Source organism: Grus americana, chromosome 5, assembly GCF_028858705.1.
Source record: "Grus americana isolate bGruAme1 chromosome 5, bGruAme1.mat, whole genome shotgun sequence".
NCBI lineage: Eukaryota > Metazoa > Chordata > Aves > Gruiformes > Gruidae > Grus > Grus americana.
Genome location: NC_072856.1, coordinates 60,911,158 through 60,972,105, shown reverse-complemented (window position 1 = coordinate 60,972,105; position 60,948 = coordinate 60,911,158). Strand labels below are relative to the sequence as shown.

General features: G+C 39.6%; 1 protein-coding gene across 1 annotated transcript; it reads right to left on the bottom strand.

Annotated features, from left to right (window-relative positions):
- Window positions 1-865: 865 nt before the first annotated feature.
- ADSS1 (adenylosuccinate synthase 1) lies at window positions 866-31,012 on the bottom strand. Its single transcript, XM_054827511.1, has 13 exons — window positions 30,560-31,012; window positions 16,576-16,678; window positions 15,079-15,141; window positions 14,369-14,419; window positions 13,959-14,025; window positions 12,539-12,646; window positions 12,098-12,179; window positions 11,011-11,137; window positions 9,641-9,795; window positions 8,336-8,460; window positions 6,252-6,349; window positions 4,944-5,093; window positions 866-4,216 (listed from the first exon to the last, which is right to left on the bottom strand). Exons 1-13 carry the CDS (start codon window positions 30,740-30,742, stop codon window positions 4,164-4,166), a joined length of 1,365 nt encoding a protein of 454 aa, XP_054683486.1. The 5' UTR covers window positions 30,743-31,012; the 3' UTR covers window positions 866-4,163.
- Between the last annotated feature and the right edge of the window lie 29,936 nt (window positions 31,013-60,948).

Sequence of the window (60,948 nt, the reverse complement as noted above, 5' to 3'; positions counted from 1 at the left end):
CTCAGGTCTCCAGGTGACAGACAACAGACCGACCAGTAACAAACCAGAGTGTTTTCCTGGTGGGTAATTCCAGCAAAGACAGACTCCCTTGGTTGTTTTTTGTTTTGTTTTGTTTTTTTCCTTGGCATTGCCATTGTCACATGGAGTTAGATGAAACTGCTTCAGATGCTTCGGCTACCAAAGACCATTCTAGATGAATTTATATATATAACTGATGTGAAGGAAATGAAGAAACATTAGTTAATTAGTAGAGCAGTTCTCATACAGCTCTCGGACATTGCCCTGAATTCTGTATTAACCATCCTTTACTGGACAGGTCACTCACCACTGTTCTGGGCTCCTTCTGGAACAGGTAAGAAAAAGAGTGATTTCCATAAAGGCTTCTGAAAGCCCAACAGTACTTATCTGAAGCCAACTCATGTTTTAGAAGTGGTAATTATTTATCTGAGCCAATATTCACCTTTCTTTCCTAGCACAGTGCCGTTGATGAAGAGCTGTATGGAGTTCACATCAGCTCTTCTGAGCCAGCTGCTATGGCAAGAACATTTTTACATCAATTACAAAATGGCTTTTTTTCTTCATAAAACCATTGTTGATTCCGGTGAGCTAAGTGAAATGACTAACCATGAATCCCCGGTGGTAAAGATTGATTACTGCTCAGTTTGTAAATGGGAAAGTGAGACAAAGTTTATAGAATATGTGAAGAAAAAAAAAAAAAGCCAAACACTGAGAATATGTAGATTGAAAGAAAATAGCCATTCATTCAGTAATGCTGCTAGTTATTTTTTTAAAGTGCATTAAGTATTGAACCATGTTTTTGTATGAAGTGTATTGTGTTAAAAAAGGAGAAATAGAGACCAAGCAATGTTACTTTAAACTGGTTTTAATATGTCTTTCAGGACAAAATAAACAGGTGTGGATCCAAAATTCATCTGAAAAAATCTGCATAAGATGTAAGTATAGTTTGCACATTACTATGGAAATGCTTAATTTTCTTTCATTTTATAAAGTGCATTATGCCAGAACTGTAAGACCATATATAACCAAATTAAAAATTACAAAAGCTTCAAAATCCTATACTGCGAGTGTTAGGAAGCATACACCTGACTGTGAAGGCCCATACTGTAAGGGTATGTGTGAGAAAAATATGTCAAATACATGAATGTGCAGGAGTGAATCAGTAATTGCTACTTTTAAAAAAACCTATAATCTTTACCACAAATTATGCCATTTTGGTAGACATTTACCCTTATTCTTCCATCCAGATATCTAACAGGATGATGCATCAACCAGTTTTAGTCATTATTGCATTTGGCTGGAGAGAAAGAAGACATTAAATTCATCACAGGGATTGTTATTAAAATGAAATTCCAAACAATACAAAATAATACTCAAGGGAAACAGCCAAAATGAAAAGCAAATTTACATAAAAATGTTCATATTAAGCATTGTGTCACTCTGTAGATTAAACAGCTTCTCGATAAAAGCCTGAACTTATTCACGTTTAACTCAATGACAACACATATGAAATTCAATAGAACTTTCATTTAAAAAATCCATGCTATGAAATGAAATGCACAGTATTATTTTTAGTGTAATAGACTAAGTCATGGGATAATTGCCTATTACATCATGTCCATTGACAACATCACTGGGTTTTTAAATCCTTGAATGCAAAGACGGGCAATGTGGATCCAATGGAGACTTAATGGAAAAATTACTTAATGGAAAATAAAAAGATTAGGTGAACAAGAGAAAGTAATCCTGTGAAAATTAATCTATAAAACCTAATTTTTTCAATATGCCAAATACTTCATTTAGAGTTGATCATTTAATCCCTTTATTCAGCACACCGAGTGGCTTGTTAGTCATTGTGGACTTTGCCTATAAATCAAATACAGCGTAAATATAGAGGCAACCTCCTAACACAATGCACTGATGAAGATGAGGCCAGGAAGAGGAACAGCTCTACATCATCCAATAGGCAAATGTCACAAGGTCAAGCCATGTGAAAACAAAACTTAATTACTGTATCTCCAAGCATCTTTATGTTTAAATGACCTCATATAAATGAGGCACACAGTGCTTGTAATAATCAACACTTACCAAGCACCTTTCAGGAGTGCTTTGCAAACATTAAATAAGGTCAGAAATCTCATCGCTCTTTCGTTAGAACACCCATAAATACGACAGGGAGAGCTTCCTCACCAATGTCAGAGCAAGGACGGCAGGGCTCGACCCACCAACCTCCAAATAACAGTTTTAAAGAGGTGAGGCAGAATTCCTCACTGCCGTTTTACAGATTGCAAAACAGTAGCAAGGAGATTAAACTACTTGTCAAAGATCAACAAAGGAGTTGTAGCTGAATTAAGGATTCACGTCTTTGGGCTCTTCTTTGGGGTTTTTTGGGTTTTTTTTGAGAGATAGAAAGTATTTGATTGTGGCATAAAGCCACAGTCTGTGATGAACTGGGGTACGAAGAGACTGCACTGCAGATGGAGGGTGTAAGAATTCTGCCCTACAAGCAGCAATACATCTGTAAACAGTTAAATTTAGTGCTTGTACCGGTACTTTTATAATTCCTTCTTGACATAAATGGGTTTGAACATTAACCAGTATGTAATATTGAGCAAGAAAAGACAAAGGGGATGAGCATCACACAAAATACTCCAGACAGGTTTTTCTTTCCCCCCCATCTCTGACGCAAAGAATGTAATCATTTTGTATCCTTGGAGTTACCATCTCAGAAAAGGGATATTTTCGCACACTACATAATGGCATTACTGGGGTTGTGACGCCATTTCCACAGCCCCTGGGAATGATACAAAAATATTGTTATAGCTCTCTGAGACATATATAGAAAAGGAACATTTACTCAGAAAATTCTGCAGTTAGGGAATAACTCCATTTCTGGTGTATTCTTTTTCCTCCACAAGAGGCAGGCCTTTCTTTGAGAGCTCTTGAAGTATAGCCATTATAAATCAGAAGATCCACAAAGAAATCCAAGTGTATTCTTGAAGATTCTGGGACCTCTCTGCAGCTTTTACATGTCCCAACCCTGGCTGCCACATGTCACCCCCTTATATAAATAGGCATTACATTTTGCTGAGGAAGGTCAAAACGTGTGAGGGGTGTAAATACTGCAGCAGTCATCGTTAAGTCATGCATTGATTTATTCTTGGAAACCTAGGAGCTGTGGAAGCAAAGTGTGCCTTACAGAGCTGCAATTTCCTCAAGAGGTAACTACAGTAAAACTTTGGAAGTTACAATCACTGCCTTAGGAGGTTCACTGAGAAAGCACAGGTTTCTCAGGTTCACTGAGAAAACACAGCGTGCTGTCTCCGCTCCACTCTCCCCATGTGTTTTGTACCCCGAGGACTCTCTTCCTTCCACCTTCATTCGCTGCTTCCCTACCGCATAACTGAAGACTGCACATCTGACAGTCTCCACAGGGATGGTCTGTTAGTACCCAGGGTATTTGAAAGAATTATTAGACAGGTCAACTTTCTCCAGTTTGGCCCCTCTACAGATGTTATCTCAGTTACTAGAATAGGCTCTGTGATAAAAATACATTAGCTGCTCTCCATGCATTTTAGTGGGCTATTAAAAATCATTATATAAAAATTACAGATAATTGTGTTTGCTTTGTGCAGTCAAAAATACCTACCTAACTTCACTGTAGTTTAGAAACTGAAAATCTGTATAATACAACCAATTTAAGTACACGGCATCTGTCTTATTACTGCCAACCCAGATACATAGACATTTTAACATCTGAAGTTGAAGAACAAATCCAAGCTTCACAATTCTAACGTTACTCAGTAACTACTGGAAAAGGCTTAATACTGGTTTTAGCAAGAAGAAAGAACTCTATATGGATGTCAAATGCTTTCAAATAGTAACATGGCTCAAATTTAAAAAAATATTTTTTCCTCATTTTGTTAAGAATACTTTTTTGATGATGGCCACCAAGGAGATTTTACACTGAATTTACTGAGAAATTAAAGATAAATAAAATGTTACAATACAGAATATATGTTTTGTTTCTATTCAATTCCTAGAAGAACATGTTGGTTTTTAACAGCATCTCCATTTAAAGAGGAAGCAGTAAGGAACAGATGAACGCTAAATTGTGCTTCTCATCACTGAAGTTCTTCATTTGGTTAGAATAGCTGGATCATCGACTCTCTTGATTTTCCAACTCCGACCCATTTAACTAGGGAGGGAAACACACGTATTAGAACAATTACTGAGAGTAAATATTACAATAAACGAGTAATTTTCACCTTTCATCACACTTTCCTACAAACTGGCCAACTTTGTGCTGAAACACAATGCTCGGAAGTTTTACTGTCAAAAATCACTTTGCTCCTGCTGCATTACCAGACTAGAAGTGCAACATACTGGAGTCTGAAAGCATGAAATAATTATATCATAAACACAAAGCATTGCAGATGGAAGGCCTAACAGAAGGTCAAGCATATTTGTGGCAGGCTTAACTCATTGTCTTGAGTGATGGGATGTCTAGCTAAACCCCTGCAGAGACAAAGCAAGAGCTCTGCCAGACTGAAGTTTTCTTGATGTAGACCAGGAGATAGTGATGCACACATGCTATAATATTGTTAAATGTAAGGCTGCAATTAAAAACATCCAGTGTGAGCAGCCACCCCAAATACCATACTACAGTTGTTCCACTACAGTTTTTATTGCCCATGGATACTACAGACGTGACTGTAGGTAGGTCTCCTTTAGCCATCAAACCCACCATGGCACCCTGCCTCCACACTGAGAGCCTAACTCTGCACGACAGGCTAAACAATCTTGTATCCATTATGCAACACGTCTCCAAATCAAGCCACTCCCTGACTAACGAATTGAGCACTTTTACAGAGCTGTTCCCAACTGCTGCGGCATTCCCTATGTACATCTACACAAAGATTTACCTGGCACTCCAACATGGTTCTCCACACAGCGGATGTAATTCTGGGCCTTGGGTGGGAGGTCCTCCCATTTTCGTGCACCAGTTGTGTCAGTCTTCCACCCAGGCATTGTTTCATACTCCACTTCCACCTTCTGTAGTATCTCCTGATTAGCTGTGGGAGAACAATTTTTATCACAGTTGATTTTCAGCTGCTTCACCTTAAAAGAACATACCTATGGTTCATGACCAACAAAGTCTTTTGACAACACTTAAAATCTGACATATGAGAAACAGTATTTCTGCTGGTTGGTTCATTCATTCATTCGTTCTTAATGTAGATTAATTTCTGTTACTTAGGAAGATAACTATGATTCAAGAGGATCCAGTAATCCAGTTTTCTCTTGTCAAAAACCTTAGGATGCACTCTAGGTTGTCAGAAGACTACAGTAGTATTTTTAAGGAAACAAATTATTTGAAGTTTACAGTAGTTCCAATTTTTAGTTCAGATTTGCACGTAATAAAACAGAAGTCCGCCTGTAGACAAGGCACGACTTTCTAAAAAATTTGGAACAGAGTTAAATCAGGCTTGCTAAAAACTCAGATGTGTGCAAGCCTTTCCCTACTGGAATTCGCACTGCGCTACTGTCCCCAGCCAGGAGCTACCATCAGTGGTGGGAAAGCTGGCTGCTGCCAGCCCTCCCTGCACCTCCAGAATCCCCCCTCTCAACAGAACAAACCCCTCATCTTAACATAGACTATTACAGGTATCTGGAAAATGCCATTAATGTATGAAAATTACATATTATTACATCTTAAAAGTTTTAACATTAAGTATATTCATGAGGCAATGTACATTTTTATTAACCACAATGTTGTTGCTGTTAATTATATGATGGTAGCCCATAAACAGCTTTATTCTGCTTGTATTCATCTCATTTTTGCACAGCTTAAGCACCAATTTTATTTTTACTTCATTAAGGGCTATTGCCAATGATACACAGTCACTGACATGAATCTTGCTGACTTTCACACCCCTTTGTGTTGTCAATAAAAAAAATAAAATCTAATGGGACAAGACATAGAGGCCCTAACACAAGATTTTATTTGCTCTCAACTTGTTGTTATCATATGTATAGACACAAGGTGACTAGAAAATGCTAACAGACTGATACAGTAGTCTTTATACTGATATCGCAGTTCTGCAAATTTCTACAGAACGTCTAGTGAAAAAGAAATCCAGCCTGATTTTAAAAAGCAAACAGTCTTTCCCAACAGGTATGACTTAACAGGCAGGAAAGAGAAAAATGAACATAGATATTTAACAACATACCTGGAAAATACGGAATTCGTTTTCCACCCAATTTGTAAGCAACACCAATTTTAATCTCATCAAGGACATCAAGAATATCCAGTTTTGTTAATGCCAAACTGTACAGAAAAACATCAGAGTTACACACATGACAAATCTCCTCTTTAATACTTTCCACCTGTTTTGGTTTTTTTCCTCCTTTCTTTCTTTCTAGTTTTGTATTCACAAATCCAGCTCAGGCAACCCAGCAAGCAGAAATACACAAATATATTAAACTATGAACATTGTTAATTGAACTCATGCCTCTGGGATGAATACATGACTGAGTTACTAAGACACATTTCCAAATGCTTGACTGCTCATACTGTTCAGTTCAGCACATGAAAACACAAGCTGACTATGTAAAGTGGCACTTACTGGACTTGGATTGGGTGTGCATGATGGGACGTCACTTTATGTCACTACTAGTGATTATTTCTGTTATTCCTACTGACCAACAACTATAAGACAGACTTCTTTACTAAATTACACTTTTTAAAACAGACTTCACAAGCATAACCTGGCTACTAAAATCACATATACAGTTCAGTAGGAAAGAACCCAGCCTGGCTTTCAGTAGCTGGGCTGTGCTATCAGGGTTGTCAGTTTAATGAACCTTTTTCATGTTTTGAATGAACACACTGGAACACAAAGGCGGAACCTCAAGATGACACCGTGGTATTCACTGATCAGAATAAAACTGCATTTTAAAACTAGTCAAATTCTCTAGAAATAATATGCCAGACCTTGCCTGGTAAAATTATGAGTAGCTGAGGATTTAGACAGGTATGTGCATAATAGTCCATGCTATATGTGCTCAGTAAATATACGATGAATGCAATGACTGAATGAAAGGACCTTCTGGGAAAGAAGCAGCATAGAGACAGTTCTTCAACTTTTTTGAAGTTTTTATCTCCCCATGTTTTTTAATTGTCACAGTTAGCAGAGATGACATAGTTTTGTTGACAGAAGTGCAATAATTGTATAGAACTGAAATGGAAGGAAACATAGCACCTTCCTAATATTATTTCCACACAAACTAGAGCTGTGTAAGTTAAAGCAAAATATAAATCCAAATAAAAATATTTCAAAAACCCTTCTGATAAATTAATAAATAAAGATCATTGTTCCTTTGTAACATTAGCAGCATAAACAATATTAAGTCTCAGTTTCTAAGATATTAAAATGCCCAGGGTTGTGTGTGTGCATATATCAACAAGTTTGCCTGAATGCACAAGCCTACACTTTTTATGAACAAAACTGTAGTGAAACTTTTGCAACTTTTTCTGAAAATACAGATTGGTAATTAGTTGTAAACTAATGGCTTATGATAATTACTAGCATTTTAGCATTAGACATAAGCTAGCTTGATGGCATTATGGTCTTGAATAGTTCCTTTAAGCAGCCACTTTTCCTTTAAAATGTCAATTTAATACATATTTTGAATTATAAAATAATTTATCAATCAAGTCAGTCAGTCCTAAAGAAAATAAAGCTCATTCCATTAAATGTAGAATTTATAATACAACATTAGACTACATCTTTGTAAATAAATGAACCTGTCAGGACTGGAATGAAAGCTGTGCCAGTTGCTGTACGCTTTGTGTCATCCCACGTGTTTCACTTAAAGAGGTAGCAGTTCCGAATGCCACAGATTTGGTCCTACAAGTATGATCCACTAGAGTCAACCAGAGCTCAAAACCAGCAGGTTTTAGATCACAACATAAGTCAGTATGAAAGCACTAACAGAGCAAACTGTTAGAAAACTGATATATTGAGCCAATCTACACTGGCTACCTGATGTAATCTGATGTAAGCAAAGTGAAAACATATGAAAAAAAACACTGCTGTGATGCTGTAAAATCACTTAATTTGAAAAGCAAAAAAAAAGTCAAAGTAATTAGATTACTATTAGCATTAAAACAATTCTCAGTTGCCTGTTGTGAGTTATTTTATTGCTTAAAATGTAACACTTTACTGGACTTATATTAATGTTACCTACATATTTATTCTGCGAAGCACAAAATTATCACTTCCAAATGTAGCGCAAAATCTGTGATGCTTACGCAGTGAATCCGTTGATCATATGAGCATATTTCAAAATGACAAGATCTAACCAGCCACAACGTCTCTTTCTGCCAGTAGTTACTCCCCATTCGTGGCCACGGGACTGTAAAAGATCTCCAATTTCCTAAAAGGAGACAGAAAGAATGCTGATGGTATTTCACTGGAAAATAGCAGAAAAACAAATATAGATGAATGGTTGTGCAATTCCAAAGCTTTTTTTGTAGGAAAAAAAAAGAAAAAAATAATTAAGTTTTATTAGGAGGGGACTAAGGCAGAGAATAAATCCCCTCATGCACAGGAGGTCTGTATTTCAATCACTAGCATTTCCAAAGTATTTATTTAATATGACTATTTCATGTTCCAAGGAGATACTTTTCTTCCTTCTTTATCTAATAGGAAGATTTCCTTGACAATTCAGGCCTGATTTTAATTTTGTTTGCATTTCCTTTCTTCATCTGGTCTTTTGGCATCTGTTGTTTCTGGGGCAAGACTGCAAATGCTTGGGCCAAGATTAATGCTTTACAATGTCTAGGTCAACAGACCCCTTGACCATGCCCACGGCTCCTGGGTTCTACCACAGTATGAGACTGCCAACTGTTCTCATCAGGCCAGCAGTGTTTATAATGCGTTAAAAATGAGGAAGAAAGAAACTTTATGCTCATGATTCATAAATCTGAAGGATATCACCGATTCATTTGAGCCATTAGAGAAAGGATTTTAGTGACTAAATCATTAAATTAGATTTGGATCACTGACCTAGAGATTGCCGTGCACATAGCTCATAATCAATACCCTGAGCTTTCTAGTTTCTTGATAATGAAAATACAATAGACAGTTTAAAAGAATCAAAATCTCTCCCCTTCTTTTTATTGATCAATTTGTGCATGACTGGCTGATGCACACACTACATTTACTCTATAAATGACACAGAACACAGGCTGTTAAGCACAGAAGTTGTATCTTGTAATTTAAGCTTCCTGTGATGCACTGACAGTTCCAGTCTACAACAAACTGTTGCCACTGACATGCACCTCATGACATTACATAAATGATGAAATCTGTTTTCATATCACTCATTACAATAGAAGTGTGGTCACTGTAATATAACATCATCACACTCATGTTTCTCTCCTCTGAAGAAAAATACATGTAGTTTATAATGTAATTCTCCTCTCTTCGTGAGTGCTTGGTATTATTATTACGGTGCTTATTTATCATTGGTATACCCTTGACCTTATTTTATTATTCCTTTGACCTCATTTTTTGGAAACTGTATATATTGCATTTTGTAACATTAAACCTACATTAATCTGCTCAGTGGGGAAGGCTCCAATTCCCACCCGAGTAGTATAGGCCTTCACCACACCATATACATCACCGACGTGCTGGGGAGGAACGCCAAGCCCAGTGCACACACCACCTACGGTGCAGTTTGATGAAGTCACGAAAGGATACGTGCCTGTCAGAAAAAACAACAGTGCAACCCTGTTTCAGCAATGAAAAGAAACAAAGACTGATTCTCCTTTATGGTAAGGAACGATTTGAAAGGAGATTTTCACTTGTATGTTTGGCTTTAAAGCTAAACTAAAACAGCAGCCAAACAGCAGGGCAAATTCTTCGTACTACATGTGCCCATTTTGCTTTTAAGAGAACAAATCAAGCTGTTCTTCCCCAAATTGCCTTCTCCTGTAGTGAATAATATGTATTTAGATTTCTAAAGCTCCACAGAAATCCCCCCCAAAATGAAGGATTTTTTCCACTCAAATAGCTGACTTCTCCAGGCAATTTTTATATTATTAGTGAGCAAGACAAATAAGAAAATATACTACTTTCTTATACTTAAAGAGGTATCAAGTATGCGCAATCTGTTCCAATGTGTAAGCTTTTCTGCATTCATCCTTTGCAACTTCCACTGAGGATTGCCCACAAGGGAGAAATTTAAAAGCATCTCAATACTACTTCCATTAGGCACTGGATCTATTACAGGATGCTGCTGCTGTGTAAAGCTTTTTTCACTGTCCTATGTATCACAGAAAGTATTTCTGCAACACCCACGGACAGCCTGGTGTAAAGGTCACGATCTGACATGCCCAGTGCTCTACGCAAGTAGCTCTGAGTATCTGCAGCAAATTTTCTAAGCCTTCAGAGCTTATTCATGATCTCTACACAGTGACTCTGGATTAGAGCATCTCTCCAGTTTTTCATTTCATCTTTATAGAGTTTTAAGTAGTTTAATCAGAGTTTTGGTATGAGAGCAGAGCAGAGATCAAGTGAAGAAGCTATACCTATGGGTTATCTGCACCAATTTAATCTTCCTTCCACCGCAGAGGAATTATTTCAGCAGCACTGCAGTGGGTGCCTGGAATGTACGGCAATGTGCACACACATTTAGAAGTAATAAAGACAAGAGTATCTGGAGTGAAATTTCAACTCCACTGGAATAAACTTCAGTAAAAATCAATACCTAAACCCTAAGCACTTAATCCTGTTAATGATACAATCTCTGGCTTACTGTGCTTTACTTTTGGGAGATCTGTTCCTATTAAAGGGAAAACCATTTTCGTTCTCTATTTTCCTGCTGTTTGTAAAGCTGATATAAACACAAATCAAAATAAAATTAATCAAAATAGAACTAATCTCTTAGGAGTTAAACTGAGTTTAGAATTTAACTTACCAAAGTCAATATCAAGTAATGCTGCATTGGCTCCTTCAACAAGAATCTTCTTTGGGGAGCCATGAAGCGCTTCATACATAAAATACACGCCATCTCGAACCATGGGTCTTATTTTTTCAGCATATCCCTGCAAATTTGAGTCGAAATGTCAGCTTCCCCAGACAATGGCTGGAAGCAGGGAACACCGTTCACTTTTCAAACACGAAACATACAGATAACCCTAACATACCGGCTGTGTTTTACCTGAAAAAATACAACTATTAGCTTATATTCTACTGAAAACAAATCAATGTACTGAACCATTCACATAAGAAAACATAACTTGTTATGGCATCAGAATGCCATAATTTCTGTACCGTTTCTATTCGCCTGTCGCCTACATACCTCATTGTGCTGATAAAGTCTCTACATAGTGCGTCTGTAGTCTAGACACACTGAGAGTGGGACTTAGAAATACTGCAAGCTCCAAAAGAAAAAAAAAATCACTACTCACCAATATTAAAAAGTATCTTTAAAGGTAAGCTGTCAACTCTGAACAAGTACCAGACAAAACTTGGAAAAGGTAAGAGATTTTTTTATCATCCTCTTTTCTTACATATTCAAGAAGGATGTTTTACCAGTGGCTCTTAAAAAGACATTTTTCTTGTAATACCAGAATCTTGAAACACAGCTTCCACAAACAATTCTTCAGTATCATGGAAGTCTCTCAGACAGCCTATATTAATCATGGCTGGAGACTGCTAACTACAAATGTCGTCCTGCGTTCTCTTGGCTACTTTAATACAACAGTTATGTCAAAAAAGTAAAATATTATAGGACCAATTAAATCATCCACAAAATTTATTTTAATGCCCACAATCAGAGAACATTCTATTACAAAGCATAGCTACTACTTATTAAAAAGTTTTATAATACTGAAGATATGTATTTTTCATTTAAATTAATTATTTTAATAAGTAGTAGTTCTGGTAAACTTTATTTTTACTTTTTGAATTAAAATAAATATCTTTGAATTAAAATAAATATTACTGTTTTCTTCTATACTTTCTTTGAAACTGAACAAATATTACAAGTGTTAAATTCTTACCTTTAGCTTTTTCAATTGTCCTTCTATATCTATTTCCAGTGTGGGAAACATTGACTTGTATTGTTGTGCCAGGTTTTTAAATCTGTAAAATATTGAAATCGTATCTATGAAGAACACTCTTTGAGTTACTGTTCATAGAACCTTTGGCAAGAACTCGGCTTATATTATACACAGTATATAGTTAGAGCTATAGGTTTAAAATACCCAGAGCTTCAGTACCTCAACCAGTGCATTTCCCAAAGTACAAAATTAAATTTTAAATTATGAGAAACTCTGAAGTACAGGAAATATACACGCACATTCTTTCCAGTTTTCTTCTCTTTCTAGACAATTTATGCACAAAATTCAGACGCATATTTAAAAACATCTCCTTAAAAGCAAATCTGTTAGACAAAAGGTATCACTCTTTAATATAATATTTAGAAATGAAAATAGTTGTACCTTGAAGAAAATTCATCAAAGTCAGAAAGGAGGTCACAAATTCGAAGGCCTGTTCGTGCAGCTTTGGAAGAATATGTTGGTCCAATCCCCTTCTTCGTTGTGCCAATACTAGTTAAGAAGAACCCCCCCCCGAACAAGTATATGCATAACATGCTTTAGCAGAAATTTAGCATGCTTTTTTTTATCATAATAAGCAAAAATATGCTTCATGCCAAGTAATTTTGTTAAAGCTCTTCAATATACCATGTACTGGGCAGGAGTTCTGAGACAAAAAAATGACTAACGTTCTGTAACAACAAATATATAGCAACTTGCATGCTTCAGTGGATTTGCACAAATATTGCTAATATTCATAGTATGCAGTAAAACATTAAGCCTTGGGTCTGGCTGAGACAAGCTTAGTTTAAACTATGTGTGTATATACATATGTTATACAGTAATAATGGTTACTATATTATCCTGTGGTACTACTACATCCCTTACCACAAACAATAGGAAACAAATGTCATTTTCACATTTTCACAGTTGCAGCACTGCCTATAGTTGTGAACAACAACCAGTTCTGTGAGCAATCACACTGGTTTCCAATGGCTCTGCCATTATACCATCTCTGTCCCTATGAACTCTTGCTGCTGCCTATAGAATCAGTGAATCAGTGAACAGTTTGAGTTGGAAGGGACCTTTAAAGGCCATCTAGTCCAACTCCCCTCCAATGAACAGAGGCATCTTCAATTAGATCAGGTTGTTCAGAGCCCCATCCAGCCTGACCATGAATGTTTCCAGGCATGCAGCACCTATCACCTCTCTGGGCTACCTGTTCCAGTGTTTCACCACCCTCATCATAAAAAATTTCTTCCTTCCTTTACCTTGATGAGGATAAAAATAAAACCGTTTCCCCACCTGCATGCCTATTTTCATGTGCATTTTAGAAATACAGTAATTTTCAGAACTCTATTTGTGTGTTAAGTTTTGCTGAAATTGTCCAATGGGATCAAAATCTAATAGACTAACAGAGAAAAATACAGTGTGTTCACATAAACCTTTGTTCTTTCAGAAACCAGAATAATGAAGTATGACTAGTTACATACTGTGCTAAGGTGTAAGATTAAAATTAAAATAGAAACTAATATCTCCATGAAGTATAAGTGAATATACAATAAATAATTACAAGTGTGGAACCTAATTGGTTCTATATGTTGCAGAGAACTGGAAAATGGAAATAGGTAGGAATGCACACCCTGCCTTTTCAGTAATACCTCAGAGTTTGTTCACTAACATAAGCAGGAGCAGAACAGAGTCACTGAATTAATCATGTCAGCAAGGCTCTTTAGAGATACCTTGCATTGCTGTTTTTCAAAATTACACTATTTTTTCAAATTTGCATAATTATTAATGAAAGAAAGGTGCTGAAAATATTTACTTTTTTCCTTCTTGTGCTTGACGTTGCACTTCCTGGAGCCCATCTACTGCCTGATGAAAGTCAAACACTGCAGTGGAAAAATCAAATGGACATAGCGGGAGACCAAAGGAGAAAAACATTCTTTAAATCACAGACATCTATAATTTCAAGACAAAGTGCCTTTGTTATCACTGACAGTGCACAGGCCTCCTCATGTGAAAACAGAGCGAGCATTCCTTAAACACGGTGAAAACATGTAAAACATCACTCTGTAGCGGATACAAATTTCACTATTATGCTGAAGATATGCAACATAGAAAGAGGCCGTATTAGGTCGAATACATGACTGCTCTGTAGAGTAGTAATGTAGTTCAGTACCATGAGCAAAACAATCATTTGTGAAGTTTTTTCCCCCTTCAATCATGGCTTACCTATATGTGCTCTATCTGATATAATCAGTCTTTTCTCCCAATCTTTTAAACCTGTCAGAAGATACAAAGAAAAGGATTTCAGCTGTGTTGATTGATCAAACTTTGAGATTTGCTTTTAGTTTTATACAGCTTCTTGTTATGAAGATCGTAGACAAAATGGATAAAACATAAGTGAATATCAAATTAACAAACTTTTCTCATTCTTTACTTTTTCAGCTTTGTCATTTTGGTACCAACAAAGGTATTCACTTCTTAATGCCAGAATGCTGTGGCTTACACGCAATTCTTATTTTAAGGAAAGATTCTTGTTTAACTTCCTATACAATAAATCACTAACCCCATTTGTGCCTCAGAAAATACAGAATTTATATATACAGAATCATAAAACAACTTAAGATGTAAGGGACCTTAGAAGGTCATCTGGTCCAAAGCCTCGCTCAAAGCAGAACCAACTGAATTTATATTTGGGCACAGAAATGGGGACACAGAAACTCTGGGTTAAGCCATCTCGGTTTGAGGTCAAAGGGAGGATTTTATTTTCTATCTAATATGGTATCAAATGCCATAAAGTTCCCTGAAAACTCATGAAAAGATTGCTTTAGAAAAAACATTTGAAGACTACAACAGTATTCACCATTTTAAATACTGTTTCACTCAGCCTCAACCTGGCTGCCATCGTAAAGAAAGGTTAAAAATTACTCCATACAAACCTTTCTTTTCATTCTTTTCAGCTTCTTCAAACAGGCCTGGTAAATGTATAACCACTCCATTACCTTTGGGAACATAAAGCATTTATTTTAAAGCAAGAAATAAAATACTCATTCTTAGGATGCAAGACATGTAAACACTTGCTGTCTGAAATTTTACTTAAAAACTAAGTTTCTCACATTTGTCACAAAGTGATCTTGAGAACTTTTTGGATAAATCCTCATTTGGGGTAAGCAGCTACAAGCCTGCTAAAATCAGAAAAACCAGAGTTTGCTTGTTTCAGATGTGAATGCCGAGTCTGCTCCGAAGCCAGCTGAGGTAAGCAGATTCTTTTCTTTGTGGTGGACTTTGCAACATGACTTCGGCCTCAACTGTTCACTGGTAAAGGCTCAAAGAAGTCCGTGCCTTAAAACACCAACAAGTCTGCGATAGTATTTAAATTTTCAATATTCACATATTTGTTTTAAACTCAGCTTAGGCTAGTGCTGTAATACATTAGCAATGCCTTCTCCCTGCTTTTGAGCTACAATTTAAAATCCACATGCAATACAGAGCATTGCTGCTGAGACTGACGAGATGTGGAGGATTAGTGATGTAGTGGGCTGGAAATAGCTGCTGCTTCCTTCTTGGGAACATCAGAAATATCTGCAAGAGTCTGTCTCAGCTTAAATTTAGGATAACTTAAGTTAACTTTACTAACTGACAAGAGAGTAAAGTAGAAAGCAAGACAATACACCATATTTAGCAGAGAGAAAAAACGTATTTTACATATTTCAATCATCCATTTGTAAATTATCAAATGGAGCTAAACTGCAACTACAGTTCCGTGACTCACTAAAACCTACACTCATTCCTTGCACGGTCTGTATATGTTTTTTCTGTCAGAAGGAATTATAATTTCAGACAAGTATAAGGCTTAAATTTGCTTATTACTTAAACATGAGTTTAATGTACAGTATGTAATGAAAACTTTTTTATGATGCCATTTGCATCAAATATCTTTACAGCAAAATACAACATCACCTCAAACAGCTGGTAATGTGAACAAAAAGGAGACGGGATGATAACCTTCCAAGCAAAGCCCTGTATCCTAGGGCCTATTTCTGGACAGTCAGTAAAGAGATGCCAGAGATAAATGATATTATTTATTTAGCCTAAGTGCCGGGTTTTGTACCCTCAAAGTGTAGCACTCATATTTCTGAAAGTATAAAAGGAATGTGCAAGTAGAGGGTGGGATCCAAACTTGTACCATAAAGTATAAGAACACCACAATGGAAAGAGGGGGTTTTACTTTCCGTTTTCTAGTCTGTGTGGCAGACATTAAACTGACACTGAACATAGAGTAGCTCTTCATGTTAAAGCAGCAGTGAAGTAAAAGTCAAACAGCTGAAGCTAAAGCAAATCTGAGTCACCTATACGTTTTTCTTTGTTTGCTACTGTAAAATATGGTTACAGCTATCTACCACATATTATTAAATCAAGTTCCAAAATTGTCTTACCAATAAAAGAAATTGCCTTTGGATTAATGATGCCACTAGGAAATAGGTGAAAATCATATTCTTTCCCATCAACAACCACGGTATGGCCTGCGTTATTCCCACCCTGCAACAAAAGAAACATCAAAAGATTAACAGTCATACCACTGCTCTAAACTCTCAGCAGATGATTTGACAAGATCACCTTTTTTTATTTATACATTCATGTCTTAAGTTGCTGCTTTCTCCACGTTACAGTTTGTTGAAATGCTGTAGTATTGTAAAAAGGGCTCAGACAGGACAATTATGGGGCTGAAGGATTTCAGCAGGACTATGTAGAATTAGGAAGCAGAATGATACCACGGGGTCAAGGTAGGACTGGGGCAGAGCAAAAGTAAATGTAGGAGTGGTGGCAGAAGCTAGAAGAGAACTGAAGCTTTGTGGGAACAAAACTGGATTGAACTACCACCCATGGAGTCCTGTCTCTGACATGCCTACACAAGTCCATCCTTTTGGGCACCTTCTGTGCATGGTCATTGCTTTGGGTTAAAGCCTAAACCACCCAATATTTCCTTCTGGATGGAAGCTCTTTCTGCCTGCCCACCCACAAACAGCTACCACTTCTCTAGCTGTTCAAGACGGAAGGTCTGTATAAAGTTGGGAGTATGTGTAGTCTTCGCAGCTTCATGGAATCTCCCTGTCAAGGGACAATCTTCCCAGTTACCACCACCACCACTTTATGGACTCGGCTACAATTCATACCTTACACAATCATCTACCAGACCTAAGAATGGGAGCTGGTATTTTCCTCAAGAAACTGACTTTTTCAGAAACGGCTTTAAAAGAGAATGATGAGACAACACACAAACTTGTGAAGAGGCGAGGCAATCAAGGTTGAGTTGATTTGAACAGAAACAGTAAAGAGTTTTAAAAATTAAAGGTCCAGCTTTCTCAACAGGCTTAATGTTTGTTGCTGTTCTGTCGTGATACAACTTTTTCTCCTACTGATAAGGTTGCGAAATCTGACTACTTGTCTGCTCTGGTGCTACAGGCCTTCTACTTTCCAAAACACTTACAGATCTTTGTGGATTTGATATGAGGTCCGAATGATGCAGAAGGGTCTAGAATGAAGGCATCTACTGGAAGGAGACTAAGATTGTCACTGGTAATTTGCAAATAATGAAAAGCATTGGCTGAATGAGTGGAGTTGTTATATGAAAACTCTGAAAAGGAGTCATTTATAAAAATAAATATAATGCTTTCTTCCAGAGTTTCATTTACTCATTTGCCCATTATTTGCATGAAATATACAGGAAAATGGCAACTTACATTCCTTACAAAATGTGGATGTATGCTGAAACACAACATTAAGAAAATAAAAGCTACAGGTTATAAAAATATATCAAGTTGTTTTAAGCAGTGATGTGGAAGAAAACATTAAGAAATATGCCTTTAAATATGACAAAAGTAATTCTCATCTTTAGAAGAAGTGAGCTCAACGATAAAGTTTAAACAGATAACCTGCTAAGGGAGAGCTGAGTAGGAGTTGTAACAGAAACACTGGTGCAAGCACAAATTTCATTTGATTTACCAAACTGCTGGGTAGCTCATCCTCGAGCCGGGAAGGACTCCCAAGGGCCTTGCTAATGCAGAGTTATAACTTGTCCAGAGAATTCTGAAGAAAACAGAACCGTCCTGGGTATTCAGCTTGCCTCCCAGATATAATAAGCCAATTGTAGGAACCTGGATGTAGTTAAAGGTACTGAACTATCTAGCAGGCTAATCATGCAGGAGACTCCTTTATATGATATTTAAGAGGTCTGAGACTGGATGGATTGCACTGGTTGAAACACTAGTTTATTATAGCAGTATCAGGCTTGAGAAAGAGGCCAGTAACTTCTGAAACAATAACTTTTCCTTTTCTGCTTGCCTATAGACCATGGCTAGATGGAAACTTTAAAAGAATGAACTCCATGTAACACTGATTTAATCTCTACTAGAAACAACAACTTTTATATTTCCTGCAAAAATAAGGAACAAGGCTCCTTCAAAACTATTTGTTGTCAATAATATTATAGTTATATTCTGCTTTTCTTAATCAACATGAGTATCAACAAATGAAATCAGGCTTGAGGACCCACAATCTGAGATAACAGCACTCCTAAATTAGAATCAGAAGTGTCATCTTACATCCTAAAATTTTAGAAGATGGGATATGTCAGTATGAGAATGTTTATCAAAGATAGTTTATGCTTTTCAACATTTCCCTGAACAACTGATACCCTGACATATGCTGTCTCTTTAGCAAATGCTTAAAAAGGGACATTAATCAACCAGCTGTGAATGCTGGCATACATAAAAAAATGCTGAAGCACAGAAACATCAGCAGATATGATACATCCTTTAATTGCCAAAATCTCTGAATCTACTTTCAGTCCCTCTGGACAGATAATATAAATCAAGAATTCAGTGACAGACCTTATAAAACAGCACTTCTCTAATTTAAAGCTAGTGTTGACAGCTCTGGAACTGTTTTTGTGCACTGCTCATATTGGTCTGCATTTCTTAAACAAGTGTCTTCAGAGTATATTTTTACAGCCTAATTAAATTTTTACAAATATAATTAAAGTGGTAGCAGAGGACTGAATTGCCCAATAGACATGATCAAACTTCAAAGCATACCACTGGTCTGATGAGATACTTTATTATCTGGTCATCTCAGTAATTTCTCATGTTCAGTTTCATTGATATTCTAACAGCATATTGGTGGTCTAATAGCTCAGATATTAGAGATATCTACTCCTTTTCAAATTTTACTTGAGTTCTGGGAGTCAATATAGGGTCTATGAGCCATTTCTTTTGCTAATAAAGTATAAGGAGAACCTAAAAGCTTGCATGGGCTTAATCTGAAGATTACATGACTGAAGGTGCAGAGAAATACCCTGCCTGGTAGACTGCAACCATGGAAGCTCCCTTCTCCTCAAATGGTATTTCATTAAAGTGGCATCAACCCTAACACACCTAGTGACAAGTATTCTCTGGATCCTCAGGATGGATCGAGACCTTTGGTGTCTCTGCTCAGCCCTTGCTTCAAATACAGCTCTGCATGATGAGCTGCCATTTAATATCCAGACGTGGCTCACAGAATCTCTGCTGTGCGCTGCTGATCTCTCCTGCATTTTATTTATTTTTCATCATTTGCATTTTCCCAGGTCTCTAGAGATGGCATCTGCCTTCTTTTGTAGTTCTTCAAAAAAATGCTCTAATGAAGGGAATGTTAAGACAACAACTTCTGACAGATTTATCACCAGTGCCACTTTGGCATCATCTGTATTGCAAAACGATGGTATGACCAGAAATAACAATTAGCATTCACATCCAAAATCTGGGAAGTCTGGGCATTCTCATTAAATTACTCTGGTGTAGGAAATTCTGTTCCCAAGAAGGAACCATTAGGTGAGCTGCTGAAGCTCCAAAAGGCTCAGAATGCAACTGGGATGACAGCAGCGTCTTGAACATTAGCATCCACTTCGACCTGAAACCTTCCTTGCTGCTCCTGCAGCAATTCCAATGTGTTCAGTAGCACTTGAGTCCCTTCTGTTAAATCACTTCAATCTCTTGTGACTCTATTAAAACTGTACCAAATGCAGGAAACCTACGTGCAGGTGATTCAGGCTATCAATTACAGCAAACTGCAGCAATGAAGTGGGACTTGAGAATTAGAAAGTACTAAGCATGCCAAAGACAACATGATAGACATCTTAATATAGTAATAAAAAGACCTAAAATAGCATTTAGGAAGCTCAACTCCAGAGTCCACAAAAATCCTCGCTTTGAGGCGCTACCTAGATACAGCAATACTTTTTGACTGTGCAGCCATGGTTGTTGTTCTTTGTATCAGCTATATTAAAGTTTCAGAGCAGAAGAATGCTTGTTTCTAACAGTATTTGGTAGGTGTTAAAGTTCTTCACCTAAGAAAAAATAACCTTCATTGAAGTCATTCATAGCCTGCAGTGGAAAATTAGTATTCAGTCTTTTGAAGGTACCTACATTGCTCAACAAATCAGTTTTTATTAACTTTGAAAATGCCAGAAGTTGAGGCTCTACTAACAGTATTAAATATGTATAATTTCAATATATTTTGCCTAAGGCATGCTCTATTACCTCGTAGCGTTGCAAGCTATACCTCCTTCTAAAATCTAGCAGACCACCAGCAACATGGTTTAAATTCAACAACCTAAAAATGCCTACCTTAAATGAATGGAAACAGTTGCAACATGTTGTTTTCAAAGTTAAACAACAGGAAATGTACTAGGCATTATTTTCAGAGCAGAGTAATCCTGTATGTTGAGGTTGTTGTTTGTTTTTTTTAAATTATTTTTAAAGAACATTTAAGTTGGACTCAAATAAAAATGGGATTTTTTTTCCTGAAAGATTTTAATCTATACCTTCAGACTTCTAATAATCAAAGTGTAAAGTTACATGTTGTCCCAGTACCAGAAGGAGCTAAAGGAACTTAAGTTGCCTCATAAAACATCTGAATTTTTTTCCAAGTACATTATTTAAAAAGAAAATACTTTTCCAAGCTATTTATGTGCTGACCTATTTGTGATATTGGATTCTTGCACTGAAGTGATGCACTTTTTCTATAGTATGTGAATGTAAGCACTGCATCAATACATGAAATTGAGAAGTTATTCCATTTTATCAGTGTTAACAACTGTATGCTTGTATAAATACCATCTTGCAGGGAATTAATCATTATTATGAACAGGCTGACAAAGGAGAATACATAGTCTTTATCTTGTTTGTAGAACTTACAAAAAAGATCAAGAAACAAATCCGCTTTCCAAAGTGCACAGCCACTTCAAGGCTGATGTTTTGTTTTGTTCTGTATTTTTTTTTTTTTTTAAAATCATCTCTTCTATTCTCTGTAGTTGAAACATCCCAAGGTAGAAACAGAATTTCTACTGAGAGCAGCAGTGAGGCTGTTTAGTACCTGCAGCAGGAACACCTTCCTCCCAGCTAGCCTTATGATCCATGCTTGAATAGGAATGAAGCGTCCCCTGATGCTCAGATGTGTTTCTGCCCGCTCCGCCAGCCAGGTAGCATGCAGGAGACTGCATTCCGCATATGTAGGAGAAGTGTATCATCAGAGCACATATAAAATGCCTTAAAACCTGATGATAGTTTCAAACTATAACTAGGGGATGAACACGAAACAGGTATGTTTCTGATGGGTCCCACAGCGATTGGTTCTTATCCTCTTCCAGTTAGCAATGTTAATCAATGCAATGGGGAAAAAATAGAAACTTGTTATTGAAGACCTGCAGCCAACACAACTATCATCTGAGTGGTGTACCAGCAGTACGCGGCAGTCCGAGCTCCTTCGCCAACTGGTATATGCAGTGAAAGCATAAAATGTCATGACCAGGTTTAGAATAAATGAGTTAGAAACAAAAAAGAAACCAAACTTTGGATGGGAGGTATCTATGCTAGGAGGTGTCTGAACAGTTTCAGCACGGTCTGATAGGCCTAAGGCGAACCTCGCATGTATAAATGGGAATACCAAGTAGGAGTAGAGAGATTGTATTACCTCTCCTTTTGGCTGTGGTGCAACTGCTACTAGTATACTGTGTCCTTGGTGCTCTGACAAGATTATAAAACGCTCCCCTCTGGTATTATAATCTATGAATTTATAATCTATGAATTGGAATACCAGCTACAAACCACCAGTTTGAGAAGTCTGCATCTGAAAAAAAAAAAATACTATGATTCCTGTCTATCTCTTTTCATTGTAAGTGTCCCAGCTCTACTAAATCCATTCATCAATGAAGCAAAACATTTTCTTAAATTCAGCTGCATCTAAAGGCCAAATACCCCTTATCGTGCTATAAAGCAGATTATAAAATACTTCCGTTTTCTTATTTGGATTGAGTAATTTTCTCCAATTTACAGCATTTCACATGTGATTCTGAATAAACAAGAGTTGTTACGTAAGTTGTTTCTTCTTTCTCCTTACAATTTAATTGACAATGGCTATTTCTAACTACCTAGTAAGTGTGACCAGCATAAATGGCTTTGACATGAACTTTATAATAATATAAATCCATTGCCTTTCATGGTAGTTATCTTGATTTACACCATTGCAAATGAGTTTAGAACACCACTGTTTTTTAAAAAAAATCCATTACACAGACAAATGCAATGCATTAAGTGCTTTGAACATTCAGACTCAGACACAATGTCACAAAATCACCTACATGTGAAAGCTTTTGTCAGATGACTGAGTGCTGTACATTCTGGTTGGGAGGTAGCTGCCATATGTACTTGTTACAGTTTCCTCTACTGGAAGTTTTTTCTTGCTGATTTTTTTTTTTTTTTTTTACAGTTAAACTATTGCCTGATAGCACCCAACTCACCAAAGCTCAGTTCCAAGAAGTGGATTATAATGTTTTTTTCAGCCAAATCTAGTTTGCCTTGCTCTTCTTCAAAAGAATATGTTTGCAATAACGGGTTCAAGTAAGAACAGCTCTGCACAGAACTGCTGTGTCTGATTCCTGCATTTGTTGAAGTGTGCTCCTGCTGTGTCCCTTCTCACTGTCTGATAGAATGAACAAAATCCACAGGATCCCACCTTCCCAATTAAAATACTGATCTCTTCAAAAACTCCTGAATTCCCATGGAAGGAGACCTTCTAAAGTCTAATGAGATAATTAGCAAGATTATAGACACACTCTTGAGAAGAGCTGAGCAAAACTTTTGACCTTTTAAAGAAATATATAAAATATTTCTAATGCAAGTACCTGAAATCCAATATAATATTTTGCACTAATAATGCAGTATGTTTCCTTTGCTACAAATAAAAAGTAACCCTAACTTATATGGATACCTTGGTCTTCCTAAGTACCTGAAAAATGCAACTGGAAAAGCCAGGTCTAATTCAACTCACGTTTTAAACAGCAGTCAGTGTAGTCAAACTAGACACTCTTAAACTCTAGTTATCTTCTCTCAAACAGAATTTAAAGTTCTGTCGAGCCACCTAAAAACAATCTACTATGACAGACCACTACAACAAAATACATGTTTAATTTCAGCAGAAGATGTAAAGAAAATAACGAATTCAAGGTATATTGATAGAAAATGCTACTGTGGAAAAAGCATTCTGACCAATGTTAACAGAATCCTAAAAATCAAGGAAATCAAACATGAAAAGCCTAGACATGTTTGCTCATCTTTAGTTCTCTCTTCTGAAGAAGTGTAGTCATGTCCCTGTGGGAAGTAATATGATCCGAAGATATAAACACAACTTTTCTTATATCTGTAAACAAATAACAACAGCTAGTAAGTTACAACAGGAATGAAATAGAACAGATGTCATTTCAGCTTAATTTTCAGCTTCTTTCTTTTGATGCTTGTAGAGGACAATAAATATATCAGGCTTTATAAAAGGGATTGAAAATTAAGCTTGCTTTCTTATGGAGATTTGGAAACTTTAAACCTGACCTTCTCATACAGTATTTATAATCCTGGTGGTCCTGAGATGATCTCGCTGATGCCCAAAGGAGAGGCTAGTTTAAAATAGCAATGTCACCATGTTGTTCTAAAGCCTAAAATGATACAGTGTAGCATGTAATATGTATAAGCAAAAGGAAAAGTAAATTTTGGATAAAATATCTTACAAATGATAGATTGCCACAAAAAGTTTCAATTTTGTAAGGGTGGACTTCTTTATTGTAGCTAAGGAAACCAATACTTACACTTAATGAACCCTCTCCTGTGTTGAACAGCAAAATAAAACCTACTTGCTTTTTTGCAGGGAATCTTGCAAAAAAATTACTTAGAAAGCAATACGCCTGTATGGATGTACATGTGTGTGCAAATGGGGATTATCAACCTTCCCAAACATTAGGGACTGTAGTTACCACACACTCATGACTCCAAGGTCATCGATCTCTTCAGTGAAGATCATCAAGCAGTAAATCATTAGGAGATTAATGCTACTTTATCCCATAGGAAGAAATTATACTAAATATCAGGGCTAAATCTCACTGAAAGGAGAGCAACACAAGCCAACATACGCACAGAGAAAAACAGTAGCCAACGAGCCCCTGTAACTCCACGCAATCATCGCATAAAACCGCTCTAACTTAATCTCTGCTGCCAACAGTTCCAACAGCCCACGATCTATAGGGACGGTCACAACATCGCGTGGCTGCCTTGCCCTGCCATGTCAGCAGCACAACACAGGAATAAAGGAAACCGCCCTGTCTCGCATCTAAACCACTGAGGAAAAGCTTCTTGCCTGGCATTTCTGCCACATTTTGGTTTTATTATTTGATCACTTGCCCGCAGTATATTCCTTTGCATTCCTTGAAATACTGTTTCTAATATATATGGTATTTACTTTGCATTAATGAAAACACTAGAACAAGGAAATAAGGAAACTGGCAATAATACACAATAATTACTTGTACTGTAACTGTTGGGCACGTCCTTTCACCCCTTCCTAGATTGTTCTCTAATGTTGCAATGGTATCTCAAACCCAAAACACTTCTGTGTTAGACCCTCTCAACCTTATTTGTTAACATCCACTACATCGAGAAAACTAGCCATTCAACATCCCTGCTGTATGACTTAGCTAAATCTCGTCAGTGCAAATGACTGCGAACTACTAAACCACAAAAGACCTTAACAGCAAGTTTTTCTGGTACCTTTTTCAACCTCCTCAGCTTTTCTTCAGTATTAACATCAAGAATAACTTTTGCCCACCTGTCTCAAAAGATCAGATGATCCCTTTTTAAAATCAAAGCAAAATCAAAGCAAAACTTGAAAACATATTGATTTAGATAGAGGAAATGTTTTAAAAAGTGACTGCATATTTACTGAAAAATAAAAGCACATTAATAGGAGAAGCTTAAGAAATCTAAGAAGAGCTCTTCTTATTACAATCAGATTCTTACAATTTGGTGTTGTTTCTTCAATGCCAGTTGTTAAGGGAATGCTGATAACATCAGGCAGATTATTTCCAGACTTCCAGATGCTGGAAGTGTCATAGGTCTGACACATCCAGCGTTGGCATGGGCAGCACTAGAACAGCAGTCCCAAATGAAGGCTTGGAAAAAAAAAAAAATCTTATAAACTGCCTTAGACTAGTCCCTGCTGCTGAATCATCGTCACTGGTTTCAGTATGAAGTGAAGGAAAGATATGCATTTGTGCCACCACTGTTTTACCAATCTATTCAGTAACTGAGATCAAACTCACTGCAGGTAACGATTACTATCATTACTACAGAGGCTCTACTAATTTAGTAGCAATGTTTTTTGTATGTTTCACATTGAGCTTTTGGAAAAAGTCTTTTTCCTGTCCTTCACATTTTTTATCAAATTGTTTATGGGGCATTTTCCTACAGTGCTTTTGGATGTTTTGTTGAAAAACAATTTATTGCACAAGAAAACTTTATCAGGAAAGGCAGAATTGTTTACTCTCCATCGCAACAGGAATTCCTAGGCGTTCCTGGCACACACCTAAATTATAAAAGAGAAAGTGCCTCATGAGTAATTTACCATAATCGGCAAAAATGCATGGTATTTCTCCTGCCATATATGACAATGCAGGCTATTTCCTTTTCCATTCACGCCCATACAAGACTGTACAGTAAATATGTTCAGTGAAAAGTTATTATGAGCATAGCTTACATAGTCTCAGCTCAAGGAAACAGCTAGAACTGTATAACCACCAGCTGTCCTCAGTTAACTGTGCCCCCACTACAGCAGCTCTATACAGGACTTTCTGGGAACAGATCTGGTTTAAGTGGTGCTTCTGGAGGCACACCACCTCAGCAGTTGTGACAGTTGACTGTTTGATCATGCTGCAAACAAGTTCTGAGAAATTACCTACTTAAAACCAGCCACAAGCTCTAGTTTTGAAGGCAGACACCCAACAACGTATGAGGTGATGTGAGAAACGTACAGCATGTATGAGACCTGCCACTGAAGCCATGTTTTGAACAATGCCAAACCTCTCTTCATTAGTATATGTATCCAAATTACTTAAGCTTACATTAGGACTTCCTGTTCTATGACAACACGCTAAACGACTAGGTAAGAAGTGAACTTCCCTCCTCGTGATTGATATTCTATCAGGTAAAAGCTTTAAACAAATGCACAAAACCTGTTTTTAAAGGAACCAAAATGAAACATTTGCAGCTGAACTCTTTGATTGTACCCTTCCCTAAAAATATACCAGGGATTAAAACTATCACACACCATAACATGTCAGTTCTATGCCCCAGGAGGCCACAATGAGAAAGAAATATTACCCTCTACCATTCTGCTTCTGAATGCCTTTGCTTGCTGAAAGAGCCATTTAGAGGAAAAATTATCTCCATTAATAACCCAAACTTAGACAAACCTACTCAATTCTTTAACAGCCCTAAACCGCCTGTTGATATTCATTTATTTTGAAATACCTTTTCTGCTTGTTTATATGGGTATGTGTGCCCATGTATCTGGTATTTTAATGAAAGTAGCCTGTAAAAAGTTTTGTTCAACATCATCTACAAGAATATACAGACATCTTTTACACTTACTGAAACATCCTCTTTCCCAAAGAATGCTTCAAATATACAGCTGAAATGAAATCAGTTACTTCAAGTGAACTAAGATTTCATATTTAAATTATTATTATTTATATAAATTATTATTTCAGTATGTGATATTCAGTAGTGATATTTCAGTATCACTAAAGTGAAAAATGAAATTAATTATAATGTGTACCACAACTTGTTTGTACTTGGTGCATCATCTAAGTACTGAGAAAGACAGAAACAACAAGATCAACAAATTGGGACTCTCTAATTCATGTGAAATTAAATGTGAAAACTGAGAAAAATTAAAGAGGCCAGAATTTTAATGCAGAATTTTCTCCATTTAATGTATTTTGATGCTTCCCTTGTAGCTGTAAAGGATTGCCTATTCCCATTTGCCTGCTTGCCTTTCTTTCCAGTATCCCAGGAAATACCATTTCATTTCCTCTGCAGCAATCTAGCTGTCACAGATTTTTCTCACGAAATCAACACGCTAAAAATACTTGAGAAATGTTTAATGAAAATTATTTCCTTCCATAGAAATATTAGTGAACTACTATTTTGAGAAAGCTCTTCAAACTCAAATTTGGCCCTGAATCCCTTGGGGGTGGGGTGGAGAGGAACTTTAAAAAATGTTAGATCAAAGAGTATCCTACTGTAATGAAGAATTAATGTTGTTGAAACATTGTTTTAAAAGACATGAACATCCCGCTCTCAGTCATTCATTTGCTAGCTTTCCCTACTTTCATTTCACTGAGGACTAAAACAAGCTGTTGAACACTGTTTCCTTCAATGTCTCAAAAAACAGAGTGGACAGAACATCAGGAAAAATCCTGATGGAATTTTTTCCAACATTCTTTCTAAAGTGTCTAATAATGGAGACCTTCGGTGTTTCTTGTTTAAGTAATCTATTATAATACACAAGTACAATTGCACTAAGAAAGTTTTTCTTAGTTTCTAGGAGGAATGTTAAGCAAACAAGATTCTGGTCCACACACTGAAGTTTTTAATGGCAGTACATGCCATTAATAAAGTCCCTCTCAAACTGATTAGGCCTGTAAGTTAATCACCTACCATTATCACACTGATAGAACTCTAGTTAGATCTGTTCATATGCTTACATTCATGCATATCTGTACTAAACATTCCCATCTGAGTTCCAAGGAAGGCAAAAAGCATACACTATTACCTACATGCATGATTGGCTTTGAAAGTATGAAATATTATGCTATTAAAACAGCATCTTTTTAAAAAGCATCCTCAAATTGCCAGATTTGCAAAAAACCACTTGAGTATTTTTTAACTCACTTTTCACTTAAGTTGTATAATTTTTGCTACTAAAGAGTAAATCATTACTCCTATTTTCTCATTTTATGGAATGTTTTGCCTTCTTCCCTAAACTCTAATCCTGAAGACGCTTCCACTGAACCAGTGCATTACTAATCCTATTGCAGTCTCAAATGCTCAGAGTGTCTGTGTGTATTGCTGAACACTATTTTGAAGTGAGTCCAGAGCTCTAGATTCACCTGCCTTCCATCCATCCCAGTCTCATCATCAGGCTACAGAAAGACAACGTAGATGTGCCCAGCAGCATACTAGACCATCTAAGCCATCTAGTCTGTCGTTAGCACACTAACCCTTGTGGCATGCAGAGTCCTGTATCCTTCAAAGGGTATTCTGCGGCTGCACCTGGGGGCCACGCTTGCAAATTATTTCTATGGATAGACAGTAAATCTGTCTTGAAAGCAGCCTCAGGGCATCCCTCAATAGCAGGTCTAAAAAGAACCAGTATGACTTCTTGCAGTAATGACATTAAACCCATGAGAAAGCTTTGTTTGACTGGGGCCTATGTGAAATGCTCCTCTTCAGCTAAAACTTTTAATTTTTTTTTTCATCAAAGTAATTATGAGATGTGTTTTAATTCCTAGCAACACATTATTGGGGGGGAAGGGAGGGAAGAGGGGGAAGAAAAAGATGGAAAAGTAGCTGTACTCCTGATAATACATACTCATTAGCTAACTTTTGCATGGCAACTTCTCCCCAAGGTTATTCAAGATCTTGGGAGTTTAGAAGTTCCAACTGAAAATACTTCCTCCAGTTTCTAAATATTTAACTTGCCTGACAACATTTATTTACATAATATACTTAATGACACAAACGTCCTTGGATTTATGATCTCAGATTCAAGGATATCTGTAGTTTCACAGCAGCTATCATGCATTTTAAAGCAGAATAAATGTTACAGAACATACCAACTGAGCTGGATTAAGCTGACTATTTATTAGGGCAGCCACATAGTTTACAGGGACAACTGAACAGATCATTAGCTGTATTGGTCTAATATGTTCATAATTAATGTTGGAAAACAGTTCTCTTAAGTTATCATTATTATTTGGGATCACCTTTGTCTCTAATTTGGTTTGTACTAGGCAAAGAGATCATTTTAGCAATCTTTCTATTATATTCAATTCAACAATACATATAAGCAAAGCCATGTAAGATATCTCCTGTTTTCATCAAACCGTTTAAATCTTGTACTTTTACACAACTTTTTTTTTCCCCCATTTTACTCATGCTTCATTTCAAAGTATTTTCAGAATAAACTTCCAGAAGTTTTGCAGGGAACACAACATGCCTATCCACAAAAGCCCCTGCAGTAAAACTTCGCATCATTCATGATGTTTATCAGCAGCCGCCCTTCAAGCCGGCTCATAACCGTTTGGTTTTTTTTTCCCCGGAAGAGCAACAAGGCCGGAGACACCAACCCCCTTACAGGCAGCGTTACAACCTGGCAAACAACTCACCCCACCCCAGGCCCTGGGGCTTTGCTTCCCACCACAACCCAGCGCGGGGAAGCGGCCGGAGCGCGGCCCTCCGGCCCGGCCCGCCCGCTCTCCCCGGGCCCCCGGCGGCGCTGCCCTGCCCGCCCCGCCCCAGGCTAACGGCCCTCGTCCCCCCCGCTCGCCGGCCGGCACCTCGGGATCTTATGTCGCTTATCGTGAAGGGTCAGCTATTTATATTTATAGTTCAGGGCTTTTTCTTTCCGAGTGGCATTTCGAGGCGCAGCCGGGGAGGGTTGGGGGGAGGCGTGGGGGACACATGGCTGCCCGCCGGGGCACATTCGCGTCCCACCGCTCGCTGCGGGAGAGGGGACGGGGAGGAGGAATAAGGAGCAGGGAGGTGAGGAAGAAAACCAACGGTAGCGAGGAGCGGCATAAGATAAAGGCTGGCACGCGGAGGGAAGCAGGGCTGGGGGGGGGGGGGAAGGGGGAGCAGCGGGGGGGAGATAGAGGGGACCCGCGAGAGAAGGAGGGCGCCGGGCCGAGGGAAGGGGGGGGAAAGCGTGGGCCGAGGGGAGCACAAAACGCAGGGCGGGAAAGCGGCGGGCAGGGCAGAGCCGGCCCGGCCCGGCACCCACCTGGCATCGGCACACAACGTCCGACTCGGTGGCCAGCAGGTCGACCACCTTGCCCTTGCCTTCGTCCCCCCATTGCGCCCCCAGCACCACCGTCACTTTGTTACCGCCCGGCTCGCTGCGCGCCCGCTTCAGCCCGCCGCCGGGGTGGCTGCTGCGGTCGTTGGACGCTCGAGTGCCCGACATGGTGGGTGAGAGGGAGGCAGGGTGGCTGGAGCTGGAGCCGCCGCCTCGCTCTGCCGCACTCCCCCACCAGCACCAAGCCCAGCCCCTGCTCGCTGCCCGCGCCGCGCCGCCGCTGCCGACCTTTAACGGCGCCGCCGCCGCCCGCCCCGCGCGGCGCGCTGACGTGCGGGTCCGGCTGCCCCGCCGGCCGCGGCCGCACACACACACACACACACGCACGCACGGACGCAGGCAGGCAGGCAGGCAGGCAGTGTCCTCGCACGCATGCAGTGTCCACACGCACACAGTCTCCTCACACACACGCGCACTTCCGAGGCACAGGGGCTGTGGCACTGTGAGGCAAGCGCAGTTCTGAGGCGTGGGTGTGACAGGGGCAGCTCGGAGGAACGTGGGCCTGTGTGACCCTCAGACATGCTTTTCTGAGGCAGCCAGGCCTGTGGCAGCCAGACAGGCGTTGGGCTGGGTCACGCAGGGCTGTGTCACTATGAGGCACACTCGCGCACTGGTCTGAGGTGTGCGGCTGTGTCACTCTAACGTGGGTCTGAGGTGTGTGGCTGCATGGCAGAGAGACACAACACACGGGTCTGGGGTGTGTGGCTGTCACGGCGGTCTCAGCCCTGTGGGGCTGTGTCATGGGGACATACGGACATGTGACGTCCTGAGGTGTGTGACTGTCACTGTGAGACGCAGGAGCAGTGCAGAGGTGTGTGTGATGGTGTCACAGCAAGACAGACCCTTAGTCTGTCTGTTGGTCTTAGGCACAGGGGCTGTGTCACTGTGAGACACATAGTCCTGTGGCACATGAGCCTGTGTCACTGACAGACAGACAGACGCTGGCCTGAGGAGCACGGGCCACTGTCACTGCAAGACAGATGTTGCTCTGAGGCATTTGGGACTGCCGCTGTCAGGCATACAGAGAATTGCACACACAGAGTAGCTTGACAGGTGCACAGGTACACTCGGAGTACCCCGTGGTACCTAACAGAGGGAGAAGGACAGGCACGCAAGCGGCTGCGGCACACACGGGTCATGAGACACAAACATCCACATGCTGGCCCCAGACACGTGGGCAGGCGCACTTTGAGTTTGACAGACGCTAGCCTAAAATACATAGGACTGTTGCTACTGAACTGGCGCATACCTCGTTGACAGGCACAGACATTCCCTGTCCTGGTGGCGTGAGACACCTGAGACCGTTTTGGCGAGGCACACATGCACACCCACACATACACTCACACACTGACCTGGAAAAACACAGGACCGTCGTGAGACAAACAAGCGAGGCGTGTGGAGCTGTGTCACAGAGATAGATTTACGTGCCCACTTCCCTGGTGTGACAGGCAAACGGACAGAGCCTGGCTCCCATAGCCCCTTCCCCATGCACCAGCCATACAATAGGCTTGAGTTTTTCTGTAACGCATGTTCTCTAGCTCCAGGCATGGGACACCATGTCCTTAAAAAACAACTTGAACAGTGTAAGCTTAACAGTCTAGTCTGGGGCACATGCAACTGTGCTAGCGTGAGGCATATATATGCATGTACGTGCCTGCACATGCACGCGTGCACAGAAGCAAAACACCAGCAGAACGTACCAGGTTGCAGCTTCAGACAGGAGGAACTGCATCAGTCGCTGCTTGTGTGCTCCTCCTGGCAAATGCACGCATATGATTCCTACCAAGAGAGCAAGTGACAGAAATTCAGCATTTTCAAGTGACACGTTCCTTCTCTTACACTGTGGCTCCGATGAGGTGCCATGATATATATGAGATCACACAAACACGTTGTGTATGCAGGGATCAAAATGCAGAAGGGTACTTATACAATCCATTACTCTGGTATAAGGATGAAAAGAAAGTACTGGAATACTGGAATGAACTGAAAAATAAAAATATAGCAGCATGTACAGCCCATTTCAAACGTGCATATGTGGGCTCTGTATGTGTGAGTGTATGCGTATGCACAGGCATCTACCTATGCATATACACATATGTGTACACGTTTATGAATGTGCATGTATAGAAATAGTATAGAACATAATCCAGACTCCAGCACCTTGTAAACATTCATGGTGGCAGACAGAGCAGACATTTGCTCTGCTTCATTTTTAGCATTTGCAATGCTAAATTGCAATATTTCCTCTAGGAAAAGGAGGTAGGGGAGATTCAACACTCTGTGTGCTCCAACTGAGTATTTAGCATCAATCAGTGGAGGTGATAAATATGGAAAAGACTGTAAGGGAGCTCCCTGATGTTTGAGCCCAGTTTCCCCCACTACTGCAGTCAACTAAATCATACATCTTGCTGTTCCTACTGAGTAACTGTTCCAGAGCTGTTCTAGTTAGAAACCTCTGCTAATTTCCAGCCTTCTGGCCAATTTATATCCATATGTTCTGTGCTGACGTTGCCATTCAGTTTAAATACTTCTTCCTCTGCCTTTCCCGTGTATGTATTTATAGAAGGAATTACATCCAGTCTCTGGCTTTGTTTTGCTCGGCAGAAAAAGACAAGATTTTTAACTTTCTCTTCTAAAGACAGGTTCTCAATTCGCCGGTTGTTTTCATCTGCCTGCCCTGCACTTGTTCTGAATTCAGTTCATGTTTCTTGAATATGGACAGCTGGAATTGTACACTATGGTCCACGTCAAGTTCCCTGCTACCCTCTACATGGGAATGAATGTCTTCTCCTTTCAGCTGGAAATACCTCACCTAAGGCATTCCTGGACTTGTCAAGTTTCACATATGTGATGGAAGTCAGCTGTTCTCTCACACTTCTTCACTGCGCTGCTGGTATCACACACGCTGAAGTATTGCTACCTCTTTCTGCCATTGGCACTTCACGTGCACAATACAGCTACTTGGCTTTTCCAATATATATTCACAGCCGGATGCAGTGATCTAACATGGCCTGAAAGACAAGCCTACGGTTCAGGTTTCAGAATTTTACATTATAGAATTTTAACCTTTACTTTTATTTTGACCATTATTTCAGTCATAAGTATGGAAGATTACTGTAAAGTCTTTTAAGACATTTGGTTCCTGTGGTTTAATATGCATCAAATGTCTGGCCACAGTTCCTCAAGCATAGGCTTTATGCCAAACTCTTTGGGCTTCTTGCCCCAGTACCAGCCAGTTTAGAGCTGACCAGCATCCCAGACCAGTTGAACTTGAACTTGTTCCACCTGACATGGGAACAGCCAGCACTGGCCATGTTTCTTTTCACAGCCACTTGCTAACAGCTCGTGGACCTCATCTGAAAATCTTCTGCACTGGTCTATCATCTCCTCAATCATTTTCAGCCAGCCTGGTCCTGCTGTGCAACAGAAATTCTTACAATGACTTAAACTGCTCTTTACCTGATACCTTAGTCCCCTTTGTAATTGTACTCACCCCATACTCTGCACCACACTGAATATCTTAATGAAGTCCATGTCTACTGCATTTGGTCTATCTTGGTAGTTGGCAAAGGAGGCCGGTGCCAGAGTGATCCATTTCTACTTTTGCTCGTCCCGTTTGTACTTCATCCAAGTTTCATTCCCTTCCAGGCTTTCATTTTCTTTCAAAATTTCCTCTAAAGCTTTCCTTACTGTTCCATCAAATCCTTCAGATTTTTTGCCACTTAATAACAAAATTATTTTGTCCATTAAAAAATAAAAATTGTGTCATCTCATTGTGGAATAAGTATTTGTCAAGCATTATGTTTACAGTTGGGTTTACAATTTGAAAACGTGAGCACCAAGGATAGCAAAATGTAGCAGTGGTGTCACTCAGTTCCCTAACACACCACTGATTCTCCTCAAAACTGAGGGCTTGCGAGTCAACTCCACACAGCTGGAATATAAAAATACCCTTTGCTGCAAGAAATACATATTCTCTGCAGGAGAAGCTGTGTACAGCTACGTTTTGAAGTCAGAGAGGATCCCAGAGCTGTATTATTACTTTTATGGCATTTAGCGTTGCCATTCTTGCACGGCTTTTTTTCTCTCTTTAAGATACTCTACACCTATTAGCGTAGGAAGTCAAATCTTTTTCCAGAGTAATGTTATTGCTATTCTTTTATTTGGCTGGTTGGGTTTTGGTTATGCTCTGTTTTTTTTAAAAGCAAACCATTCTGGCATGACTACAATTAAATCGCCCTGCTTAAGGACAGAATCTAGCCTTTTTAACGGGAGATGAGACTGGTTTCAGCTATTTGTTCTTTGTGGCTCTCAGCCTTGTTAATAACTTTCATACATCTTCAAAGTGACTGGCTTGGTGGAAATTTCTGCATTTTTTTTGTGCAGAGAAAGGTGCAGTTTCTCTGCTCTTAATAGCCAGAAAGTACTCTAAAGTATTGTAGGGTTATTTCAGATGTAGCAAACTTGAAATTTTTTTTATGTTCTCTTCAGCATTTCTGTAATCAGATCCGCTGTCATTCTGAGATGGTTAGAAACTCCAGTTATATTTTCCTTCCAGTGCCAACAATGTCAAACCTTCCATTTCTGTAAACTGTTTTACATGAAAAAATTACTGAACACTTTACGAGCAAACTCATCAACCAGAGGAACACTTCTCTGTATAAAAGTTGAAACCATGTAACTCAGCATAGAAATAATATGGAGCAGTTCATTACTTGAAGTGACTTATTATTCTTCTTACACCAATTTAAAAGCAAACTCAAGTCCACCGAAATCAATGGATTTAAATCCATTTTGGTGTGTGAGATGGGAAAATAATAATAATTTAATAATAATAATAATAATAATAATTACATCTTCAAGGTAGATTTTGCTCAGTTAAAAGCAGATGTTTGACTTTTAAATTAAGTAATATATAAAATTAACAGTGAGGTCACAGAGAGTGACATGGGACTTGTAAGGGCTACAGGTGTGTGGTGTCCCCGTCCCCAGTGAGTCACCTGGTGCTGGGTACTGTCCAAGAAGGGAGTGAACCATTAGCTCAATAATCAGTATTTCAGAGGAGCTCCCTGTTCCTCTGAGCTCTTCCATTAAAACCAATTCACCTGACAATGCCTGACTGTTGCAATTTCACAGAAAAATTTTCAAGCATTTGCCTTCTCAGATTAAAAAAACACAGTGCTTTTTACTTTAGGGCAACTGATAGGAGCAAAATATGTCCACATGATTAAAGCAGTGCACTTGAGATTTACCACAGAATAAATTAACCGAAACTATACTGTTTCTTTTCAGAACTACATTTTTACCAAACACTTGTTTGTTCACAGCCCTGATAAAAATAGTAAATTGGTGCAAAAGCACGTGAAGAACTATACTCTGAGAGTAGTAATGAATGATTTATTTGGGCAAAGCCACATCAAATTGTAAAGGCTCTGTTTGTGGTTTGAAATTTTTTCTGTTTCCAAGAAGGACTTGGAGTGTGCAATAGAGGGTCCACCTACTGAATGGCATGAAGCTGGAAGCAACAAGAATCATACTGGAGACCAGGATGTTTCTCTGAATAGGAGTCAAAATGTTCCATGGTTGCAAAGGAAGTCAAACATCATGCTGAGACAGAAGAACAACCTGTAAAATGCAGGAAGGTGTCCTTTTACTCTCCCCAGCCCTGCTGAACCGCCCACCTGGAGGAAGATGAGATCCAGTTGAAGAAAATCTAGGAGTGCCACAAGTGCATGACCATAGATTTGGAAAACTTTAGGATGAAAAATTGAGGAAAGCCCCAGAATGAAAAACTGAAAGGGCTGGGGTTGTTTAGTCTAGGAAGAAGACAACCAGAGGACATGATAACAGCCTCCAAATATGTAAAAGGCTGCTGGAAATTAAAACAGAGTGGTATTGTGTTTTCTCTGTGGTGGATAGGTTGAAATGAAAAGAGTTTGCATCTTTTATTAGGCTAAACCAACTGATCTGATAAACGCGGACAAACTTGAAGGCATATAAAGCTTTATGAAGCTTGAAACGGAAGTTGTGAATAAGAACTAGCTTTGCTCCAACACTACTCCTGAGGATGGCATTTTAGCACAGCAGCATTTTAGCACCATCTTAGCACAGCAGCAGCTTCTCCGGGCTGTAGGATTCCTGTGTCCTTGGGCACTTCTTTGAGAAGAGATAAGGCAAAAATGATTCAGCATTAACAGCTTTGAGTTACTTACACCAGCTTTACTAACTGTGTAAGTCCCAGTGCTGTAAGTCTTTTCTGAAGACTTTGGCCCAAACCCTCAAAAAGTACATAACCATCTGTTTAGCTGCCCAGCTCGAATACTTAAGCTTAACACTTAAAAAGCTGCTCAGCTGCCACCCAGTTCTGTGATCACCTGCGTGGCTGTGGGTGGGCACAGGCAATTTTTATCCCACTGTTCAGCATGTGTCAAGCTATGAGAGGCGTCTCACATCCCCTATTCTGCTTTGCTACCAGGTCCCTCCCTCATGAGCAGTGAGTGTATAAACCAGAGCAAATGCCCCCCCAAATTTTATCTGGTTGATCACCGCAGACTGGCTGAGATGTTGAGCATCTCAGCTGTGCTCTGACAGGCACTGACTGGTTCAAATCTGTGTTTTTCCCCCAACTGGAGATGTAAACAAGAACTTTAGTCTCTGGCATCCCAGGGTGGGCTCTCTAATAGCTGATTTATGTAGCATCTTTCTCTGCCCAACAAGTAATCAAGCTGATAACAAAACCATAGGCTTCTTCACATTATTTCAGCTGTTTGAGTAATTAATATGCACCGAAATACGATTGCATGAAGCCTGTGGAAAGATTTAAAAACACATTTTAATGAAATGAGCTCAATTTGAATCACCTCTCCAGCCAATATAATGAGATAGAGATTCGGCAGGGCAATTTATATTTTCAGAAAGAGATTAAAGGAGAATTGCAATATGGTTATGCTCCTTTATGCCTATGAGAGCATGGCCTGAAGTCTGCTGGGCTCCCAGTAAAAGAACTGTGGCAAACTCATTGAACTCTGGGGCACATGGTCAGGCTTTTTAAAAAAAAATAAAAATCTTTGCCGTTTTCTAGAATTCATGTGGAATTAATTTAACTGCTTAACAGTTTGATATTGCCAGATGCAATTAAGAAGCTTTTTCTCATTTATTCACCATCTTATTTAGGGGATTAATAGCCAGATAGTCTATCCTTACTGTTGCGCTTAAATAAAAATACCATGACAGTATTTATAATCAGCACAGGAAAAGCAATTGCTTGAGATCTTATTTGCTAGTATGTGATTTAAACCCACAACTAATAAGCCTCACAGATTCAGGTACATTTGTTTAGCTCTGTTTACTGAAATGAACTGTTTACTGAAATTTCACGAAAGTGAAATACATCCTGGATTACAAATACATACTAGAGTACAATGTAGTTGTAAGTAAACTCTGCATTGAAAGTTGGACTTGCCCTTAATACCCAGTTTTTAAACCATTATTACATGGTTTAAGAAAGCAAATCCAAGCAATACAACAGTAACCCAGTAAGCACTGAGCTTTTAGCAGCAGAACATTTACTTATTTCCCCAGTTCTTGGAGACTTGATGCTTTTACTACTCTGAGACCAATTTATGCTGATGACATTTTATCATATATCAGTTTGTTACTTAGAGCCGCTTGAGTAAGTCTTGTGTAAGTATAGACAATAAGAATTTTGGCAGAGAAAAGCTCTTGCATTTGATGCTGAATATATCAACGTAAGAAATTGCACTGGGGGTCTGCTTTTGCAGTTGGTTTTTATATGTAACAATGGTAGTTATGCTGTGCAACTCCTGTACTGTTCATCAAAATGTACTTGCTCTTCATTTTCTGCTGCAGTTACAGTATTGGGGCTACATACATAAATTCTCACCGGATATTTAACTGCACATTTTCAATTTTTGTTCTTAAGTGGTTTTTGTTCTGTTGCTCACTCTGGTCATTAGCTGTGTCCGCAAATTTGTGTTAGAAGCAGCTCATTTTTCTACTTGGTTAGCTAAAGAAACATCTATATGTTACTTCTCTTGAACTAACATATATATATATATGTTATGTTACTTCTCTTGAAAAGTTGGTCTTTACAAGTATCTGATACAATCCTCCTGAAGAATTGAAATGCTCAGTAATGGAAGCTGCTGCAAGAGAAGGTGAAGACAATAAAGTAGGATAGTTGCTTAATCCGTTATCAAGCATGGAAGAAAAATCTTAATGTAAATACATATGTAAACATGTTCAGAGGAGTTAAAAAAAACCCTAGATGTTTGAGTCTTTGGAATCAGCAGAAGCCTGTCACCAAACTTTTTTAGGAAATCATATCTTAAATTTTATTCACAGAAAACCTGTTTTTAATACATAGAATCAAGTAGGATATTGCTCTCTTCTTTTGCTTGTGCCGTACATTTGAATTTTGGTAACAACTTCTGACTCGTTTTTTTTCAGTAGCTGCAAGCCGTCCCTTGTAATCTGTTAATAATACATCCGTGCCGGGAACCTTCACCTCTTCTGTTTGACCTCGAGAGAGCGAGATTATTGCCTGCTCAAAGAGACTGCTGCTGCGTGTTGTCCGTGGCAGATCTGTCAACTGCAGAGAAACGATCCTCAGACGACTGGATAAACCAGGTATTGACACGGACAGGGCATGTGACTGGAGTTAAGGGCAGAGATTCAAAGACTGTAGGATTGGGGCCTTAAAGATTTATGCACAGGATTACCCCGTGGTGTTGTGTATCGCTGCCTTCAAGGGAGATACCTGCAAAGTTAAAGGTGTACTTAATTCTTTGTGGAACCAGGCCTTGATAATCCTCTAAGCACATGCTAATAGGGTTTCACCAGATTTACTGTCTTTTCATTCCCTCCTTCAGAAAATAAATACAGAACATAATTACTTAACGTGCTAATTATATGATAAAAAAAGAAAAATAGTTTTACATAGGCTGAAGAATGTTAAGATGAGCTCCAACATCCTCCCATGCCCAATCTGCTACCCTCTATAATTTGTGTCACCATATCCTGATGGAGATTAAAATAGATTAAAAAAATACCTGATTCTTATTGTCACCAGTGCTGCACGCAGTTTTCTAAAATAAGTACTGAAAAATAATTCAGAGTGTAAATGTTCTCTCATGTTTAAGTTTATACCCCAAGAATTAAATCCTCCTTCTCACAAAGGACCAAAAATAACTGCATGTTTGAAGTGCAGAAGGTTCTTCTGGTCTGGTGCTCCTTCTCTTCACAGGGTTGAAGCACACCTTTAATTCTTACAGCTGCTGAATGTCACTTTATAGTTTTATCATACACGAAGTTACTTTTCTGTATTTACAGCAAAAAGGTTTATTGTTTTAATCTGCAGCTTTACATTAAGCATGTTATGATTGCAAAGTACGTAAAACATATTCGCAGTACAGCTTGTCAAGACAATATTGAAAACTTTGTTTTCATCAGTTTTCAATGAATTTTATGTATTTTTAAAATTTATTTCTAAAGATGAGTAACTGTGAAAGAGAAGGTAAAAGAAGGCCATTTGGTTAGACACCAGATACAAGGAAAACCACAAGTCTTCCAAGGGGTCTGCCTCTAGTGTAATATTTACATGAACTCCATGATTTACTGATGCCATTTTTGCAGTGGTTCTCTAAAGAATCAAGACTCATAACCAAATGTTATTGGCAGAAATCTTCAAGAAAATAGTTGCCAAAATAAAATTTTAAAATATACGCATGCCAGCGTTAGCACTAGAAATGCTTCACGCCCAGCACAGCAAATGCTATTCCGCGTTTACGTCAGTCAGGCATTCTTCAGCAAAGCAGATGCTCCTTTCAGCACACATGTAACCGCTCTAAGGAATCAGGCCTCTAATCAGAAAAAAGCAAATGTTGTGGTAACAGTAACACCTGACACAACTTGCCTACCTCAGTGACGCAGCACAGCTTGAAGTTCAAGTATGTGCAACTTCCTGTACCCCTGAAAGTCTTCCAACAACTATTCAGAGCAATAGCAGGATATCATCCACCTCTAAGGAAAATGGTAGTAACTTGCTCATCGAGAGTGATATTTTTTCTAACATCGCTATTGTGATTTCTTCCAAGCATTCACATGCACTTGAAAATTGATGTCTTACAATACTATCTGCTTGACAACTACATCATCCATGGCTAAATCACTCTCATTGTGTTAGATCAGCTACAACTAAACAGGTATTTTCCTCCTAGTTCACAAAAGATTGGCTAATAAAACCAGAATTAATTTTTGTTACGTGTACTGCTCTTTCCATACTCTCCCTTTAGCCTCTTTGCATCTTCCTCTCTCAGCTGATTCTTCCTTTTCTCAGACTTTGCAGCTTGCTCCTTCCTTTCTCGATTTTCCTGCATTCAGAGAGAATGACAAATAAAAAAATAAGTAAGAGTTACCGAAGGAAAAGCTGGTTAAGAAACTTACTTTGCAATGAACTGAATATGCCCTATGCACACTTAAAACTCTCAGCTGTGGGGTTTGAGGGTGAATAGCAGAACAGAGCTTCCTGGGCAATCTCTTCTGCCTCCTCCACATGATGGTGTTACCAGCAAACTCTTTTATTAGCTTTAACTGCAATGTTCGACTATGGACTGAAATGCATTCTTCTTAATTAGTCCTTTGTCCACAAAACAGAACATGAGTTTAACTTAATTAGTGCTCTAGAGATTTATCCCATAGCAACCTTGATTTTATATTATTTGTATTCAGGGATTTCTACCAGAAATCTCAGGAACTCTTCAACTGTGTTAAACAGCAATTCCCAGTTTCTCTTCAGGCACCTGTTACATTTGCCAGCTGTATTTCCGCACCAGAGTTCAGCGGCAGGGTCCAAGCTGGATGTCTCTTGGTACCGGTCACACAACTGCCAGGATGCCATAAATCCTGTTGGGATTTACGCAGACAGGCAGGACTCTGGTTTCCACAGAGCTGCTGGTCCAGCGGTGATAGGATTAACGGAGGAAGAGAAAGAAATTGAACGATTACTTCTAGGAAGGGAAGACCTTTACTCAGGGGAAGAGTATTTCTGGGGTTTGATAAGTAGCAAAATTGTAGGAGAGGGTAGCTCTGAACAACAGGGATAACTGTAGCAGAACATCAAGATGACAAAAGACATTTCTTAAAAGCTTATGCAGCCCTTGTTCCAGAGCCGCAGTCATCATCAGAACATTGCCATCACCACCTGGAAGCTCGTCTCCTTTTGATTGCAACAATTCAGTAGCTAATCTACGTTAAGCAGATCAGTTGTTACCGGGCCTGCTGTCATAGAGATTTGTGATGTTAAGAGGAGGGAGCTGCTGTGTCATATTACAAATTTTAATAATGTCCAGGAAGATGTTGATGATTTGGTGAGACATGTCTGGTCTCCTTTGTAGACAGTTTAGCAGCAGAAAAGATGTTTCCCCATTATAATGATAGATTTGGTAGATTGCTATGGATTGTCTGCCACTATTTCCATAAGATGGGCTGAAGAAGTCCCAGGACACATGCACGAGTTTCTTAGAGCCTTTATAGAAAGTAAAAGCCTATGAGCCTTTGGTCCAAAGAAATTTCCAGACAAATAAAGAAAACTTGTGAACATTAATAGAGTTAGTCTCTTGGAAATATAGGAGCATTATAGGCTCAAGGTTATGGGGACCTTCACTGGATACCTAAAACAGGAGAGAAAAATGGTGTGCTCTTTGCAAAGAAAGAAAAGGATGTATTTGCCCTGAATAAAGGGTGCTTCTGAAAGAATGAGTAGAGGTGGTGAAGTCTTATGGGGAGGCTAAAAGCCTTTCATCACCGTATGCCTCCTGCGTGCTTGCCTGAGAAATTCCTGCTGTGTCTTAGCATTATGTCTTTGAGATATTACAGCTGTTGAGAGACTTGCAGATCTGCAGGCCCTGGGAGAATGTCTCTATGTAACGCGCCACAAGAAATAAAGGAGGTGAATTCAGGGATGCGTTGTCCTGCTACTTGAGCAGCACATGTGCTACTGAGAACAAACCAAACCACATTAGGAATAAATTTATGGATTGAGCAAGCCTGAATTGTTCAGAGAAATTAAAAAGAAAACATACATAACAATTTGACACAAACACGCTGTTAACAGAGTTTCTTCAACACAAGAAAGCCCACCAAGGTGAAGTGGTAGCAAGGCAGAGGAATGAATGTTCACAGTCCCTTCTCCATCTCCTGGATTACTGAAGACAGCTGTATGGATGAGATTAAATGGAAGAGGGGTGTCACTTTGGATTTGGACTTTGTGGGACGTTAGATACTTGCTTGATCTTTGAATTAAAAGATGCTCCATGACAACTGTTTATCCCCACACCATCTAAAGCATATCCTGTTCCAACACCACGTGCGCCCTACTGAGGAGCAGCTGCTCCAGCACGGTTATCCTAGGGGAGCACTCAGAGGAACTATCCCTGCACAGAGCCGTCTGTATAACCTCTGTCATCAGCCGAGTACTTCCTAGAGCAGATTTTGTTTAACATTTTTTCTCCTTTTCCTGAGATTAGACAGCCTCTTTGTTGGGAGCTCCCCTCTTTGAACAGCTGCAAGTGCTATGGGAAATCAAATGTTTCTCCCAATCCCCTATAATCACACAGTGTTTCTTTTCCACACAATTTTACAACTCAATTCTCAGTGTATATCCAATTCTGTTTGGTTTTTTTGGGGGGTTTTGGGGGTTTTTTTAAATCTTTGAGCTGGGAAGCTATTTTCTCCTGGTCTCCTTCCTCTTGCCATCTGCTCCTTTTATTTTTTGAGAATTGGTGAAACAGTCATCAGCCCTGGGTGACGAACCAGCTCCTTTTCACTGTGTCAGTTTTGGGGATCATTTGGGTGTTGGAAAAGCTTTTTATTTTCACCTCTTCAAGTAGATGGAGAGGAAGAGGCCAGATTCTTATTATAGAAATTTAATTTGTGTAGCTCAGGTTTTGTTACCTGAAGGTTAAGAGACCAAAAAGAACCCTCAGGGAATGGAGAAGGATTTTGTTTAAACAAAGTAACAAACCCAAAATCTCTCTAGGTAAGCTTAGGAGCTGTGAAGGATCACTATCAAAATTATTTCCCTTCTTATTAGATGTGAGAATGGAAAGATAGCACTAACAATTGTGGTAGTGCTTAGAGACCTGCTTTACACAGAAGACTCATCTCAAAAGTTACACCTTAGCCTTAAAGCTTACATCAGATGGCACTGGAAAGAGATGATGCATGTGGCTGATTCTAGTGTAAAACTCAAAATCACAGATCAAAAAGATGCTTTAAAAATTAAAACCTGCAAATTTTCAGCATGTTGCTGTTTCAAGCACAGACAGTATCTTTACCACAGTGATAGGAAGAAAGCAAGGCAAGAAGGGAGAGGAGATTCCATGACAGGTCTGCAGTGGAGGTAACAGAGATGCATACAATGTGGCTAACAGCTGCGCTACCTTTGAGGTCAGGTGCTGCTGAGAAATGGAATCAAAAATAAGATGAAAGGGAGTTTACATGTTGGGTAGATAAAAAGAAGCTTTTTTTCCTAGTTGCTCCAGTCTGGCTGTGAACAAGCAGCAGCCAAAAAAGTGCTTTAAATCTTCTGCAGCTGTACTAGGACACTACATAACCTTTATTGGGACCATTTCTTAAGAACTGCAATTGCTGGATTTGCCCTTCACAGCAATTTTCTAGTACAGCTCTCCACAGATGCTGAGCCATTATGTTCTTGACTCTCTTAATTCTTTCCTTCCTGCCTGGAGTTTTAGGAACTCTAAGGATGAGGTGTATTGCCAAAGGATCTGTGGTTTGTAGGGTTTATTTTCCAGATTGTCTCATTTTAGAGCTGTAGGGCTTGCAAAATTGAAGCCCAGCACCTCACAGAAAAAGCAGGTAATGGGAACAGTACAGAATATATTTTTCATCTTTCATCTTCCAACCCTTCCTCAGAAGCTCCTTTGTTTTCATCTGAAACTAGGATCTGCCCTAAAGCACTCCTTCAGCCTCTCTCGCCTTGACATCGCCCAGCATAGTTGTCTGTATCCTTGCAATCCTTCTTGTAATGTGGATGATTCCTCCACAGGAGACAGATCCAGTTTGGGACTCTCCTGGAGCCAGCACAGGAGTGGGTGATTCAACAGCAATCATTGCTGTTGAAATATATAAATGTGAAGCCACTCTCACCTGGCATTAAGAAAACCTTAGAAGTAGTACATTAGTGCAGGTGTGAAGTATGTAGTAGGGGATGCAAAATCGAGGTTTACTGGAGGCTTACTAATTGGAAGGTGGTCGACACAGCTTTTTATGGTGAAGTTGCTCTTTTATTACTCCTTAGTGCAAGAAGTAAAGGCTTATAAATTAATAAAGTGCCAAATATAATCTCTTGGGAGATTGGCAGTTTTGTAGGGGATGCAAAACATACTGTTTTGAACTAACTAGTAGAATAAAATACCTACATGTAAACTTATCTTCCAATTAGGCTTTGCCTATTGGAAAAATTACCTTTTGCCTGTTGGCAAAGCCTATAAAGCATGTCAGGTTGCTCATTCTTTCACACGCCACTAAGCTCCTGTTGCATTGAGGCCAGATTAATAATTTTACAGTAGGAACTACATCTTGGAGGGTTCTTAGTTCTCCATAGCAAAAAAACCCCTCAACAACCAAAACACATTTTATATTTACCCACATGCTCTTTTCTTGTTGCAGGTTGCAAGCAAGTAAACAGTTACTTTCATTTACTTCTCCAGCCAGGGTTTAGGTAGCCCAACTTGGAGTAGAAGAAAAAGAAATTCTTGCTTGCTTTAAAAAAAAAAATAATAAAAGTTCTCATTCTATTTCTAAACAGTCACAAATGCAAACCACCTGTAAGGCCTTGAGGAAGACTTCTCTGAAGGTTTTCATTGTGCTAAATAAATCTTCCAAAGACAATTTTTTTCGGTCTTCACAAAGATAATCAGCAAGTTTTTCCTTCTTCTTTTCAATGGTGGCAAACTCCTTATGCAGGTCCTTCGAAGCCTCGAGACTGCCCTGAGACACAGTTTGCAACACAATTCATGCGTATTAAGAAGTAGCATATCCTGAGCTGCCCAGAAGACTCAAGCCAGTTAACACAGAACAGTCAGTCTTTAAAAAGGTGACAATTAAGATTGGTTCACAGTGTGTGATATTTTCTTCTTAACTGAACATCTGCATTTCCCCTGGTTTCATTTAGCCCAAAGCAGCTCATTGTTACGTTGCCCCTTTCATCATACAGTGACGTGGAAAAGTGGCACAACCTGGGATGACTGATCAAGGGAGATACAGCACCAGGATTCTGCCTTTTAGCTTTAGTTAAGTGACCCTATTTTAAGAACATGAAAAGCTAGGCAGCTTGGAAATATGTGCAAGAAAAAAAGGGCATCTTGCAAATCTGTTCGCTTTTTTCCCCCCAAAGAACAGCGAGACAAAACACGTATCTGTACTGCACTGTATGTTTTTATAGTTGCATCCTACTTTTCATTTTTAGGACCTTCCTTTCTTTTGCCCACATGCAGCTGACTGGTCCTCAGCTGTTTCCTTATCACGATAGCAGAGTACAGAAGTGGAGGAAAATCTGGGATGCTCCTTCTGCCATGGTGCAGGGGGAACATAGTTATGACCCCTTTCCCATAGAGCTCATTGGCAACCTGAATTACAGTGTCTTTGAGAAGAGATTTAAAGTGTTTAGGAAGAAGGATGGGAAGTGTGTCACACCCACATTACCTACTTGAACAGATTTTCCATGCTGTGTTTTTAAATCGTCTGTCGACAAAAATAAACGCTTCTCTATTTCCAACAGTTTCTTCAAATTGGCACCTGCCTCGGCCCGCATAACGTCAAAGTGGATTCTGAAAGGTCCACAACAAGGACAGTACATTGAAGGGGTGAGACTTTTGTTTTCATTAAGTTAAAAGATCATTATAAACAGTATCATCTCTGCAAATGAATGTAGAATTAATCATCCAACCTGGACACTGCTTTTGCAGGTAGTTCTCCTCTATGTAAATCCTGTTCTATGTGCTCAAACCCTCATCCTAGAAAGCAGCTGTGCTTTTGCCCTCACTACCTCCCTGGACAGACTGTGGAAGAACCTCAATGTTCTAGTATTCAAAACACTTCTCCAAAATTTCCAGCCTATTTTTATGCATAGGCAACACGGCTCATCTTCCTTGTGCCAATACCGTCCTTACTTAGCTGGTTCTTTTCCCTCCTTGCCTTTTCTTCCTAATCTATTTATAGATTTATATTTTGTATGTCTTCTCAGAGTTCATTTCGCTCATGTGGAGACCCAAACATGCGACACTGCCGAACCAACATCTTCCATGGTTCTGACCTACTCTTTGTGCCAGACAAAAAATACCATATCAGCAAAACCTGATGGGGTGTTTCATGGTGCATCCAGATGTGAGCAGCATTAGAAGAGTCCCTTGCAGGATTTGCATTGTCAACAGTTCTCCACAGGCTGATTAGCAAATCAGTTTTGTAAGTCTGAGAGTTTGACTAAACTAGAGGGCAATTACTTTATAAAAAAAGAGCACATTTATATCATTGACCAGCAAGATTTAGTTTCAAGTAACAGAAGCATTTCTATTATGACACAACCCAAAAATAAATTAATGTTTCAAAACAACATCCAGCTTAAATTCTGCACAGGTAACTCGCAAAAGCCCTAACATTTTCTGTTGCGTTAGAATAAAAATACTTTTAAAAAAATTATTTAGCAGGTACTTAACAAATGTCAACCCATGTCCAGATTTAAAAGTTATCCCTGCTTCTAGTTACGAGGAAAGGTATGAATTCATAACAGAATTTAAAAAATGTTAATCCTGGTGCTATAAATGTGGATTCCGATTAGTGTAATTGAACCTATCTCCATGTGATTATTCTGAGCTAAACCGAAAGAGCTGGCGTTAGACTCATGAGGCTTTCAGGCATATGGGAGAAAATCTGCAGAAACAGATTTTTTTCTTTCTACCCACATATATCAGAAGGTTGTACCGATACTCAACTCAGGGACTCCTGAGGTCCCCTATTTTGGATAATCACCCCAGTCATTCCCTCCTTACACCAGCTCTGCGCATGTACCTCCTGATGGGCTTGCACATGAATATGGCTGAGAAGTTTCAGTGAAGATATGTTTCTGTTGCAGTATGTGGAAGAAGAATCTGGTCCTTAAAGATGAGGGAGTTCACTACTTACACAGTTTTACTTTTAAGGTACTACTGGACCATCCGAAAGAAAAAAAATCACACTGAACTCCACATAAAAAGTCTTAATGAGGTTGATTTGTAAATCTCAATATTGTTTGGTGTTAGAAGGGAACCTCTCTCCCCCACAGCAGAGAAGTCCTGTGACCTTATTGCACCACCATAAAATGACTCAGCTCCTTGTTGGCTTTAAAGAGCTTGGCAATTCATACATGACAAAACCAAACAATAATGTCCTACCCTGCTGCCTTGGAAACAAAGTCAAGATCTCTGGGAAGCTGCAGCAGATCTGTGTGGGTTTTTTCAACCTCCTAAAATCAAAGTGAAAAATGGTTACCTTGCACAGTCAGTCAAAGAGTATGGAAGTTTTACAGCTGGACAACATCAGGACTGAAAAATGAACACTTCAGTTTTCATTCTTACAAGCGTAGGAGTAAATTTAGTCTCATTCATTCTTTTTCTCATTTGGCACCCGTAGGGAGTTAAAAAGAAAGCAAAAGACTCTTAACTGCTCAGGCTTACATCCTGTGTGCTGCCACAGTGTGCAAGCTGACCTGAGATGTTGTCTTCATACCACTAAAACTAATTTCATTTGACAGATGCGTTTGGGAGACACGTCAACACAGGAGAGCAGTTGGAGAATAGAAGAGAAAGAAAACAGCAAGCAGATGTCTTAAGCAAACTTGAGAAAGGAAACCTAGTGTTAACTCTCTAAACATTTCTGAATATGGATTGATCCCATCTACACAAAGAGCAATGGAAAAGTTTTCATCGTATTTCAGGCACAGAGGCTCACCCTCCAGACACCTACAGTGGGGTGCTACTTGAAGTCAAAGCCCCTTAGTTTCTGGGTGATGAATATTTGAGAATAATGCATGCGGGAATAATTTCACAGTAGTGGTGTACCTCCAAAATATGGTGAAGCAGAGTAATGGGGCTTTGGTTTGCTTTTGTTTCTGTTAGTCTGAGCAAGGCACTGATTTTAAAACCTCCAGCATCTCCAGTGTGATGCCCCTAGAAGATACAGAAAAAAGTGCTTTCCTTCAGTTTCCAAGTCTCGTATTTGTATTCTCTGATATCTTTAGAAATATAGCAATTAAAGAAATCAGTTTACTTACATAGTTCAGAAAGTTTCCAACTTTAAGAATCAATTGGCAGAAAACTGGCAGTCGTTGACTGGTAAGAAGAGCTGAAGAATAAAGACAGAGACATTTTCAATAAATTAAATTAAAAGATCTGAAATAGGATTTTCCTTAGGTTTGACAGTGGGGGTAACAAAATTCTCATCCAAGAATATGTCAAGCCATTGTTATGGATTTGGAAATATACCAGTACAGAAACAAATCAGCTGAATGGAAATGGAATGAGTAAGTTTCTGTTGTGGTCTCTTCTCTACAAATAGGTGGAAAACCAGTTTTCCCATCAAGTTTGGAAGATATATGTGTCATCCCTGCAGCCGCTTATGAGGGAGAACCGCATATGAGAAAGCATATAAACTTCTGAAAGTCTACTGCCCCCATTTCCAGCACATATTTTTCTAGGCTAAGAAAAGCACAGTGGCTTTTTGCCTTGTTATCATCATTAGTGAGAGTGATAACCAGAAGCTGTGCATTTTAGCAGGAGAGTCTGGGGTAAGAATTAAGTTTTTGGCAGAACTAGAACAGAAACGCTGATCCATGCAACAGGATGAAGGAGGGACAGGGACGACCGGGTGGACTGCAGAGAGCTGTTGATTGCAACACAGCACAGAGTAACTATAGCACTGACATCAGCCAGGTATAGCCAAGTTTTACGTGCAAACATAAAAGTTTTGCAGTTTAATTGTTCAACAGGAGGTCAATGACTCTCTAAAACTATTGAACTGAAGCTAGAATCCAAGAGCAACTTCAAGAAAGACCTGCCTTAAAACTAAAACCAAGGCTAATTTTGCGTGGAGGGTGTTCCTGAAACACTGGTGAACATCATCTGGGACATCTGTTTTGGAAGCCAAACCAGATTCTGGTATGTCACTGTGGCCTGCTCCACCACAGAGCTAAGCTGGACTGCAACCAGTGCGCGCTAGAGGAACAACTGGAACCAACTCATTGTTATGGACAAAAATCTCCACTGTGCACAAAAATTTAACCTTTATTCAAACAGAATCTGGCATTGACATAAGGGAAATTTCCTTCTTCTCTGCAGAACCACTGATAGGAGAGAGGTGTGTGTTATTCGTGTCAACAGAAGCTCTGCTTCCGAGCGGGACAGCACAAATTGCAATTCTGCAGAATGAACTCTCGAAGCAGGAATCTGCAGAATCATTTTGACGTTTGCTACATTCTCAGCAATTAAAAGGTTAATTTTGATTAGATTATAGCATATGCTACCACTGTTGCTATTCAAGTAGAAGAGAAGCTTCCTGTGACTGAGCCTGGACGTAGGCACAGCACTGATGTACTTACTTTCACAGGCTGTCCTGATGGCTTGTGCTTTTGGCCACAGACACTCCAGCAGAATTTTTGTTTCCTCACAAATCAGCATACATTCAATCCGCAACTGGTAGCTAAAAGAGATTGGCGGTAAAAAAACCCCAACAAACACCACAAAAACAAACCCCACAGGCCTCATTAATTGACTTGTGTTCAGCAAGAGAATCACCCATTTTAGGCAAAGCGCAGTACCGGCATTGTTATGTTCTCTTTAATGCTCTGACATGAGAACTGGATTATAAATAAATCAAACACTCAGATATTTCCAAAGATGTCCTAGAAACAATTATCATCTCCTCTTTCAGAAAGCAATGCTGCACTGACATCTGGCAGTGACTTCCTAACATAATGAGCCCATAATTTTTGACAATTCCTGGGCAGCACTAGCCGGGATTTTTGTTCTTCCTTTTAACTTCCCAAACAGAAATTTGAAATACTTTTGCAGTGATGTCCTTTAATGATATTTATGCTTCACCATGGATTAATGTTGTGGAAGAGCCATGAAAACAGTTTCTGAAGTACTTTTAAAGCTAGCTATAAGTTTGAGAAAATGAAAAGCCACATTTTCACCACGACATTTTCAAAAAAAGTGTCTCTGGTTGTGGCACGGCAACCGATCAGATTTATGGAGGACTATTCCTATGAATTACGACATGTCACCATGTTTTTATGAACAGTATAAAGATTTCTCTGTGTGTGTCTCATCTGACTTGGTAAAAATGAGGGAGGTGGTGAAAGCACAGGCACTGCTGTGATTCACGTACGGGTTTGTGGGCTCTCTTTGGTAGACTGGAATCTCTAAACCAGGGGTGGAATGAACCAGAATCCTGGTGGCAAAATTCAATCTGCAACTTCATGTCATTCAGATAGTAGCTGTATAACAGTCAAGAGTTTTCTCACTAAATTATTAATACCAAGGTTAATTTAACTTTGGTTTGCCAGAGGTGTCTGAAAGCCTGTTTGGCCTTTGGGAAGGAAAAGTTTCTCAAACCAGCTCTACAAATAGCAGTCAGATGATTTACCCTGAAGGCTGAACGTCAGGAGCATCCCTCTAGCACAGGAAACAGGCGTTAATTCTTATGGACAAATCTTATAAGAGCCACACTCATGGGTTGAAGACAAGGAAAGTTTTGCTTACCTAGGAACTTCCAAGAGATGGAGATAAAACTGATCTGCATTCGCTAGTTCTGATTTTTCTTTGCAAGATTTGAGGCTGTTTATCTAATAGGGAATAAAGCAGTAAAATACTCTCACAAATTTCTGGTCGCAAATAACTTCACTGGCTTTTCTGAACTTGCTGTGCGCACAGGCAACGGGACTGGGGCAGATGAACAATATATTGTGTATACAAACTGGTTTGCAAGGGCAAACACCTAAGTTTTGTTTTGACTGGAAGGTCATCTGCATTTAACAGTAACTTGTATGACAAATCCCTGCACCACAGGCAGGGCTTCAGCAAGCTGCAATGCATCCAAGCCTAGCAACCCCTTTACAAAGATGGGTCCTTTCTCCTCGTTGAAGCCTGCTCTGCAAGGCTCTTTATTCACCTAAGTCCACAAATTCTAATGTATATCTCATCCATCTAATTAAAACAATGGGAACAGAGAGCAGCAGTCGGTCTACACCTGCGTTGAGTCTTCCAACGTGCTGTTGCCTAACCTTTGTGGGAAGAGGCCAGACCGTTACTGGGGCAGACTTCCCACCACTCTACCTTGGAAGGTCATTGACTGAGATGATGCAGGAGGATGTTGGATCTGGTGATAGGTTCTTGCTTTAGCAGTGCAAGTGTTTCAAGCTGAGCAAAACCCACACTGAACTCCATCAGAATAACAGACTTAGATACCTCATGGTCTTCAGGCAGAAGTTTAAGTAGCTGCTTCAGTATCTCAGCATCCAACTTGGATCTGTCCCCTTTCTGAATCATGGCAGCAATCTCTTCATTGGAACTGTAGGAAAGAGAGAGGTGCTCTGGAGCAACGGCATAGGGAGAAGTAACACGACAAACAGAAGAGACCGCAATCTCTCAGCTAATGCTGTAGGACTAAATGAAGTAATTCTTACTATACTTGCCTCCCATTACATTTTGGATCTTAGTCCTCAGAAGTGCAGCGGAGATATGAAAACAGCAAAGGCTTTTTTTTTAAGCCTAAGGCAATATTCCTCATGCTTTCTGGGCTTTGTTCATCTTTACACAACAAACCCTGAAGCGTCTCCTTTTACTGTGGGTGTCCAGCGTCCAGTGAGAAGAGATTTACTTTTGAATTTCTCCACTGCTTGCAGCAAAGCCAAGGCTAAAACTGATGGCTGTCCTCCCGCTGAGAAGTATTTATAAAGATCCCAGAAGGTTTTACCCAAAATCCTTGCCTGAAACTCTGGCAGACAACATGCCTTTGAAATGAGTCCAGACTGGTCTGGTTTGGGCTCTGGAGAGCTCGGTTCCCTGCAGCTACCGGCACGCACAGAGGCAGCACCCGGCTGGAGAGCAGCCTCATCCCTCACGAGCGCAAGCAGGGCTCAACTCTTTGGTCCCACGGTCACTAGCTGCTCTCAGGAGAGCTTAGCTGCTGCCCAGGGAATCACGCATAGAGAGGAAATAGCAACTGGATTAGGCTATGCACAGCTCTTCCCCACCAAGAAGCAGTTTGCAATGCAAAAAGAATAAAATAAAATAAATCCCTCTGATTCTGATTTATTCTCAACACAAAGGAACTTCTAGGCTCAGTTTCTTTTTGAAGCCCTCGTAACATTGGCCATTGCACAAAGGGCAGGGAGAGAGCAGAAAATCTGTCTTCATCCTGCAGTAGTTTCAGGGAATCTAAAAGTAAAGATATTTTGCCAAAAAGTAGTACAGATGCCTTTCTTTTGCTTTTCTTTTCCTCTTCCCTCCTCTTCCCCCCTCCCCCTCCCCACCCAAGGACTGTGACTTGATAAATTTCCATATCTTTAATTATAGAAACTGTTTGCTATTTATAGAAAAACTGTGAATAAAAACTATATACAATTTTGGATTTGAATGCCTGGACATGTCTCTCTAAAATTAATTAAGTAACTTGAAACTTCCAATCAGGAATCTTCACTAACAGGTGCTGCCAGCAGTTGGTATTTGCATCAGTAATACCAAAGAAAAATATGTTTACACATGGGTTTTCTATTATTGATGAATATTGTCTCTTTAGGAATTAGCGGTGTTAAGTTTTAGGTTTACCGGTTTGAGACGTGATATTAATTGCCTGAAAACAGACTGCCACATTTCATTAGTTTAAATAAATAAATAATTTGACTCCTTGCTAAAGGAAGACAGTGGTTGTAAAGTATTTCTGCTAAATTTATTTCATGTAGTGTCTGAATAAACACATACACGCATCACATAAATGATTCAGATGGTACTCTCCAAATCTTACCACTTAAATTGCTTCAGAAATATACTCAGAAGGAGGCTTTTCTTTGGACCTATGAATGTGATCTGTGAAAATAATTTAAAAAAAAAAAAGCAGTCAGCTAGAAACACATTTACCTTGAATTTAACAGACATTTTAGAGCTTTTGTTTGTTTGTTGAGCCAGATTCGTTCCTGGATGACCAAGAACATTACATTACCAACAATCTTCATTGATCAAACTCAGAGCAATTCGCAACAGTACAGATCATTAGATCTATTTTAGAAAGAGAAAGAGGCAAAGACATAGAGAAGGGAACTGATTTGTCTAGAACATTCTGATTTATAAGACTTAGTACTGAAATTCCCACATCCTCCCTCTCTCGGACTAAGACCTGCCCCTCAGCAGAGTTACTTCAACATGTTTTATTCTAAATCTCTCCTGTGCTTTTTTAAAGGCAGTGTTAGGCAATGGGTATATAAAAAAAAGTCCTAACCTTTCTACCTTACTATAAACGATTAACAACAATAAAGAGTGAATAAGCTTTTCACTTCCAAGAATTTTGCCAGGCCCTACAAAAACCAAGCAGTCCAGGTACCTCTCTTGATTTCTTTATTTTTGGCCCCGTTTTCTCCTTAGGTGCTGTTGGTGGGACAGAGAAAAGTAGCTCCAAGGTTGCGTAGTCAGGCTCTACGAGCTCCTTGCTGCTGCTTGGCATCACGGCCCACATGGAGCAGCTTTCTGGAAGAGAACAACACTTCAAGATGGACCACAGAGGTAGAGGAGCACTTCCAAGGCAGTGTGATTTGTGGAAGGGAAAACACTTTGGAGGATGAATGAAATATGATGCTCATTAGTCCTGGACAAATGTTAATTATCTAAGAGTGGCAGCTCCCACAGACAGTATCCCAAAGGTTTGAAGGCTAATTGAACCTGGTAAACTACCACCACATTCAGTTCACTGGACTGAAGGCAGCAGATTAACTTAATGAGCTGCTCCAAATTCTTTTTGCTACTGCTGACCAGAACACCCCTCACAGAACCGTGGTACCCAAACAGGGGATGTTGCATCCAATTAGGTAAATGTCTCTCTTTGCAAGGACTCCCAAGCCCAGCGTTATTACCAGAATCGTTAAGAACCATCCAAATAACACATGGCACTCCAAAACATGGACTTATCTATGACACTGGAAACTTTAACAAACGATCTCACCTTTTTTTTTTTTTTTTTCTTTTAAGGATAGATTGCAACAGTGGCACTGAAGATACTGGGGCTTACTCTGAATTTGTATCTCTGCTCAAGAAAGCAGAATGTGGCTCAAAATGTTTTTTTTTTACATGCATTTTTATGTGTTTTATCATAGCAGCAAGTTCCTACCCCCTGATGTCCCCCTTTCTTGATGATAAGCACAATGGAGAACAACTGCAAAATCTGCGTTGTGTGAACTGAGTATTAAAAGCTGCAGCATAAATGGAAACAGTCTCCTTGCTGAAGGTTGAACCGGACTTGCTAACCCCTTTGGCACACCACACGTTAACCACAGACCTTAGCGTTATTTTGTGTGTGGGGAAAAAAACCCCCACACAAATCACATGGCTGTGGTCAGTATGAAATGAAGTTGGAGGCTACATCCTACCCTGAGGGTACATGTTCCCCAGCCCTATTGACAGGAGTTTTCAGCCTGGGATCTTGGCTGATGTATCTTCTGGCTGTGTGAGGAAAAAAAAGAAAAAGTAAAAGCTTCATCTGAGAAGACACTCGCCGGTGATGTGCCAGGAGCTCATTAGGAAGAACCGCAGAGCATGACTGTTCAACAGATCTTTCCATTCAACACATTTAGAGCATTTTGCAAACCTTAATTAGTGCAGACTCACATCATCACTTTAACAAGTAACAAATAGAGACTGAGAGGTTAAGAGAAGATAATTTTAGCAGCCACAGAGCCTCAGTTCAGTGCTTTTCCCAAACTACTATTTCCTCCATTTATTGGCAAAGGCCTGGCTTTCCATATTTATTTGTGATTACTAATTTTTTTGTAGGAGTGAGAGCAAGCAATAGGATCACCTGTGTGACCTGACTTATTGAGTCAAGGCCTAGCCCCCCAACATGAGCATTTTTGTTTAGACACAAAGTAAATGAACCGATCAGCCCAGCGTTACAAACAAGCACGTACGTCTCACCACGTCAGAGGGGAGCTTCTGCCAGTGAAACACCTTCATCTTCAACGTCGGTGTCTTCTTAGGTTGGGGCTGCCCCCCATATCCACAAGTAAGGTGATTGCACCCCGGATTGCTGCATGGCTGGGGAGGTGGGAGCGATGGGGCATTTATGCCAGGCATGGGAAGGGGTGGAAGAGGCACCATATGCCCAGGGGGTAGGGGTGGAGGGGCTGGCAGCAATGGTAGCAGAGCTGGCATGGCAGACTGTCCTTGGGAGGATGAAGAAACACCTTGCTGGGAAGGCAACGTGTTCCCTGGAGATTGCCGTGGCTTCCCAGAAAGACCAGCTGTTGGAGAAAGACTCAGGTCCGCACTGGGCTTCTCCTCTTCCAGGTCCATGTCAACTTGAGTGTATTTGTTCACCTTTTGAACTGATCTTCTGGACACTGTTTTGTGGTCATTTGGGCACCGCATGCTTGACAGCAGGTTCTCCATGGCTTGCCCTGGTCCCATTTTCCTGCTCTACAAAACAATGAGGAGGTACATGAGTTAGCAGAGTTCCCCACAACTGCTGGCTACTGCTAACTCCCACAGAGAAACAGAAATAACAGTGACCTTCCTATTAAGGTAAATGGCAGAAACATTTCTCTCTGCTTTACAAGTGACATTTCATGGTGGTTTCAGCTGTGTGAGTCAGGAGCAAAGCAGTACTGCTGGCCATAAGGCTCCTTTTTGACTTCTCTTGATCCTTCTGCCTTCTTGTTGTGAACATAAAGAAAGGAAGAGCAAATGCTATCAGCATTTTAAATCTCTACCTGGTTGCTTTTTTCCCCTTGTTGCTCAGCCATTCTGTGGGATTTTTCTTTTATCAGGGTAAATGGATGCCTCCTATGAAAGTTGCTACAGATGTTCTATGCAGGGGACTTCCCAAACAGCAGGGACACACTGGCTTGTTCCTGAGAAACCATGGTACCACAACTTACCTTGAGTGCAGAAGGGTGGGGATTTTGAGAGAAACTCTCAAATATCCTAATAAATTAAACAAGCTACAGCTGAGGAGGACTCAGGCTGAGTTGCTTATGGTCCTGTGACCACACAGGGAAAAGACTGGTAAGCATTACAATGAATAAGACAGTTTTACTTTGCTCTTTAACTAAATTTTCATCTAGGACAAATCTTTACATTTGCCCTGAGACTATACAGTTTCTCTTGGAGCCTCTTCCAAAAGTCTGCGCAGAAGTCCCCATCTTGTACGTATGCCCAATTTTAAACATGGAAGTGGGCCTACCAAAGTCAGCAGAGGTACTTGCTGGCCCAGCACTTGGTTTTGTTTGCTTGACTGAGCAAACCTTTCTTTTGCAAACACTCGTGTCTCTTGTGGATGAACAGTGTCCTGGGATGCTTAATCTCAGTAGCTGTCATTGCTTTGTGATTTCTCTCTTTACCCAACTTCCATAGCAATGTCTATCAGCAACAGTGGAAACACCACATGCTAAACGAGGAGCAATGAGCAAACTATCAATGCTCCAGAAATGACACAGTAGGGACTGCATGCAAACAGAAAAAAAGACACCCCCCCCCTCCCAGCCCTTACACAAGGCTGTAACAAAACGTACGTTAGTAGCACCAGCAGCTTTAATGGAGTTAACTGGATGGGTACTTTCATTTCTATGTTTAGTGCAGGATCAGACTTATTTGGTGTATATATCATGTTTATGTTCCCAAAGGACTAGATTAATACTTATGAATGACCATTTTCCTCATGTCACAGCAATTTTCATTAATGATATGCACAGACATAATTCTTTAAGGGACCTGCATTAAAATCTACAATTAATATATCTCTAGTCCATAGTACACCTCTAAAGCATGTCCTGTAATTTGAAGGAGCTTGTGTTTGAAACCTAGCAGTTCATACTGACGGTAGTGTCCAGCTCTTACAACAGCCTCAGTAAAATTGTGAACCAGTGGATCCAAGGCAAAAGAAAGCAATATAACTTTTGATTTGTGTTTTTAATCTTAATTTAGTAAGAATAACTTACATTAAAAACATTAAATGTTAAATCAACCAGAAAATAACACTCAATTTACATATAAAATAGAAACAATTAAAATAGCTAAGCCAAAGGCCTATAATAGAAAATGAGTATTAACTGTATTTGCTTTTTACTTGAATTAATTTGTTGGTGGTTTCCATAAACATTTTTTTTGCACAAATAAGCACTAACACTTTCCCAAAGGTAAAGCAGGCTTACATTTAATTTATGTCAACAACTTAATGTATCCCCTTTAGGACTTTACAGTCTTTGTGCTAAACTTACACAGATGTCTGTAATTACCCTAGCAGGACAAGTCAGGGATTCAGCACTATGAAAGAGCTTAATGAGAAATAAACCACTTTCTGCTAGAAATATTAGGAGTAAAATGAGCTGATTAAAAAAAAAATCTTATTAGAAATAATCATGTTAAAATTCTGCTGCTTGTTTATTTTAATTAAGCTGCTGGAGGAATCAGTAAAAGAGTATTAATTAGGAAGCTCTTTTTTTTTTTTAATCAGAGTGCTCTTCTAAATTGCTACAGGGTTTGTGTAAAGTCTTGTTTTTAAAAATCCTAATAAACCAGGAATACTACACAAGAAACGTCTAATATGCTTTGAATGACAAATAGCCTTATAATAATGTACTTCCAAAGATTATACTTTTGAGACTGTGTGGAGAAATCCATGCTGCTAGGAAGATTAAAACTTTGGTATAACTTCAAGGCAGCTGTTAACTTACATTGCTGATACTGTTCAAATGAGCTTGTGGGTATATTTTTTTTTAAAAAAACAACCTCTGCATGTAATTTCTCCTTAAAAAGTGCAAAAATCTACCTCTGGTAAATATATACATATATACACCCACATCTCAATGCAACCAGACAAGGACTAGCAGACTGCAGAAAGCTCCGAAAGCTTGGTAATTGGGAACAGAGATTGATTCAATGCACCAGCCCAACTCTGATCATCCAGTTGAAATCAATTAACTTGCAATTAACTGTGAAGCTGTTTTCAGTGCTCTGCTGCTCTACCTTTTGTTTTATTGGAAAAGCTGCTGATGTTTGAGGACTGCCCAAATACAGGCTTTTGTTTTCATCTGCTTATTGACATGCTAAAAATAGGCACACTTCTCAATAGCATAGAAAGATAAATTGCATTTTGATGGCATAGGGTTTAGATTTTTAAGTTGGATCCAAAAAACATCTTACTTCAATGTCTTGGACCATGTAAATACTCTCATTTTTTCATTTCTAGTGTTGCTGATGGGCTGCTATGGGGCTATATTATTTTGTAAAATTTGATTTTCTTTGTAGCTGGAAGTTAATTTATTGATCATTATTATGCTGGAAACAGGGATTTTGATGAATGCTTCATAAAACCTGGTATTTCCCCTTGTGTGCTATTTCTAACAGGTTTTTTGGAGGGGGGAAGTTGTTTAAAAACTGTGCCCCATACACTTACAAGGTAACCATCAAAAGTGTAAGCACAAGAGTCAGTATCTGCAATGCAAGTTATTTTTGAGGGGGAGAAGATGTACTGCTTACCAAGTAGCCGGAAGCGAGCTACAGGGTGTATAACCCAGCCAGGGAGATGGTTCGTCACTTGGTTATGCAGATAGGTGGTCCCTAACAAGTAGAAAGCTATTTTTTGTTATCTACCAATGGGCTACACTTGGTTTGGATTCAGGGACTTGCCTGCATTAAGAGGGTCTGAGTGTGATATTCTTCACTGCTGACTTTTCAACAGGTGTAATTTATTCATGATGTTTATGATTCTTACAAGGATGAAAGTAAGAAGTAGAAGATATTAGAGATCTTAATCCTTTCTTGCAATCTTGTTGCTATAAAGGTCACCCTCTGCCTTTCAGATACATTCCTAAGGGTTTTCTGTGATCTGGGTTCAGAGAGGTTTCAAGGGACCAGTAATTCTTTGAAAGTTATCATCTTCATTTTGTTTTGACTGTAATATGGCTGCAAACATGTTATGACAGAAAAGAGAAAAAGAAGTATGTTGGGGTTTTTTTTGCTTATCATTAACAGTATTTCTTTTGTGATGTTTTTCATCACCACTTGTCAAAGGATACTATTGTCCCCATTTTACAAATGGGAAAAGTGAGGCACAGAGAAATGGCTTGTGCACAGCCACTCAGGAAGACAGTGGCAGAAAATGGGTGATCCCAGTAACCGAATTCCCCGGCACTTCATTTCAGTGCTCCAGCAGTCAAAAACCTGTTTAGCCTTTGCAATGCAGCAAGTTACCCACCTTTCCCTTATTAAGATCCAGCTAATGGTGTGCCTCCATTTTCTCCTATCAAAAAGCTGGAAGCAGTTGGAAACAAAGTAAAAGTGCTCACTTTTCACTCTTACTGCCTCTTCTGCTGGCTGGAGCGCGGCTGTGAAGTCTATGTCCTTAATGCCTGCAGGCTGGATCGTAGCGATGGAGTTAATGAAAAAGCCCTCTAAGGGAACTGGCTGCTGGTGGGAAGGCAGGAGCCTTGGGATCTACTGCAGATGGAGCCTGGACCAGCAGCCATGCGTGGCAGATGTTGGGGGAGACTGCTGCTAAGATCCTTTTGCTGGTCTTTGTGCCCTGTGGCAGAGTGGTGAGGCAGTTCGACCAAGGAACCATGTGAAGATGTATGTAGAGTCTGGAGATAAGAGTGTGAAAGGTAGGAGGCTGGGAGAATGGTGGGTTGTAGGACTGAGGGCTTTGTAAAGAGCAGGGATGAACTCTTCAAAATGGAAAGGAATTTTGGCACTTTAATTGGGGCTTGTATAGCTGAAGGGATTACTGACAGTGTATAACAGCTTTAATCTTTGGATGTTTGCTAGGTTGGAGATAGGTCAGGGTTTGGAAGAGATTACCGTGTTGTCTGTCGACATGCAGTTATGCTGTGGTCTGCACCCAGACCTCTGTAGGCAGTGGTATGTGTCACAGAACTTGCCTTGTGGAGGTCAAGGTCTCTCCCCTGTCCTGTAGACCTCTGCAGGTGGAGTAGAGCAGTGGAATGTACCTTGAGGGAGAAAAACCCTTCTGTCCTCCTG

Bases quoted from the DNA above. Each gene is read 5' to 3' on its own strand.
- ADSS1 (XM_054827511.1), bottom strand. From the start codon at position 30,742: ATGTCGGGCACTCGAGCGTCCAACGACCGCAGCAGCCACCCCGGCGGC. The intron at 14,026-14,368 runs GTAAGCCATGAT...TTTCCACTGCAG, and splicing joins ATCAGATAGAGCACATATAG to TGTTTGACTTTCATCAGGCA. The intron at 12,647-13,958 runs GTAAATATTTTC...CTTCTTAACTAG, and splicing joins CAAGCACAAGAAGGAAAAAA to TATTGGCACAACGAAGAAGG.